The 72,089-nt window shown below is 48.0% G+C and overlaps 1 protein-coding gene across 1 annotated transcript; it reads left to right on the plus strand.

Annotated features, from left to right (window-relative positions):
• Positions 1 to 5,790: 5,790 nt before the first annotated feature.
• LOC144148462 (chymotrypsinogen B-like) lies at positions 5,791 to 35,666 on the plus strand (the record flags this gene model as incomplete). The annotated part of the gene is made up of 7 exons (XM_077680002.1): positions 5,791 to 5,833; positions 6,409 to 6,488; positions 7,309 to 7,392; positions 24,415 to 24,533; positions 31,174 to 31,418; positions 33,844 to 33,986; positions 35,480 to 35,666. Coding segments are annotated over 7 exons (885 nt in total), but the record flags the coding sequence as incomplete, so codon positions are not given.
• Between the last annotated feature and the right edge of the window lie 36,423 nt (positions 35,667 to 72,089).

A 72,089-nucleotide genomic window follows, 5' to 3' on the forward strand; every position in this document is an offset into this window, starting at 1 on the left:
TCGCAAAAAAATTGTTTGACGGCGACTGTACCACGCAGATGTAAAAAAATATCACACCTGGTACCAAGCAGAAGACAATTATTTTACGTATGGAAACCGTGGCAGCAAGAAGCACTTTTGGGTCCTAAACTTGCTTATCCAGCTCGTGCTGGATGTAAAGCTGGAGTTGGGAACATTGAGACAGTTTGCGATTTGGTTTCAAGTGGCTTGACCTTGGCAATTTTAGACGTGGCGTGCTGATCGCAGCAGCCGAAGAATGTGCAACAGCTGTCTAGGGTTTGCCATTGTGTAGGATTACACCAAGGTTTACTGACGTCTTTTCGAGAGTTTTGGGAGGAATTCGTGTACATGGCAATGCCGCTGGCACCTTGAATTTTTATTTCGGTTATGACCCAGACTGTAACGCGCACACAAATTTGGAGGCTACTTTTAGGGAAAAAAGCGTGCGCGTTATAATCGTGCAGATATGGTATATAGGATAAGCTTTACATGCAAAAGCCTCGTTCGAGGCATCGCTTTGCGTGGCAGTAAGCCGTTAAAATAGAAGATGGGTCAATTGATAAAGGTTTATTCCCGTGGCGTATCGCGTCTTAATTCCTTTCGTCGACTTAATCTTTAAGCAATCCCTATAAGGATATGTTCGATGGTGTGATTCCTTTTGATGTTGTTCTTGTTGTTGTTGTTGCAAGCAGAGCTGCTTCTGAAAAAGTGTGCATCCAATGAAGCCTGACCACCTAAACTGCAAAGTGCGCCTATGGTGAGTGAACACAGCAAACCAGGCAAGTGAATGCAGCAAAAAAAAAAAAGAAAAGCGAAGAGGAGCAGTCGCACGTCAAGAAACCTGCTTTTCCTGTAAGGTTTGCTCGGGGTCCTTTCAAGACAAAGCCCCGTATATATAGCTGCCGCCTCACGTAAAAGCCGGTGCGGGCAGATGGAGCGCAGAGAAAGCCTTTAACTTGTATGAAACGGCATCGAATCTACCCGAGAAGATGTTTTCCACTCGCGTATTCCTTGTTTTTGTCCCTTGTGCTTCTTCTTCTTCTTCCCTTCGCAGTGCAAAGCTCTCCACGCCACTCACAGGAGCGAATCGTAATGTTGTTCGTCCCATCAAACCGTATCTCAGTTCTGTTGCCCAGTCAGTTTCTTTCCTTTTGGTCACTTCACCTGATTGGCGAGGCAGGGGAAGTTGATGACCCTCCCAGCAGCTTTGTCTAAGGCCAAGGCCAGATGGGTATGAGCCGCGTTTCCTGGGCAAACATTGCCACTGTGGATCGCGTGGCCCGAGGAACCGTCGCCATTCAAGAAGAAGAATAGTTCGAGTCCCCGACATGGCACTTATCCGGTCCACACCATGTCTCGCTGTATTTATCCACCTATGCACCATGGCGGTAAGAATCTCCTACTCGCTGTTTCTTGCGCTGTTCCGCGATATACCGCACAAGAGAAGGCGTCCGAACGCGCGTTCAAACCGCCGTACATGGCCGCGATGCATGGATTGAAATGAGATACATAGATAGATAACAGCGCCTGGAGTGTGGTCCGACGACGTTCGAATGTTTGTTAGACTGGTGGGATAGGGCAGAGCGTCTGCTGTCGTTGTGTGGAGGTTCCTTCTTGGCTTCGTGGTACCAAGGGCGGCGGTTCGAGTTGGGCGTTTGCCCCTCAATTTTTGTGACACCCTGAGTATCAACTATAGTTTCGAGGGCTTACGTTAGCCTGTGGTGCTTTAAATTAATGCTATCTGTGCGTTATGTCGGCTTAGAACACGTTACGTTTCGCTACATTACGTTGGGGAGGTCGAAGGCGTGCGACGCGTGGCATCTTTGTTTTTGCAAACCGGAAGTGGACGTCGCTTTGGTAGAACGCTTATGCTACCGGCGGATGGCAATGTACATACAGCCTCGATAGATAAAAAATTAATAAACGTGTTATAATGAGGATGAATCAGTTGCCTCGGTTCAGGCAGTCGCTGAAAGCCCTGTTGATGTGTGCCGGCAGTTTCCGTTGTCCCTGGAGGTTTGTCGCAACACCCAGTCACTCTCTGGTTATGTAGGGTTGCCGGGACAATTCTGCACAAGATTGTCCTCGTCAGACGGAGTTAGACAGTGGGGACGTAAGTAGCAGTAATGGCTGGCGTGCTGGTTGTGAAATAATTTGAGTCGAGGATTGTGTGAGTGATTGTTCATGGCGAGTAAGCCCTGTGTGGAGTGTAGATAAGATGCGACGGGAACTTAGCAGGTGAGTTACAGTGGGGAGGGCAGGTGGAGGACCATGGTCTGTGTCGTGAGGATTTCCGAGTTACCGTATTTACTCGCATAATGATCGCACTCGCGTAATGATCGCACCTTTTAAATATGTCGTTAAAGTACGATTTTTTTTCATTTCCTGCGCCATGAGCGCACGATGAACTAGGCTCAGCATTATATGGTATGTGTGCAAAGTCTAGCTGGTGATGGTCGTGCGTACCTCTGTTTCCTTCCCTTTGAAATAAGACATGGCTACGTTGTTTGGGCAGACTTGCCGATATTAGCGATATCGGCGAGCATGCGTTCAATATTATTGAGGAATTAACTCCCACTAAAACTCACACTAAATATACTCACAACCCAAAGAAAAAAAGGCGCTCAGGTTACTGAGTCGGCCGCCTTGTCTGTTATGATGTCCCGCACTGTAACAGTGGCAGCCACTCATTCCTCTTACTGCTGTCATCTCGGAGAAAAATCGTACCGGCGTGTTTGGTAATTCATGAAAACACGGCATTTTGCGCCACTTTGCAAAGCGGCTGGTGACGGTGTGTGGAGTTATTATTATGTTTCTATTTATTATTCGTATTAGGTTCATGAGAACTATCGTAAAACTTCTTACCCAAAACTTGTTTGCGTTTTCTGCGCTCAAAAATGCTTTGAAAAAATTTACCCGGCGTACTGAAAGCACCCCTTAATTTAAATCAAATTTTTAGAAAAAAAAGTGGGATTATTACACGAGTAAATACGGTGCTTGGTTGCCTAAGCCTCACAACCTGCGCTCGATTGGCAAGGCGCGGGATTTTCGGGTGTGTAATGTAACGCTACTCCGACAGTCTGCAAACTCAGGTCCCAGTCATGAGTGAAAAGTGAGCTCAACGTCCAGCTGACAGAGGCGTGATAACCAGCCTATTGTTTAAACAATTTGGTTTCACGAGCGCCTTCAACGCTGAACCGCGCGCAGTGACGACCGTATCATTCGCCATTTGAGATAGTCAAGCGAACAATTAACTGAACTCGACCTGAGGCACAAATGGTGGTATGGTGTCTTGATTTCGTTTTCAGTGCCACATTTTGAGTTTAAATCAATCGAATAATGTTTTTACACGTAATTCAGAAGGCTGGAAAACGGGAGGAGGGTGTCGTTTTATTGCTGATTGGTTGTAAAGCTATAAAAACGGTGCCAAATGATGCGACTAGCGCGCAAAGAAATCCGTGGCCATGGCATGTTTTCTGACGACGCCACTACTGAGGTTGGGACCATGGTTTGGACCATTACGGCTATACGTCCGTCGGCCATTACTATACGACTATACGCCCGTCGCCCGTCGGCCGTGTCGCTCTCTCTCAAATAAGAGAGCGACAGACTCTAAGATCGAGCATTGCTGTTAATACTACTCGGTGTAGTCAATTCTTCCGCAGCTCTACAACTTTGCATTTAGAAAATGCTGGTGTCCCTAACGGTAAAAATGTTCACCTTTGCTTTCTTAATTTACCATTACAAATTGCGCAAAGCCAAACAAAAGCTTCAGAATGCGACAACTACCCCGAAAGGATGTCAGTTACTTCATAGCTGACTTTTGTTCTGGTTTTTAAGGCTGAATTCAAGTTCCGTGGTGTCCTGTTATGTGCATGCCCGAATATAAATGAAGCAGTCTTTATACATGCATTCATACCCGCATCTTCTTTTTAAACCATTGCTGTTTGGCGTTGTCTTTAGTGTTCATGCCATAACCAGGTACTTTTATGTGCCTTAAATATCGACTTTTTCCGCATTACGTTGTCAGTACATTCGCGCAATTCCTTACGCAACCCTGTCTGCGAAAGGTGTGCAACAAAATTTCTGATCTACATTTTATAAAGTTAATTAAATTGTTCTTCGTGTCTTTCAACAATTTTCGGCCGCTGGCGAGCCGTACGTGAACGCGTCGCTATACACTTTATTCCTGCAACCAGCCAAAGTCCCAGACGAAAAACTATTACAATGAAGGTGACTAGTCATTCTAATGGTGATAATTATGACTGGAGTAATGGTGATTCCTAAAGGCCTGTCCTTCGGAATGGGGGGATCACAGATGCCATCTCGTCGGTGTAAATGATTTTGGTTCTGCTCTGTAAGTTTTTAAGCTAAGATTCACATTTATGTTTTGACTACGCGCTGACATTAAAGGGTCGTGATAGTCTTCTCTCTGCCCTTCCCTGCATTTTTTGTATACCCACGACAGGCGTTCTTTGCAAGGGCGAGGTAGCTACTCGACAAACCAGCAATGTACTCATCCCAACACATATCCTGTCCAAAACAATGATAGACAAGCAAGCAATCATTTTTATCATAAATCACATTTTCATTAGCGTATGTGCGCACTTAAACACTTTTAAATGTTGCGTTTCTTTAAGGGGGGGGGGGGGGGGGGTTCAAATAAAAGCGGTACAGGGGCCGAGCCTTGAAAAAGGTGTCCCTAATTGTGACGCCTGCCAGTCAACGTTGATGTGGGCATTGATGAGCACGCCATTATTTTGCGCAGCAAAAGAATGCTTTGCACGTATGACAGTGTCGCTGGGAACCGAATGGAGCGCTTGGAGAGCGTCGTCTTCTACCTTTACGCACTCCGCCCTATCTCTATTATTAGAGTCCTCTGCCAGTAATACACTCGGCGAGTTTGGAAGTGGAAGCAGCTGGATTGCTGGAGTAGGCACAACAGCTACTGCGTGAGCCACTGGTGAGCGCAGTAGCTGCACACGATGCATATAAGGTGGCGGTGTGAAAGATCAGCGTTTAAATATCCGGGCTTCGGCTTACGTGGCGTTTTCCCCGTGGGATGCGGCGGCTTATGACGTCATCTCCGTTATCTTCGCGCTTTCGTGGATGTCCCCAGCTTTTCGCATGATACGCTGTTGATCGTCGCGCTCGTCGAGCAAAAGCACTGTCAGCCACGCCAGGCTGAACGTACGTCCGTTGACTCCGGAGTGCTATTTAAACTCTTCGAGCAAAGAAAGCCCCCTTTATGAGGAGGAAAATTGTTAAAACTTGAAGTCTTCTCACTGCAAACTAAGTCAAATCAGCCCAAAGTCAGCGCTCCGGAAGTCCGAAATGCAAACTGCCAAAGTTCACTTCAAATAAGCCGAAGGCCATAGACAACGCATGCGTAATGAATCCAAAGGCAATGGTGAGCGATCCGAATTCGCTGATGGCGCAGTAGGGTAGACGTTGGCTTCACAACGCGAGGGACCAAGATTTGATTCCGACCACGGGAAGCATTTCTTTTTCTTGTTTTATCATCATTATCCTCATCATCATCATCATCATCATCAACGGGATATGCCATACGATTGTGTAAAGTTGGCTCTCTCGCAGTACATGCTGGTTACGACACAACCATCAGTGATACCAAGAAAAGAAGAAGAAAGAGGACATAACCAAGATAACCACCAGCGGAACTCACCTCGCTCCAGCGTCATCATTTGCATTCACCGTACTGAAACGACCTGTTTCGTTGTTTGGTACCCGTTAAAGTTCATTTTTTATTAACCCGTTTGCCTTTTCCGCTCTCAGGTGTCGCAGAAAGCACCAAACTCGGATTCAGTCAGCGGTAAGTCCCTCTCTCTCTGGCAGCTTGAAAAACAGAACTTGCTTTTGTTTCGGCTTAGGGGGAAGGGTCTACACGTGGTGGGTTTAGAAGTTTAGTTGATGAAAGCTTCCTTTGTCTACACGCGCTGTGATGAGCGACCGTTAACAAGATATATAAACATCATTACGAAGGCATAACTGCATGGAAACTTTAAATCGGAACCTTTCAGAGCACCCATTAACCAACTTATTAGTTGTTGCGAGGTGGAAGATTCCCAGTAATATAACAACCATTTTTTTCCCTCGAGCTTCGGCGGTCGTGTCTGTGCTCATAAAAAATTGCGTGCTTGATCAAAGACCTTCGTTTTAAAAATATTTGGAGTGCGGCTTAATTGGTTCACATGATTGTGCGTTATAAGTAGCTTTCCTTCAGGCCGTGTATATGCGACTTTGGAAACAATCACCGGAGCTAATTCAGGGCGCTCCCACTCGGCATGTACAAGTGGGGCAGCAATCTTGAAATCACAGTGCGCTTTAAACCAGCTTTCCTAAACAGGCTTACACTCATACCGGCACTCTCTTCCCCCCTCTGTGCAGCGTACAGCGGGTGCGGCCTAAGTGCAGACACGAAAGTGGTCGACGGGAGCTTGGTGACCAGCAACAAGTACCCCTGGGTGGTCAGTTCTCCTGCTATCAGATTCCCTATCATCTTCTTTATCTCCGCCTATGTACTCAGTGTGTGTACGTGTGCGTGTGTGTGTAGGTTTTTTTTTGTGTCGGTGCACGCGTGAGTTTACAGTCAAGCCCCGATGTTACGAAACTTAAATATCCTAATCTCCCAGAATACCGAAATAACGAACAAATTAAAATTCCCGCCTCCCCCCCCCCCTCCCCGCAGTAGCCCAGACACCTCATACTTTCTGAATTTTACGAAGTTTGAGATTTACGCAATAATTTGCGGGGCCCAGCGACTTCATTAAATCGAAATTCAACTGCGTACACGAGACCAAACTTTGGTCAAGGGGCAAACCTCACCGTGGTCTTGGTCTCCGTGAGACTTGTTTTGCTCACCTATCGAACATGCGTTTAAAAAAAAAAAAAACATTGCGGAGCCTTAACAGTTTCAGTATTTTGTTTTATTAGTCTGACAAGGTTTCGCGAAAAAAAGCGGGAAGTAAAATCTTCTCGTTTTATGCAGCCCTGGAAAATCTCTAAGAAACCTTCAATATAAAGATTATTAAGTATAAGGACTGTGAACTGCATCTTTCAAATGCCCTGACAATTTACGACATCATTTCGATGCTTTGTTATGAGTGCTGCATGCATCGCGCAGCCAGCAGATTCAAAAAGCGTTTTAAAATCGCTCAGGAATCGCTGGAACTCACCCGCTGCAACTTCGGTCATGAGCGGCGTTCAATGTAAATGGAAATTCCCCGCCTTGTGCAAACTCGTTTTCTTCACTTACGCGTTTACTGCTTTTATTTCCCCCTGTTTCAGGTGCGCATCTCGGCTTACTACACACCTATTAAAAATTTCAACCAGAACGGCACGGACGCGTGCTCCATCGTCAAGACGGAGAGGGTGGGTGTTTTCATTTTTAAAGACGATGGTCTTTCTTGGGCTACTTAAACGCAAACATTTTGGTCTGTGTGTCCATCTGTCTGTCTGTCTGTGACTCGATTCAGTCACCTGGCCTAAGTGGAACAGACGCTGTGCAATAGTCAATAGACACTGCGCAATAGCAAAATCTAAATGCCTAAGTCCAGTCACAATATTCATACTTGTCAACATTGTTGAACAAGGACAAAAAATTACGCGAATATAAGGCAGAACATCAAAACACGAGTGATATTTGCAGTGCACCTTTATTTAAAAATTCAATGATGCTTGATTTAATGAAATACAAAACCCATTGCATAAAAAAATTATTCCACCGCCTGCTGTTTCCCGCGCCGCTATAGCTTCTGGTGGTATTTTAAGAAATCAAACTGCAACAGCAACGAAAGGTTCCACTAGATAGGTTCCACGTTGAGCTCCACAATTTTTCGAGTGTTGAGCCGAAATCCTCGTCTGGGACCCCGAAGGCCAGTGCCAGCGGACGCCGGAAGGGGTAAGGAACGATCGGGAAACGTTTTTTCGGACTTTCCTGCAATTTTCTGGTGGGAAACCTGTTCGTCACGTCTGAGCTAGGCTTAGTCGCTAGGCCTAGCGCCCCACAACCACCGCGGCTATGGAAGTCGTCGTAGCCGGAGAAAACATCGATCCCGCCGAACTCAACCAAGGCGGCTGGACGGACATTCGCCGCCGACAACGAACCAACCTCGACGCCTCGAACGGTTCCTTTCAAGCCCCCACCTCGAACAACTAGCAAGTCCACCGCGACACTCGCAACCGATCTGCGCGGCGCCACCCACCGGCATCGCCACTTCCCGTGACTGTCATCAAGATCGTTCTCCGACCGAGAGGGGGACTGCATGGATCTCAGGTCAGTGGCTCAAGCCTCTCTTGCGGATGCCATTTTTCAAAAAGCCAACCTCCCGCAGAACCCGGTAGTCCAAATACGGGTCCAACACGTGGCCAACTACCTGTTGATAAGTACCCTCTCGGAAGAACGCGCACAAAAATACTCTGCCATCCAATCTCTCCCATTCAAAGGACATTAGTACGAAGTCGTTGCACATGTTTCCGCTCCCGCCAACACGGCAACTGGAGTAATTTTCAATATCCCCGAAGGCGACGCACCCGAAGAGGTTTTCCGAATCGTGAGCGACTACAATCCCGATCTGCAGATCCTCGCTGCGAAACGGCTCGGGACCTCCAATAACGCTCTGATCCTGTTTAATGGGACCCGGGTACCCTTCTGGATCCGTTACAGAGCCGCGATGTACCGCTGCAAGCCCTTCCGCCGGACAACGGAGGCCTGCACCGCCTGCGGCAGCCGGGGCACCGCCAAGACGTATGCCCCAATGCAAAGCCACCCTCAAGGTGGTTTAAGTGTGCAACCCCCAACCCCGACGACAACCACCCGTGTCTCCCCAAATGTATCGTTTGTGAGGGCCCACACATCACCGGTGCCACGGACTGTCGCCGCCGCTTCCAACCCCGCAGACGCCCCCAAACCTACGCTCAAGCTTGCAACTTTGAGAAAGACCAGCAGGACGCCCAACCCTCCAAGCAAGAACAACCCAAAGAACCCAGAGGAGCGAAACGCCCTGCCACCGGTCACCAACCCCCTTTCAGCCAAAAAAAATCACGTGGAGGACCTCAAGTCCCCAAGAAACCACCCATACAACCATTCCAAAACAGGCAGCCGAGCAGCGACAAAAAGGTGGGCGGCTCTAGTGCTCCCTCTCACTGCTCATCCTCCCCTATCTCCCCTGACCTAATAGGAGACCTCGCTAGCATCAGAGCGGAGATTAACCTGCCCAGACAGGAGAATGTCGCTTTGCGTCAGGAAAACAAAGCCATGAAATTCCAAATCGAAACCCGCACTCTAGAAGAACCGAACACCCCCCCCCCCCGGCAAACAAACGCAGGGCAGTCGGTGAGACCTCCCAAGCCGCAGCTGAGAACGCCACGCATGACGAGCAGCATGATAAGAGAATCACTGCCCTTGAAGCAAGCGTCTCGTCAACCTGGAAGCTCTTACACGAGCAGAAAAACGAATTTGTTGAGCTTCAGTAACACCACCAAACACTGCAGGCTAATATGTTGACTATTCAATCCAATATCCAAGGTAGCGTAGATAACCTCCGTGCTGAACCGCTCGCGTACATAGGAGAGGTTCTCAAAAGCGTCAACAACCTGTCTGGGCACGTTCCCCAAATTGGCATCCAATATGAACCAGCCCTCGAATAGTAACTCCGCGGCAGTCCGAGTCTGGCAATGGAACTGTAGGGGCTTTAGTAGAAAACGAAGCAACTTGCAGTTACACATCCAGTCGGTTGAAACCCCCCAGACATTATAGCCCTCCAGGAGCCAGGCAAAGCAGTTAAACTTACCGGTTACAAAGCATTCCAAAACGAAGGGAATCCGAAAACAGCCGTACTATTCCAAAGAAACATCTCCGCCTATAGAACCCAATTCCATAGTGTAGAAATCCCCCACGACCTGATCACGGTACTTTCCATAAAAAGGGGAGGTTATGAGCTTTTCTTACTGAACGTATATAGTAACACACGGGCGCACGATCACAGATTCAATCTTCTGTTTTCCCTGGCCAGGATAGAAGCCGGCCCCAATGCTCTAATTGTTCTGGGTGACTTTAATAAAGCACACACGGCGTGGGGTTATTCCAAATGCACAAAAAAGGGAAGAGACCTTTCGGACCAGGCGCAGATCCACCATTTTACAATAGAATCAGACCCCAATGCTCCAACCCGGATTGGCAACAGTGCTCAAAAAGATTCCACTCCAGATCTCACCTTTACACTCCATGTGAAAAACGCCAGATGGAGCGTCACTGATAGCACCCTTGGAAGTGATCATTTCATCATCCAAACTGATCTTACCCTTGCCTACACCATTCGAACTCACCCCCGACAGCAGCACCTCACAAACTGGGACGACTTCAGGAGTTGTCGTGAAGCTCACAAAGAAACATCGGTAGCATATAACCCATTAGATCTCCAAAAGTGGGTAAAACAACTGATTACAGACACGCGAGCCGAAACCAAAGCTGTCGACCCACACATACCTTCGGAGACCATAGATCCCCATCTGCAACACATGTGGCACGCGTACAAGAGCATTCAAAAACGTTGGAGACGAAATGAACATAACCGCAGGTTACGCCGTAAGCTCACAGAATTGGAAGCGAACATTCAAAAATACACACTACGACTCTCGCAGGATCCATGGGGCGAAATCTGCGACCAGATGCGTGGCAAACTGGGGATAAAACGGACATGGAACCTTCTCAAACACCTCCTGAATCCGAACCAGTCGAAAACAGATCAAGCCCATCGTCTCACTGGCATCATCCAGATATTCCCAGGCACAGATGCAGACCTAGTTAATAAGATCAAGGACATGTATTTGCAAAGGCACTAGTAACCCTCTACCCCCGTACACCGGCCTACCAAATCCGTATATGGACAGGGAAATCACTGAAGCAAAAGTACGCGGAGCCTTACTCAAGCTGCGATCGGGCTCGGCCCCGGGTCCTGATCAGGTAACTAACAAAATGCTCAAGAATCTCGATGATCACTCCATCACAACCATTACAGGTTACTTCAACCATTATTAGCGACAGGGCACGCTGCCACAATTCTCGAAACACGATAAAATTACATTTATTCCCAAACCAGGAAAACCCCTTGCTTTGGAACACCTCCGTCCCATTTCCCTCACCTCGTGCCTGGGAAAGCTATTTGAGCATATCATTCATGCACGCTTGGTTTACCACATTCAAAATTTCTACCCCCTCCCCCTCTCCATGATCGGTTTCCGTTCGGGCCTGTCCACGCAGGACATCCTCCTCCAAATCTCCCGCGAAGTTTTAGTCCCCCAAAACAAGTTGGACACGGCGGCTATTCTTGCCTTAGATTTGACCAAGGCCTTCGATAACGTGTCCCACGACGCTATAATGGCTAGACTGGAACCCACAAACCCAGGGCTTTGTACGTACAACTACATACGTAATTTCTTGTCTAACCGAAGTGCCGTCCTCCAGATCGGTGGCATTACCTCCGACACCGTCCATCTTCCCTCCAAAGGCACACCTCAAGGAGCGGTACTATCCCCCTTGTTGTTTAATTTGACCATACTTAACATCCCCCGCCACCTTAAGAAAATCTCTAGTCTCAAAGTCAGCCTCTACGCCAACGACATCACACTGTGGGTAAATGGCGGAAGCGACTCCCATATAGAGGAGACCGTACAGGAGGGAGTTCAGATAATAGTAAACGAAGCCGCCAACGCGGGACTCACTTGCTCCCCTAGTAAGTCGGAACTCCTGCTACCGCCAAAGAGGAGATCAAAGGTACCACCCGACATTAGAGTTCATATAGAAAACAACCCGATTCCAGAGGTTTCTACCCTTAAAATCTTGGGGATGTTTATCCAAAATAATCGGTCTAGCACACAATTCCTCAGAAAATTAGAACAACATGTTATTAAAACTATAGGACTCATCAGAGGAATTTCCAAACACCGCAGTGGTCTCAAGGAACAGGAGAGGATCCTGCTGATCCAAGCTTTTATTATCAGCAGGATCACGTACTCCCTGCCCTACCTGAACCCGACTGCCACTGAATTAGATAAGGTTAATCGGCTCATCCGAAGGGCATACAAATCTGCCCTCCACCTCCCCCTTAACACGCCCACTGCCAGATTCGAAGGCCTTGGTGTGCACAATACTCAGAGGAGCTTATCGAAGCCCACCTTTCAAATCAGGTCGTCCGTTTGTCTAAAACTCCCACTGGAACCCATATTCGCAAGCGGCTAGGTATAGGTCATATTGAATGCCCTGAGGCTAAAATTTCCCTTCTGAAACCAATGCATAGCTTATCATTAAGCCAATACCCCGCAACATTCATCCCATATACCACGCGAGCCGCAGGGATCAGAGAGCACGTGCTCTCCAAAAACGACTCCCCGCTCGAGCCGACGTGGTATATGTGGATGCTGCAGAATACAGGCACCGCGCCGCATTCGCCATTGCAGTTATTAGCGACCTTGATAATCCCCCTCTCGACTCCCTAACCCATCCCATCCCGCAACGGCAGAGTACTTCCCATCCCGCAACGGCAGAAGAGGCGGCAGTAGCTTCAGCCCTATCCCAATGGCCTACCCCCGCGATAACAATTTCCGATTCCAAAGCAGCCATTCAAAATTTTGCCAACGGCCATGTTTCGCCACAGGCCTCCAAAATTCTCCGATGCCACCCACCCGACTCCCCGGTAGAAATTGTCTGGACTCCGGCTCACGCTGGCCTCGCTGGTAATGAGGCTGCCCACAACACGGCTCGAGGGCTCACAATTCGAGCCGGGGCAAGCCTCGAACCCTATCACGGGGCCAGATCCGCCAGAGATAGACTCCTTACGTACAAAGAAATAACCGCTCATTACCGCCTCGACCGCCGTAGGTACCCCCAAGCACACGCCAACCTTACTAATTCAGAAGAACACACGTGGCGTCTCCTTCAGACGAACACGTTCCCTAATCCCGCCATAATTCACCGAATCCACCCTTCATTGTAGCCTTCCCCAGAATGCCTTGCATGTGGCGCTCTCGCTACCCTTCCCCACATCTTCTAAAGGTGCCCGAAAGATCCCTTTCCCCAAATTTCCTCTGATGAGCAGTGGGAGGAGGCGCTAGGGAGCTCAGATCTAGAGATACAAACCTCCTTGGTCACCAGAGCTCCAGATGTCGCCGCCCGGCACAAGCCAGCGGCCACAACCGCCCCCTGAGCCACATAAAGCTCAATAAAAATGTTTTTTTCTCTCTCTCCGCTTGGAACGCACGTGGAGCAGGGCAACGCGGTTCTCTAAACGTTGTACTAGGGTGCCTATATTCACAGGCGTCCCCGCCGTATGGCAGCGGTGGTATCGAGCCGCACGGCCTGGAGCTACACTGGCTGATGTTGAGCTGTTTCACTTGGCTCTTGGAGAGCCGTGCTGCGCATGCGCGAGGAGGTGTGACGTCACACGGTGCGCAGAACGTTGCTCGCTGCCAGGCGTGTCTCACACACACCACGCCCCCAGCGTGTTCGCCGACCAGTCCGTTCCGCACGTGGCGGCCCGGTCTACTTGATGATCACGCGAGGGGTTGCCGGGTGTGGAACCGATGGCTCGTGCGTCGCGGCAACACCGGCGTGCGCCTGTGGAACCAGCTTAGCTCTGGGGCGATTGCTGACGCTGCGCCGGAGCCGCTAGATAAATATACGTGTTTCACATAATGCCTATACCATGCCTATACCATTGAAGCAGCAGTAAGGATGATAATCAAGGTAATCTTAGCCAACCAGGAAAGCTAATAACCAGCTGAAGCTTAGCTCACGCTAGGTATATCCTGGCATAGCCGAGCTAAGCCACTGCTAATTTTTTTTAATGGTCGCCTTGGAGGATTGGCCATAAAGACGAAATACAAATTCGTGCAGTTTAAATAACTACAGCCTTCGGTAACTCAGCCACAACAGAGATTTATTAACCGAAAAAAAGCAAGAAATACTCAAACTTTCAAGTTTCGTGGTACAGTTAAGGAACTGCACATGTGAACTGAGACGGGCTTGTTGGTGCATGATGCCACTTAGGAAAAACAGCGCAAAAAAAAAAACGATACGACAGGGAGTAAAGACAGTGTTTGTCTTTCAGCGCAGTGTTCGTCTTTACTCCCTGTCGTACCGTTTTTTTGGCGCTGTTTTTTCTAAGTGACAGTTAAGGAACATGGGTATCAGTGACGTAATATAGGCGAGCACTGCAGACGTATTTGTCAGTGCGTTAACTGCAGGTTAGCATTTAAAAGATGCGATTAAACGGAGCTAGACGACCCACTGCAACCGGCCAGCCGTTATTCTTGGCGGTGGATTTGGACAGCCGCGGCCCATTGCATATGATTCCGTGACGCCATAGAGACCGCGGAAGAAGTATGCAGGGGAGTGGCCGCTGCTTCATCTGTTTTTTAGTATCTGCGTTGTTTGTATCAAGTTTGCGATGAAATTGTTATCATTGTTACCCTGACAAAGCAGTCCTTTTGATAAACCGAACTTGCGTTTTGTATTAGTCGCCTCTTTAGGCTTCCGTGTCGGGTGCTTATTTGAGTGCACTTACTAGAAAACTCGCCGCACGTTCACCTGGCAACCGTTTTTGATAACATGTGGGGTCCGAAACAACTCGCATATAGCGTTTAACGTTTAATGTTGAAATATTTAAAGTTTACATATCGACGAATTTAAGTGGAACTTTGAAAAGATAAAATCAATTTACCGTTCCGTGTAGCGGGTACTCATTTAACGCCATTCAGAATCACAGGAGAAAATACTGACAGCTATGAACAATCTAAGTGACTTAACATTAGCGGTTACGTTTGAATGGACTTAGCATTCTCGAGCTATTTCCCTTTTTTTTTTGGGGGGGGGGGGGTGGTGGTCTTCAAGCATCTCTCTATAAAGTGTTCCCGATGCACCAGGAGTGCTTCCAAGTCGCAATTTGGCCTTCACACCAAGCAGAGTAGAAGATACTGGAGGGACGAAATATTAGAAAAGGCGTGGTCCATATCCTGGAGCCAAAGTGTAACCTGGGATGACGTTTACAGCGAAGCTAACCCAAATGAATCGTACAATATATTTTTGTGTAAAGTGAAGCAGTGCTATGACATTGCATTTCTATTGCGACGTGTAAAGAAGTAAAAAAATCCAGAAAACCGTGGGTTACGCAAGAGCTATACAAGAAAATAGAAGCTCGCGATAAATGATATCACAAGTTTATTCAGGTTAAAGATTTAGCTTTATTTAGGCAATACAAAAAATTGAAAAATAAATTAAATTCTGAACTTAAAAAAGCCAGAATTACTTATCATACCAATAAGTTTGCTGCTATATCTAACAATCCAAAAAAATCTGGTGCGCATTGCATTTTCTTATCGGGAAGTCTAACAATAAAATCCCCAGTACACTTACTTTTGAAGGTACTAAATACAATGGTGAGTCACTAGCAGATAAGTTCAATTCATACTTCTTGAATTCTGGCGCATCCCCCCTATCACACGGACCAAGAAAAGAACTAGAACAGTACCATTTTACACAGCCAGTCGGTTCTATCTTTCGTACCCCGTTGACTGAACTTGATTGATTGATTGTAGGGTTTAACGCGCCGACGCAACTCAGGCGATGAGGCGCGCCGTAGTGGAAGGCTCCGGATTAATTTCGACCACCTGGGGATCTTTAACGTGCGCCGAAATCTCGTACACACGGGCGTTTTTGCTTTTCACCTCCATCAGAAAAGCGGCCGCCGCGGCCGGGAATCGAACCCGCGACCTCGTGCTCAGCAGCGCAACGCCTTAGCGCTGAGCCACCACGGCGGGTCCGTAGACTGAACTTGAAATATCGTTCCTTATATCATTGAACAAAAATTGTGCTGCTGGAGATGATGACATAAAAGCTGTACCAGTTATATCTGTTGCTGATCTCTTATGTGCTCCCTTACAGCATATCTGTAATAATGCATTAACTTCAGGTATTTTTCCAGACAAAATGAGAATTGCGAGAGTAGTCGTTTCACATAAGGGTGGTTCTCTTGCTAACATAAATAATTTTAGACCAATATCTGTACTTCCTTTACTTTCTAAAGTTCTGGAACATGCCCTGAAAACACGACTTACAAAGTTTCTGGATGGCCAACAATTACTTGTAAAAGAACAATTCGGATTCAGGGGAAAAAGGTCGACGGAAACGGCACTATTGCGAATAAAACATGATATGCTCAAATATTGACTCAAAGCAGTACACTATAGGGATTTTCCTCGATTTTAGGAAAGCATTCGATTCTATTAAACATGATGTATTGTTTCGCAAGCTTCCCTACTACGGAATCCGAGGTTTGACCCTAGACTTGATACGTAGCTACCTAACTGGCAGATTACAGTACTGTTGTCTAGATGGGCACAAGCCTCAACTACAACAGATAACATACGTGGTACCACAGGGTTCAATCTTGGGACCGTCGTTTTTTATCGTTTATATAAATTATCTTATTTTCATACCGGAAACCCCTGACGCAATACTATATGCTAATGATAAGCTTATTTTTTTTCAGGTGATAATCTCGGTACTCTTGAAGCGGCCGCTAATAAATTGTTGGTGCAGTTATCAAGGTGGTTAGATTTAAATGAGCTCCAATTAAATGTAGGGAAAACTAAATATGTTGTTTTCAAGAGCAGAAGCAAACCAGACAATTATCATGTCAACATTAAATTTCAGAATAATGCGATTGAGCAAGTATCTACATACAAGTTTCTTGGCGTTCTCTTTAATGAAAACTGAAGTTGACACCTCATGTGAACAAGATCCACGCAAGCATATCGAGATCAATCGCAGTTCTGTACAGAATAAGAAATCTAGTGCCAAACTGGCTGAAAGTACAACTGTACTACTCTTAAGTTCAGTCCCATCTCCATTACTGTTTATTAATATGGGGTACTACAACTAAGTACAATTTAGAAAGACTAGTGGTTTTACAAAAGCGAGCTGTACGCTGCATAGAAAACCTATAACGAATGGATCACACAGCGCCATTTTTCTACAAACATAACGTGCTTACAGTTAGTCAGCCTTTTCACCTTAAACTTGCCATGCATATACGAAAGGAAGCTATATTGAGTCAAGCTACCAGTTTTGAATCATTAATTGTAGCAAACACCCAGTATGATTTACGACACAGCCGTTTTAGGACACCAGCCATTCGAACGAACTATGGAACACAGACGCCAGCCTACTTGATACCCGGTTTTCTAAATACACATCCTGGTATATTCGATTGAATAAAAAATTGCCGTTCTGATTACAAATGGAAAAATAACGTTAAAATGTACTTGTTATCACTCGCTCATAATTAATATAAAAAAGCGGACCGTGCAGCGTCTTCCGGTAACTAATATTGGTTCACTTATGTGCTCTTGTAACTTTTCTTTTTGTTCTAATAAATGCGTGTGTGTTGTTAAACTTGTATGCCATGTATAAAACATTATTAGAAATGTTATAATTATCTGCTAAACATTATGTAAAACACATCTGCATGCGTCATTGTTTTACTGCCGCGTTATTTGTTGCTATTTATGGTATAATGAACTGCTAGCTTGCCTCGTAACGCTTGAATTATCGTGCTTGTGTTGCTTTTCTTGCCAGTGAACTGATCATTTCGCTACTTATTGCTCCTGTGCAATGACTTTGGGTGTCAGGGCCCCAGTCAGGCAGCTTGTTGCCTTTAGCCCTCTCATCCTGAACAATGTATGTCTGAACGAAATCGGAAATAAAAAGAATAATAAAAATAATAAAAATAAAAAATTTACACCATCTTCCCGCTAGGGGAAACTTGGGAAGATGCGACGCATCGTGGGGTTTCCGTTATGCTGTTTCCATTTAGCGTGTTAATTTGTTGTTGTTTCCATTATATTATGTACGGTTGCGCCGACCATCGTGATAGCAGGCCTGTTAGTCTCCATTCAAATCATCGGTGGTCCTCGGATGTCATGGGAGCGGCGGAACGACTGAGCGGGGCGGCGCAGTTACCGCGTTTATATGTACCGCGCGTTAACGGTGAGGGGAATGAGAGAGAGCAGCGCATGCGCATGTGTTAGATGTTTAACCGAGCGCTAACGCGTGCTCACGCACAGCTGGCACGGCGACGGGAGCGAGCGCTAACACGCAGATGGCGCTGCGGTGAGAGCGGCGTTAGCGCGCAGCTGGCGCAGCGAGGAGAATGGGGGAGGGATGCGGACTACGGACGACGGAAGACGCCGGAGGGACAAGGCGAGTTAAAGAGAAGCGTCGCATCTAAAAATATTTTCTCCACGTGCACTCAGGATGGTGCCTTGCTCAGCGCAATGTGCACAAGGAAGCCGTACGGCTTCCGAAACGTCAAATGGCTTCATTCTTTACTTTGTCAGTGGCCATGACTTTCGCTTTGGAAAGGAGAATCACCGTGTAGAGGTCCTTTACCTTCAAACCAAGGAGAGTGCACGGATGGAAGGTTGGGCTGTATTGAAGGAGGGACAGGCGGCTGAGAAGATTGAATGTAGTTCTACACAAATCTGTCACACAGAGCCAAAAGACTGCTATACCGTTAAACTGGATGTAACGAACCTCTATGTAACGTATTCCTGGATTTAACGAAGTTTTTTAATTCCCCTTTACCGGCCCCATTGAAGCCTAAGTGTTTGCGACTTGTATGTATAACGAAGGCGTTGCGATGGTTAATCTTGATGTAACGAATTCTCTACGTTAATGAGTCATTGCTTTTGCTATATTTCTGAAAAATAGGCTAGAGACATGCACTAATTTAGCGAATTTCTCCGGAACCGCTGACTACTGTCCGTTTCCAGGTGTGAGTGCACGCGGTATCGGTTTTTTCCTAATCCTGCCTGTCGGCCAGTAGTTGTGCGTTGCCGATGCTACCGGTAGTCATAGTTCTGCTGCCAGAAAATGAAAATTTTTGTCTTGTCAAGACAAATTTGAAATTTTAAATTCCGTATGCACCGGTGAGAAAGAAGACCTTCGCCTCCCACAAAAGTATCCCAGCTAGCAACCATTCAACAATGTTGAGTGAGTAAAACAGCCTGAAGTTCGCAAAAAAGGAGCCCTTTTGCCATACGTTTGGTCCGTGAAACGTGTTAGCGCACCAAAAAGTGTCAAAAGGGAAAAGGTATACGTGAGTTGCGGTTGCGCGTACGGTGGTGATCTTGCTCCTTTGGAACGCCGTGTAGTGATCAAGCCCGTGGGAGAGCAGCAGGACCAAATCACGAAGTTTTTCACAATGAAATAAATCCTGGAATGGTGAGTTCATCGTCGCTAAGATCTAGCACTCTGGTTTCGTTTCTGCTTCATTCATGCAAGCCTTAACTCGAAACCTGCATGTAACGAAAACCTGGATGTAACGGAAAATTGCGAATTTTCGTCAGCTTCGTTATATCTAGGTTTAACTGTCGTGACATCAATTAAGACAGTCGCGTCATTTTCAGCGCGCATTGCTGGAAACCAGGGATTAAGACGTCCAGTGTAGGTTTTTCGAACGTTTGGCGCCCTTTATTTCCGAGGGCGTTTTGTGTAAAAATTCTTTGTAAGCATTTTGAATTAAAAATTATCAATCACGGTTAGTCGTAGAAACGATAACTGCTTCTCCTAAGCAACAGTTCCCCAATCGAAGCTAGGTCATGGCCGCCTCGTTTCTGAATGGTACTACAAACAATGTGCGCACAGCGTCAGACGGTGTTGGGAACCCGAAATCGTCGCCCTGCCCCCCCGCCCCCCCCCCCCCCCCCCCGCCGTTCTAGCCATGCATAGTAGCCAAACATTGCTTCAGAAAAGTAAATTTTTTGGGCGTTTCGCGCAGAAGCAACACATAGGCTATGTGGCACGCCCCAATGAAGGGCTCCGGATTAATCTCAACCAGCTGGACATACCCAGACGTTGCTCGACCAGTCTAGACAAGTAAGCGAACGAAGATGTGTTCGTCTGATAGAAACGTGAACGTTTTGGCTTGCCACACATTGATCGACCTGGGAAATTTTAAATTTGATGTTTTTATTCGAATGAACTCCCTCTCTCTCGCTTCCTTCTGTAGGCAAAAGCTTGGTCGTACATAGAAATTCGATGAAATCTACATCCAAAGGCGTATTCCCAACATCTTTAGCCCCTCGGTGTTGCTCCGCGCGCCTGTTCCTCTCATCGCATACTGCGTTGGAGCGGCCTCGGCTCATGCTCTATGGCTCTCTTGGCCAGGTGACCGGTCTGCCAAGAGGTAGTTGGGCTTTGACCTTGCGGCGCACCTGAAAGTACTATTTCCGAAATGCCGATTGATTGCTTCCCTGTACACGCATGCCAGAGAGTGCACGGGATGCCAAAATTTCTTCGACGTCCTCTGTTCTTTCCAAGCAGTGGCATTACCTCTAACGACCCTCCTGTTAGCGGCGTTAGCACGGGCGTGAACTTTCCGACCACCTCCTGCAACCACCAAGCACTCACCGTTTGAGAACGTGTTTTTAGGGCGTTTAGGGCGTTTTTAGAACGTTTTCGAGGCACGGCTACTCTAAAACACCTTAGCGTGTCCTGCAGGCTAGCATAAGCTTAAGTTGGTTTTCGAAGTGCGAAGCCGTTCTGTGCTATAAGTATCCCGCGTATCCAGCTCCTACTCGACGATACCAACGTCCATCTTTGGCTACAAGCACTATTACACTGCAAGATGATATGCACCCTTGAGGGCGTAAGCCACTGTCTATAACCTCTCACACCCTAGCAAAACAAGAGAAAACACACATTAAAGGGCGTTTTATCGTGAATTACACTATTTTAAAGGGCGTTTTTCTTCGTTCTTGTTAGCTGGTAAGGGCGTTATAGACAAAGAGGGTGTGAATAATATGCGCTTACACCATACAGGGTACTTACACCACCATACAGGTTACTTACACCATACAGGGTACTAAAGAGCCTACCATTTTTTCTGTAACAAGGTAGCGAATTGGGCGAGTTGGATAGCATTCATTGTGGTCAGCGCGAACGGAAACAACACACAAAGAAGAGAATAGACGACACAGGCGCTGTCTAGCCACTGAAATTTTATTGGAAGAACACGTGTTATTTAAGCAACCAAGAAGAGATAAAAAATTGATAAAATCATACATGAGTCACACAAGCATATCACGTACGCACTTTACACACACGACTTGTCAAGGAAATCTACTTCCTCATCTATTAGTGCGATAGACGGGTGGCTCACGCACGTGTCGCCGCTTTTTATATTTCTATACGCTTCCGCAATTTCCCTCGTGCGCTTGCTTCTGCTTCGCATCACGACGACCGTTTTTTCAAATTCGGGAGCGCAACCGCATTCCTTGGAGTGGCGGGACAGGTGTGAGGACGGCTCTCCCTTGAGAGACCCAGCATGTTCTCTCAATCGGACATTTAAGTACCGCCCCGTCTGGCCTATGTATTGGCCACCGCATAAAAAGCAGCGGGATGGAGTACACAACTACGCAGATGCATTTTGTGAAACGCTTTTCATGCTTTATCAAGCACTTATCACCATGGTCTGCTCCTCCTTCCTGCACCTTTCTATCAATGCTGGCACACACACTCCCCAGTTGCCTGCCCGAAAGACGACATTCACGTCGTACACTCTAAGAAAAAAGGGTGTGGTAGTTTCTCCCTTAAGGGTGAAACAGGAATGCATCATATATTGCTCCCTAAGAGGTAGTAAGATTCTCCCTGTAAGAGGGAGGAGCGCGTTTCTACCACTAGGAGTGGAGGAAGATTTCCCCCTTTCGTGAGCTATGGAGGAGCGTTCCTCCCCTGGCAGCGTCACCCAAGCAAGGCTTGTCATGCGTGAAATGCCTAACGAGCTGATCGGTTTGAGGATCGAGGAAGTACAAATAGGTAGGTTACTGAGGTTGTGTGGGCTTAAAATGCGCTAAAATAACCAAGAAATTACCTACCTAGCACCGGAACTGCGGTTAGCAAGCGATGTTGCCAATCGCGACTTCGTGCATTCGTATCGCTGCGCGCCCCGCCTACGCGTTCAGAGGGAACGCGCCGTCGTAAACGCAGTAGAAGTCATACCGATTGCTTTCAAAATGCCGCCTTTATTTCCGAAAGGCTCGTAACCCTGCCGTTCACCGCACACGAGATCACAAGCATCCAATGCGGCCGTTTGAGAACAACCAGTTGTTGTTAGTCGTCTTACCTTGCTACAACCGATGCAGCAAAACGCGGATCGTCTGCAATCGTAAATCTCAGCGCAAAGGCAATGCAGGCAACACGAAAAACGTATCCGTCGCTGTCGCCTCCTTCACAATGCTCGCCCTCTAGCGTGCTCGAAGGAAAGCAATCCTAACGTTTTAAAATGACCGATAGATGACGCAAAAAAAGTAGGGGAGGGGCAGCTACTAAGCACAACCATCAGTGGGCACTTACATCAAGGCGTTTCCTTGGTTTACTTTATGGATAACGTATATTATTATAGCCAACATCACGGTGGCCGCATGTGGGCGGACACATATTGGGATGAAACAGAACAACACAGCGACATACACTACGTTAAAGGCACTGCCAACACGCAATACATGCAACCCACAACATACACACGTACACACCACTACATATAGTACACTTTTGACATGTCCGCATGATCACAAGCCACAACTAAACATTACAACGGCGACAAAGTATTTATAACCCTAATCGCCGAGAATGCAGGTAGGAACAATGAGCTTGTTGCTTGTTTCAATAACCCACGGCAGTGCGTGAGCCTTAGGTGGGTTTTGTTATTTCATCAAATGTAACCCGTGCAATTGCAAACTTTTATTAATTAGAGGTTCTGTAAGAAGCAGTAAAATTGCTCAAAGAAAAAAAAAACTTTCCACGAAACAGTACGGCCGGTATGTTTGGGTAATGACACTCATTGCCTCGCCTTCGCTCTTTTAGCGTAGAGCGCACCACTTGTCTGGCAACCATTCAGCCAAGATGTTACCGTATGGGGGCCTTTTGTTGTTGGTAACTGATGCGTCAATACGCTGCAGTCTGTGCTCGTTGACGAAAAAAGGGGCAGTTTGCTATCATCGCTGACATCTTTTACCCTTGGGCGTCAGTATAAAACGTCCACAAGTGCAGTGGTAACGTTGAACAGGGCGCAGGCGAGTCGCCCACAGCAAGCATGCAGTGGTGCCCACAGAATGTGCTTCAAACATACGGCTGGCGAGCCGTGCGTTAGCGTGGCGGGCACATGGTAGTAATAAAAAAGAAAGACAGCGAGAAAACAAGCAAGCAACACACCGCAGGGGAGGTGTTGCTCATAGTCGTCGTATGCGCCGAATCGGCGAAAGCCACAGTGCAACGATGAACGGTTTCGTTTTCGGCGTCGGCGCCGACAGCAGATTGCAGACGACAGGGCAGAATATTTCCTCCCCCGCTTCGGTGTTTCGTAGAGGCCGTACAGAGGGAGCTACGTATAATTAGCTAAAGGGAGAAGCTCGCTGGTCCGGGGGAGAAAACCCTCGATTTCCCCCTTTTTCTACCCTTTTTTCTGAGAGTGTACTGCCCGGCAATCTTTTTGAGGCGCTGTGAAACAGCGTGTAGATAGGAGAAAACGTGTAGAAAGGCTTTCAGATAGGATAAAACGGTTCGCCGTAATTCTCTATCTACACGCTGTTTCACACAGCCTCAAAAAGATTGCCGGTCAGTACGACGTGAATGTCGTCTTTCGGGCAGGCAACAGGCGGGGGAGTGTGTGTGCCAGCATTGATAGAAAGGTGCAGGACGGAGGAGCAGACCGTGGACATAAGTGCTTGATAAAGCGTGAAAAGCGTTTCACCGAATGCATCTGCGGAGTTGTGTACTCCATCCCGCTGCTTCCATGCGCTGGCCAATACATAGGCCAGACGAGGCGGTGCTTAAATGTCCGATTGAGAGAACATGCTGGGTCTCTCAAGGGAGAGCCGTCCTCACACCCGTCCCGCCACTGCAAGGAATGGGGTTGCGCTCCCGACTTTGAAAAAACGATCGTCCTGATGAGAAGCAGAAGCCAGCGCACGAGGGAAATTGCGGAAGCGTACAGAATTAGAAAAAGCGGCGACACGTGCGTGAGCCACCCGTCTATCGCACTAATAGATGAGGAAGTAGATTTTCTTGACAAGTCGTGTGTGTAAAGTGCGTACGTGACATACCTGTGTGACTCATGTATGATTTCATCAATTTATTATCTCTTCTTGGTTGCATAAATAACACGTGTTCGTCCAATAAAATTTCAGTTGCTAGACAGCGCCTGTGTCGTCTATTCTCTTCTTTGTGTGTTGTTTCCGTTCGCGCTGACCACCATGAATGCATTTTTTCTGTGTTCTTAAAGCTATGTTTGCACGCATATCATTTATATTTCTTCTGTTGCGCGGGCTGGCTTGCAGAACAAGATGAGCACGGCACGACTGGTGACCAAGAACCTGCGGACGATCGTGGCTCTCTGCGGGGGCGCCATGATCACGAGGCGGCATGTCCTCACCGCGGGCCACTGTCTGCTGCCAGAGTAAGCTCCTGTAAAGGACAAATGCGGCCCTGAGTTTGCCTCGGAAATTATCCGTCTCTCTATAGGTTGTATTCACTGGTGAGACACGCATGCAGGCAACCATGTGAGTGCGCGGTGACTGGTTACGTCTGGATCCGCGGTATCTCGCTGCTTGTCCGTGCTGGTACATGATGTGTGTTGGGCGTTCCAAACTCTACCTTACCGAACGCAAAGTAATGCCTCGACTGTAATGAGTGGGATTAATAACATCTTTGTTGACACCACCGTTGAGAATCGAGTTGAAACGGAGCAGACGACACACGCCGGTGTTCTTTTTTTTCTGCGGCGTGCCGAAGCGGTGGCCCACGTGAAGCGCCATGGCCGTGGCGCTTCGGGCACGTCCGTGGCCGTTTCCACTGCTGCCAAGCGAAGAAATTGACAGCTAAACGTTTCAGTGAATTATATCTGTAGTTATAAAGGCATTTGAATGCGGACAGTTCAGTAAACTTTAGAAGTATCATTGCGGCAACCGGCATCTAACCTCCGCTTCTGCACATGTCTACACAACCAGGACCGGAATGTGTGAACGTGAACATGCATTTGAAACATTCACGTCGCGGATATGGTCCCACGACAGTTGGGCTATGGGACTTGTGCGGACAACGGCCCGATCCTCCAAAACTGGTCCTCTAGTTCTTGACAATTCTCCGCGCGTCGCCTCGCTTTTTTGTGCCTATGATTTTTTCTTCAAGGTTCATGCATCATTTACGACAAAGTCAGCACTTTTGATGAAGTTATAAAGACTTGTTCGCCAAATAGCGGGCATGTCTGAGTAAACCTTGGTGGGCTTCACTTGACCGAAGTAGTTCTCGTACATGACAGCTTCAGTTTTTTTACTCAAAATTCACGCCTTAACCACACCTCAATCTTGAAAGAACGCCCTTTGTTTCAAGAATAGCGTGCATATGTGTTCAGCGCATTCGAGCTACATTTGTACAGCTTCAAGAAAAGGCTGCAATTTGTTAGCGTGGTAAGCCTCCGAGTACCTTCCCTCGTCCCGTCATCAGCGCTGTTTTCTCAACCGCAGCGGTAACCAGCCCTCCCTGATAGCGCCCTAAACTCCGTGTTGCCACCAAAAAAAAAATGCAGAAACTCGGGATTAAAAATTTTGATATAGTGCGTAAACTTTTTTCCAAGAACCCTATTTCTTAAGTACATTTGTCTGGAGGAGGCATTTTAAGGCCCGAATCTCTTTTACTGCCAAGCAGTATATGTCCAGCACACCTCCCCTCCCCCCTCCCTTTTTCATTCCGGTGAAGCGGCTTTACTCGGCGCAATGAGTTTTGTCTCTCTCTCCCGCGTTCCTTTTCTCCACCGCTGACCCCCCTTTCACCACAGCTGTTATTTACCGGTGCCATTCACGTTTGAGCACGCGCACACAAGCAATTGCAGGTTTATGCGCGCACTTACGGGTAGTGGAGGGAGTAAGGGGGGGGGGCGGCATGCACGCGAAGCTATAGGTTGTATTCGCCGGCGTGGCGCGCATGCCGGCCACCATGTGTGTCGCCTTGGAAACGGGAACCCGCGGGGTCAGGCACGGCGGCGCATGCATGAGTCCGTCCCAGCAAGGTCAAAAGCAATACCTCGACGTTAACTACTGTTATGGGCAGCGTAGTACAGCCCACCTGTTGCTAGACACGAGTGAAGCCCTCGGCACAGGTCAGCTGATTACCAGTTGACGTGTTTTGGTATCGGCCGTTGACTGCTCACCTGCCGGCGAGCGGTCTCTCTTTCAATCGCTTGCCGATAGATTTCGCTAGTCTCCCAACTAACAACGCGCGCACCAACGCTAGCATGCACTTCTACGCTGCTGCTGTATCTCAAACGGGGTGCGCGAGCGCATTCACAATTTATTCGGAAGCATTATTCGGCTTTTTTGTAGCGTAAGCTACACTGGCCGAGGTTGAGCAGTTTCGCGTGTGCCGTGAAGGTCCGTTCTGCGCAAGCGCTAGGGACATTGGATTGGATTGGCTTGAACTGACTTGGCTTGGCTTGGATTAGATTTAGATTGGAATAAAGGGGATTGTGGTGGATTGTGTTGCGTCATAGCCGCGGCAGAAGCACTGGCGCCGGCGCGTGCCAAGGTGTGCGCCTCAATTGCGCTGTAGCCAAGTCTGACGCTGCACCGGAGCCGCTTGATAGCCGTTTCGCGTGGCTCGTGAAGAGTCGTGCGAGGAACAGTGAGTGGACTGGACTAGATTAGACTGGACTGGATTAGACTGAATTGGACTGGACTGGACTGGACTGGACTGGATTGGATTGGATTGGACTGGATTGCTCAACCTTAGCTCACGCAACGTAGTAGCTCACGCTTAGCTCACGCTTAGCTCACGCTAGCTAAGCCACTACTATTTTTGCTGAACGACTCGGCCGTGCGCAAGGCGCGGGCGCACATCTGTGTATCTCCGTGTTCGCACGTGATTGCGCTGCGAACGCGGATCAGCCGCGGCTCCATTCTCCGGTTATAATGCGGAGTTCTCTAGGGCAAGCAAAGCATGACCACACAATGTCACTGCTATCATTTATATCTGTTCTCTTTGACGTCACGACCGCGAGTGGGGTGGTAACGGCGCAGACGACAAACACGGAGGCCTGGTTTTCTTGTTCTTTTTTGCGGGAGGCATATATGCATGCGTGGACATGGTGGGCATGGTCATGGCAGTTTTCAGTGTTGCCAAGAAAAAAAGTGGCAGCTAAACTTGTGAATATCATCCAAAGGTTTCATGCCACCCCTGATCACATGTGCGTTGTGCTGGCGGGAGGCTTACACATGGACGTAAAACAGCCGAATGCGACTTGTCTGGTGTCTTCACTGGTCGAGCTGCTGGGGTTTGGTGTTACAGACACAGTATCATGCCTACGACGCGGTAAAGAAACAGGCCTCCGCATGTTTGTATGTTTGCCATAATAAATCTCGAGTCCCTTCAAGTTTGACTCAGCTAAATGGCTAGGAAGTATGCTCAATCACAAATTACAAACAAACATGGTTTCTTCCGTGCGCTCCGTCGACTGCGTCCAGCATCCTATGCCATCCATCTTCACAGAATGAAAGGGCAGTATTTTTTTTAATAAATGCACCCTGGGATGCCTGTTTACCCGAACGCACATCCTGAAATTTGTTACTAACTACAGACGGACGCATCTATGGTGAAGTCGGCAAAGAATGTTTACGCACAAGTATTATAACGTCTGTGTCCAAAGATATGACCTGCGATTCACGGCTTCGTATTGCGCAAAAAACGGGCAACCACACAAAGACGTAACGTGTCGTTGCGCTTGCGCCGAGTACGGCTTTCTGTGGTTGTCCGTTTTTTTTTTGCGCTATACGAAGCTAAATGTAGCCGACACCAACTACCTTAAACCCACACTTTGTTAATGTGACTTATGACCCTTCGCCGTCCACAAGGCACGACGTGGGTTCGAAAAAGAGATATCAGGTAGCTGGGGCTCTTACTTGATGGGAACGGCCGTTAAAGGCTTACGTATGGCCAAACAAGGGAGGCTTTAAGAGGGAAGAAAACGATCGAAATGAGCCCATCAAGGTGGCGCAAGGGAGGCTTTAATGATGAGCGAAGGGCACCTGGAAGAGGACACGCGGGAAGCGCAGAAACGTCGAGCCGTTGGCGAATAGCCAGGCAATATTTCGCGATGTCCTGGTCGTCCGTTTCCGCAGTGCTTAACCTGATAAGCTGTAGTTACTCATTTATTTCTCCGTTTCATCAGCGCAAGATGCTACAATATGGTGCGGTATACATTATACCCAACGCCAACGCATAAGTCTTTCTTGCGTATGCATGCACCTGTGGCTTAGCAACAGCCACTGCCAGGTTGCTTCGACCTTCGATAGGGCTTAGACCACCCCGGCTTTCTTGAATGCGCCTAGGAGACGCCCTTCGGAGTAAAAGCATATGTGTTGAGTAACCACTGAACCATGTTAAATCTAATCGGCTGGAATTGAATCTTTGCATAAACCATGACCATGAGAAATTGACTTCGCTGACATCGATCCCCTCAGCGACGCCCGTATACTTCAGGGTGGAACAGCTGCGGCTGTCGCCTCCGGAACTGATTCATTGATTGATTGGTTGATTGAATGGTTGGTTGTTTGGTTGATTATTTGATTAATTGATTGGCCTATTGGTTATTTAATTGATTGGATATTGTATTGATGGACTGATTTATTTATTGATTTGTTGACTGATTGATTGATTGATTTGTTGATTGATTGATTGATTGATTTTAACCACGTGGGGATCTTTAACGGAGCGCGATATCTCCCCACGGATGTGGCCGGCAACCGAAGCCGCGTCCGTGGGCTCAGGAGCACAAAGCCTTAGCCACCGAGCCACCGCGGCGGGCCTCCGCTCGATCTGTTTTACAAAGAAACTTTTATTGACTCCCCAGCTGCTTACTCTATAAACGCATTCAGCACTGGACAAACGTGCATTCTTAAAGAACAAAACTATGACAGGAGTATTGTCCTTCGTACCGATATGGCTGAATTACACTGCCATTTGGAACGCAGTGAAGGACATTCTTTGGACGACGTAAGCCGGGGCGATTCATTTCCTCCTCACTGGTACCAACAATGGAATCATAAGTGTGATGGTCGCGCCTCTCATGCGAAACACGAGGGCTATTTTTGGCTTACCCGGATACAACTATACGTGCGGTATGGCGAGTCTAGTTCAGACGATGCTGTTCTGACTGCGCTAGAGAAGTTGTTATGCAGCTAAAGAAACTAGTGGTGTATCATCTCCCACTTAACTATTCTGAGAGGCCGAAGGAGAAGTGCGATTCTATCTAAACGGAGGCTTTGGTGTGTACGTCAATGTTACTGTCACAGAGGTTCTGTATAGCGATGGCCGGAGACGATGCAGGTATGCATTCCTTCGACAACAAAGTGAGCGCACCACCTTCAGGTGCGACTGCTGAGTAATTTGAGTACCTGGTTGCTAAACTAGATATGCTTGCACACGTGGAACCGATCTTAACTACGCGTCTGTGCACGTGGAGGGAGAGTTCGGCGACCTTCCGGTGCAGCGATGATATCTCGCTGAGCCAGGATCGGCGCATTGGTTTCGAGTCATCTGCGCAAATGGACGCACGAAGTGTAGCTGAAGATCAACGCATACAGGGGCTGTATGTGTGTGTGTGGGGGGGGGGGGAGGATGTGGGGGAGCCTGGTTGGTTTGCTGCTTGTTGCATTCAACCACTTCTTATTGCCTCCTCGCATGAAGGGAAACGGTGTGCAACATTGTCGGGGCGACAGCTACGTTCTTTTTTTGACGTGTAGCAACTTCTTCACCCGCGAAGAGGTGTATTTGGAGCTGCGCCACTCAACGTAAGAATGTCGGCACCATAGGACGAACCACCATCGACCACGTTTCTATTTAACTGATAATAATCACTGTCAACGTGCTTGTGTCAGCTGCAGCATGAAGACCCCTCCGGAAGATGTCCAGCCGCTTCTATCGCGAGATTGTCGACTCCGTTCTTTGCTACCGAACTTTGTTAGTTCATCCCTCCATCAAATCCTTGGTGTACCCGCTTTCGTTTACTATAACCATGAAAACCATTTCGTTAAAGCAACCATAAAGGCAAAATCCAAGTTTGATTCAATAAAAACACTGCTTTGTCCCGATAGCAATGATACCAGTTTTCCCGCGAACTTAAAAAAAATCAGCAGTGGTTTAGCTCAGCTATGCCAGGATATACGTATAGCCTGAGCTAAGATTCAGCTGGTTATTCTTAGCTTTCCTGGTTATCTAGGATTAGCTTGATTGTAATGCTTACTGCTGCTTCAATGACACACACACGGTATGCGCATTGTGTGACACATGTATATTTATCGAGCTATACTCCGGCGCAGCGTCACTAAGTCACTAACCGCCCCAGAGCTAAGCTGGTTTCACAGGCGCACGCCGGCGTTGCTGCGACGCACGAGCCATCGGTTCCACACCCCGGCCACACTTTGCATGATCATCAAGTGGACCGGGCCGCCACGTGCGGAACGGAGGTCGGCGAAGACTCTGGTCGCGTGGGGTGTGGGATAGACGCCGGGCTGCGACCAACGTTCTTTGCGCCGTGTGACGTCACTGCTCCTCGCGCATGCGCAGCACGGCTCTCCAGGAGCCCTCGAAACTCCTCAACCTCCGCCAGTGTAGCTGACGCTACAAAAATAATCCAGATAAGAAAGAAAACAGATGCGTCAGTGGCGACTCTCCAACCACTTTCCGGCGATTTTCCTATGACGTCACAAAAGCTTGTTTGTGCGATTGGCGACCGCCCACTATAGTCGCCGCCAAGAAACCTGACTGGTCGATTGAGACCTCTAGATCCTTTCGATCGTATAACTCGGATGCTAAGGCACAGTTTATGTCCCTCCTCTGTCCATATTACGTCACTGTGGCGCGAAATGTGAACGTTCAGAACGTTATTCAACATTTCCAGCGTTTTTTAAACGCGTTTATTGGTGTCTGGAACATGCGCTGAGTGAGTTACCAGAGGCTAGTGCTTGCAAACTTGACAAAGTTGTCTTTTGCCTTCGTGGGCCCTGTGAACGAATGGCCGTAACATATATCACACCGGTTCCTCGCAGGGAGTTCCAGCCGCGGTACGTGGTGCGCTATGGCTTCGCGACCGCCTGCCGCCTGTCGACGGCGTTCGTGGCCAAAGTGTACAAGCACCCCAACTGCCACCTGGTGAACCAGGACCGCGCCGTGGACGACGTGGCCGTGCTCGTGCTGCGCTCGGCGCTTCCCGTGCCCCCCGTGTGCCTGCCCCGGCCGGGCGCCTCCCTGCCCTCGGAGGTCACCGTCGCCGGGTGGGGCAACACCATTCCCAGTGAGTGCCTATACTCGGTGACAACTTAAGAACGGCACCGGAATTTGCCGCTATGCCTTATCACCGTAGCCGGTTGTTTCTCCGCGCGGCGCAAGCAGGGCGTTACTGGGAATATTTTGAACATGGCGCGAGCCGTTCCCGTGATTTTGTGGACTTAATATGCTTATAAACGACTCCAGTGACGACAAACAAACTGCGTGAGACAAGGCAGGCGATATCACGCATTCATAGCAAACCCCTTTCAAAATTCGCGCGCACTGACGTCACGGGTCCGGCGCTTTGGCGGAGTGATACATTACATGAGGTGGTGCCGTTCTTGAGTTGTAACTGAGTATAGTAGTGCGCCGGCCGGGAAAATTAAACCTAGTACCAACCAGCGTGTAATCTGCTGAACCCACGGAGCTGTGGATTGTCTTTACGAAGACTCCGTCTAGCTTCGACTTCTCTCTTGTGAGTTATGTTGGAGCCGTCTTCGCGGCTAAGTGTCACATCATTTTCTTCCGTATACTTACGCTAAAACACCAATTACGGCCGTTTTCCGTAAACATAGTCCCCCAGTACATGGCCTTGTATTGTCTGCCGACAGTAATTCTCTAACGTTTACAACTTCACTGTGAACTAGCTCAAATGAAACTTGGCGTAATGGTGCAGTCGTCGTAGCCACTAATGTTCATGTAATCCGTTCCGGAATACTTCTTTAACACGCGAGTTAGAGCCTCTTTCTCTACTCATACTCCCTCAATAGATGGCCGTGCTTTACTGCGCAATGAGCAATGCGGAAAAGGCAGCTTTCAAATACCAAGAGTACACCGATTTTTCGAAAGTCAGCTTCACCTCTAAACACGAATGCATTGCTGGGAAGACTTTTTGGGGGGTGGATATAAGCCGTCTCATATGAAAATATGAAGACCCTATGACCTAATTTTGTTATATTATATTGTTTTACGATTTTTTTTCTGTACTAGGGACCATTTCTTGCTAGACGTGGACCAGCTCCGAATGGAGAGTGACACTATACTAGGACAGACTGTCGTGCAGCCCAATTCTAAAATAGCTGTAAAAATACCTACCCTCACGCACACTCGAGCACAGACGAATATGTATGTATATAATTTTGCCGCTCTCACGTCTTGTTTATTTGTTACCAGCGGCTGGCAACGACCGACTATGTTATCCTTTTTGGGCCGCCAGCAGGTTTGCTCCTTTTGTCGTGTGGCGCGACGGGCACCCTTATAATGATAGCAAGAAGGTTTTACCCTGCCGGCAGTAGGCTGTTATTTTTGATCGACAATGTCCTCGATCTAATTCGATGGTTATGAAAGCATAGTGCTCAGAGACAAATGCTCGCCAGGCAAACGCCGCGGCATTCGATTTGCCGACGTTCATCAGTGTACGTCATTTCGTTGACTGCTTCTTCGCCACTTGTGTTTCCTTTGAGTTTAGCTCGGAGCACAAATTCGCCCCAGTGAACGTTCAGTTCTACAATATCCTCGCTTTCTTCCTACAGCGTGGCAACGTATATACTGCATTATAACAAAGCCCTCGGAACAGTGAACTGAACTTTATAAGCGGTGAATCCTTACAAGCGGAAAATATTTACTAACAATCCGCATACGAGTGTTTGCTGCATGTATATATTGAGAGGACAAGGTTTACTCGATGGGCTGGTGTGTAGAGGGACCTCTTATTTGGACACTGTATTGCGAAGAATCAGCGGGAAGGCACAATGGTGATGAGGATCTGCAGAGATGGGGACGAATATTTCGCGCGTCCGCTAAGGATGACGATAATGCACAGTGGAAGAGGCAGCATTGTAAACAGCATACAGGAGTCCTCACACCAAAACCGGTTCTGCAAGCTTTCATCGGTGGAAAGTGCTCTCACTACGTACATACATAATTGAATCTTAGCGACAACTGCGGGGAACACCACAACTGAAACAATAACGAAGCCCAGTCTCCTTGCAAGCCAAAAGTACAACCGATGCAGGTCAGGTATAAAGCGGGAAGAATACAAGAATACATACACACTGCGCGATTAGGAACTAGGAGTAAGTGCCACAGCTTACGTAAGGTCCGAAATGAACGAGGCCGTTACAACTCTTACCAAGCCACCTTCGAATTCTTTAACTGTTCCCATGAACGGACATCTCTGGTTCCGCGATGAGAGCTAGCATCTCTTTGGTAACCCCTAAGTGCTCCCACGAGCTTGTCTAGCTTAGTTGTCCCCACGAGCGCTTAGTTGTCTAGTTAGGAGATAAGACCTAACATCCGCTTTTTATAGTTAACACAAGAGAGCCCACGCAACTCTTCACTCCTTCCCGTTCACAGACTCCTCTAACGACACAACCGAGCCCAACGTCAGTCCGCTGTTTGTTCCTTTCACGGACACTGGTAATTTCCATCATCGCCGATGATGTCCGCAGGCATCGACAAGCTCCAGCTGCCGGAGTTGCTGAAGGAGGCGCAGATGCACGTCGTCTCCAAGGAGAAATGCCAGGAGGAGCACTCGTACGCCAACCTTCACCACCAGATATGCGCCGAGCCGGCCTCGGGATTCCCCGGAGTGGTGAGATGCTGTTCGTGGACTGCGCACATGCCGCGTCACCTATGGCGGTGTTTATGTTGCGTCTGTCTGGGCAGACGCACTGCCAACCTTTTCTGCCTCTTATAATCGACAGGACGGCTGATACGTATCCTAGCTTTAACGCGGACGGCTGTTTACAATCGGCGCCGAGGCAGGGGGAAGCTATATATAGTTTACGCTTGGAACGAAATAAGAAACGTGCTTTCTTGCTGTTTCGGGGTTGGAACGTTGGAGCAAAACTCGTTCGTAAATTCAATGCAGAGCTACACCATCGGAGCATGAGGAACGAAGAGCGGACCTTTGGAGACCGGTTATTTGTACGGCGGGAATCAGCGCTAAAGACAAAGGACTTATGTGTCTGCATTTGAAATCAAACGCAAGCACAGGAGAACTGAAACGCGAGGCTTGTAATTAAAAAAAAAACAAAAAAACGTTACAGAACAAATCTAATACAACAACAGCGGCCATGCGCGAGTTGCAATAGAAAACGATAGCTTTATTTGTGGCGCCTCCGCACTACCGGAATTCTGGAGGAGGATAGGTATACAGCAAGTAGTAAGTAAATGAGAGGTGTGCATGGACCCTCTAATCCCCCGTTTTGTACGTACCAGCCTTACCTGTGGCTATACAATGCAGCGTCGTTAACAGGCGATATCAAAGTGGCCCCAATTCAAAGAGTAATTGTATTGAAAGGAATGAGGAGCCACAGAGGTCTGCCTCATAGTGTAGGCTCTGGCATTCTGCTCTGTGGGAGAGAAGGGGAAGGAGAAAATAGAGATTTGATAGAGACTGACTGGTGTAATCATTATGAGAAGGAAATGGGGCATGTCTCTATACAAAAGATTATTTTCTACACCAGGGACACTTCATAAACAATATTCCGGCACAATGAAACAAGAGCCACAATAGAGCTGCCAAGCTACTACTTTGCAAGAATATCACCACTGCCGTAACTACTTTTATGGCACGCTGCGAGTATGACCAAGAGCCACGCAGGAGGAGCCGAGGGACCTTGGCCATCAAAAATGTAAAACACCAGCTACTACTCCCACGTCCACATACAGTAGACTACACATCTGGGAAACCACATACCCAAGACTACAAACTTTCGCTCGTCACTTTAAGTCTAACTAGCATTTTAAACTCCCAACTCTACCGTGATGCTTGTACAATGCTGCACAATCTGCTTCACTGCAACACATCCTCTGGACATGCCCATCACCAGCATTACCTGACCCTCGTCATGGGAGGCGGCTCCCTACAACAGGAACTGTGCCGCCAAGCGAAGGATACCGCATTACCCTGATGTTATGCGCTGTACCGTGAACACTAACGCAGGTACCCTTACGCAGTTGGCGGTTTTGCAATAGACTTAATTTTTTATCGCTGTTAATATGTTCGGACAGTGCCAACGTGATTAACGCATTTTTCCAAAGCTGTCCATTTTACTAGAGCATTTGTCTACCCTGCTTTAGGGTGACTCCGGTGGTCCCCTAATGACCAAGGGCCCCTCGGGCGAATGGACACTGGTGGGCGTCGTGTCTTGGGGCAACGAGACCCGCCTCCGCACGTCACCCTTTGTCTTCTCCGACGTGGCGGCGGTCCTCTCCTGGATACAGGACGTCGTCGCTCTTCCCATCTCGTAGCGAGCCCATCATCATCATCGGCCCCGGTCTCGTTGAATAAAAGTGTTGTTCCTCCGTTCGTTGCTGCCGTGTTCATTGAGAATGTAAAAGCGTCCGTAAAACGGATCTGTTCTTAGTGCATGCCCCTAATAAATAGGTGAGGCAGTAATTATTTATGTAGTCTCACTCAACTGAAGCTGTCAACCGAGTTGAGTTCTGACTCAAACTGTAACTACGAACCGCTGCTGGACGCACCGACTTCTTCGGCGCACGTTACTGTTGAAGCTTTCAAGGTAGCGACTGCGCGCGGAATTTCACTAAAGTAGAAACTTGACGAGTTGGTGAACCGTGACGGAAGAATCATGCACTCCTCCGCCGATAACGCAATGGTCGAACGCAAAGATTTTAGGGGCGAAGGACCTCAGAGGCCCAGGCTCTCGGTGCGTTCTGTCGTCGTTATCTTATGTAGTCACGGTACTAGAACACCGGGACCCTCTTTTTCCAACGCCTCGCGATGGCGCGCATGCTGCGGCGTGTGACATGAACACAAATAACGGCCCTCTGTCTCTCATTTAATTGCTTAAATCCGGTTCGACGCAAGAGAGGGCGCCACCACCTTAGTAAGCGCGGTTGCTCCTCCCACCGGCGCTTCTCCGGCGCCCAATCAGTGCGCGCCGTGCGGCAAGACAGATACTTTAAATCTTTTAATACACTTATACACTGCATGCTTCGCTCCTCCGCAGATTTCACGTTAGTGGAGAGGCCCCGGAATTTTTTCGGGATGTCTGCTTGTCTGGCCAATCCGATCCCTTTTCAAAATTAGCCAGAGGCGGTATTCTCGAGTTTTGTCCCTCTTGCGTCCCTTTCAAAAGTGTCCCTTGGGGCGAGCACTGATTGCGTAAAAGCAAACAACCGGAAGTGACGTAACGCAAGTGCGGCAAACCTACTGCCAACGCTCACTGCTTAAACGGAAGTACGTCACGATGAAAGGGACGCAAAAGGGACGTTTTCAAAAGGGACAGTTACGAGAATACCGCCCCAGAACTGCTCTCGCGTGTGCACTCCGTAGGCGGAACATTTGGGCTTGGGGTCTCCGTCACGAACCGGTACCTGCTGCTTGGCGTACAGTGAGCCCTATTTCGAGTGGGTGCCACTGACGATAAGCTTTAGGCTTAATGTCCTAAACCTCAAAATATGACGTCGGGCCTAAAGTACTGCGGCTGACAGCCATACGGCATGCAGAGCAATGTCCTTGCCAACGCACGTCGAGCTGTGGGTAACGGCTGCCGACTTTCACCTCAAGATATGACGTTAGGCCTGTACACGTCGAGCCATCGCACGCCAGCGTCAGCTCTTCCCTCTGCTGCGCATGAACCTTTAGTGGAGGGGCCTAACGGAGCTCACCCACAATCACTGTCACCGCCATTGAATGCTAGCTTTCCTGCTGTGCGTTCTCCCGTACAGACATCCCCAGGGAGAGGATGAAAGCTTCGTTTAATATCATCATCATCATCATCACCAGCCTATCTACGCCCACTGCAGGGCAAAGGCCTCTCCAATTATTCTCCAATTACCTCGGTCCTTTGCCAACTGTGACCAATTTATACCTGCAAACGTCTTGATTTCATCTGCCCATCTAAATTTCTACCGCCCCCTGCAACGCTTGCCTTCTCTAGGGATCCACTCTGTTACCCTTAATGACCAGCGGCTATCTTGCCTTCGCATAACATGCCCTGCCCACGTCCATTTCTTCTTCTTAATTTCTACTAATATATCTTTAACACCAGTTTGCTCCCTGACCCACTCTACTCTCTTCTTGTCCCTTAATGTTACACCTATCATTTTCCGCTTCATTGCCCGCTGAGTCGTTCTCAGTTTAAGTTGAACCCTCTTAGTGAGCCTCTAAGTTTCTGCCCCGTAGGTGAGTACCGGTAAGATGCAGCTGTCATACGCTTTCTTCTTCACGACAATGGTAGGGTGCTATTCATTATGTGAGAATGTCTGCCATATGCACCCCACCCCATTCTGATGCTTCTAATTATCACTGCCTCATGGTTGGGATCTGGGGTCACAACTTGGCCTAAGTAGATATATTCGCTTACCACTTCCACTGCCTCGCCACCTATCTCAAACTGCTGTGCTGTCCCGAGGTTATTGATCATTACGTTAGTTTTCTGGATATTTATTTTCAGGCCCACGGTTCTACTCTGTTCGCCCAGTGCGGAAAGCATGCTTTGCAATTCCTCCCCCGAGTTACTTAGCAAGGCAATATCATCAGCAAATCTGAGGTTACTGAGGTATTCTCCATTAACCTTTACTCCCGCCTGTTCCCAATCCAACGTTCTGAATACTTCTTGTAAGTATGCTGTGAATAACATTGGAGAGATTGTGTCTCCTTGTCTGACACCCTTCCTTATAGGTATTTTACTGCTCTCCCTATGGAGGATGATGGTAGCTGTAGACCCATTGTAAATATCCTCTAGTATTTTTACATAATGCTCATCTACCCCCTGGTTCCGTAATGCCTGAATGACTGCTAGGGTTTCGACCGAGTCAAATGCTTCCTCATAATCTATGAAGGCTATACATAGGGGTTAAGTATACTCAGCGCTCTTCTCTATCACCTGATTGATCGTGTGATCATGGTCCATCGTTGAATAGCCTTTACGGAACCCTGATTGCTTTAGGTTGACTGAAATCTAAGGTTGAAGAAATTCGGTTAGCGATTACCTTGATAAATACCTTGTAGACGACTGACAGTAAGCTGATTGGCCTGTAATTTTTCAAGTCCTTCATGTCGCCTTTCTTATGGATTAGGATGATGTTCGCGTTCTTCCAAGATTCCGGTACCTTTGCGGTCATTAGGCATTGCGTATATAGGTTTGCCAGCTTTTCAAGTACAATTTCTCCGCCATCCTTCAAGAGGTCGGCTGTTATCTGATCCTCACCCGGTGCTTTGCCCACTTTCATTTCTTTCAAAGCCTTCCTTACTTCTTCGGTTGTTACTGGTGGGATGCCTATCTCCTCTGAACTAGTGTCTCGTTCGGCAATATCCTGTATGTCCCGGCTACTGTACAGATCCCTATAGAGCTCCTCGGCCACTGTGACTATTTTATCCCTATTTGTGATGACATTGCCTTGCTTATCCTTAAGTGCATACATCTGATTTTTCCCCACGCCATGACGTCTCTTTACTGCTTTCAGGCTACCTCCGTTCTTTACAGCGTATTCGATCCTCTCAATATTATACTTCCGTATGTCAGCTGTCTTACGCTTATTAACTTCGAGAGCTCGGCTAGTTCTTGTCTGTCAGCTCCGGTGGAGATTCTCATGGTTTGCCGTTTCCTGATTAGATCTTTCGTCTCCTGTGAAAGTTTACCAGTATCCTGTCTAGCCATAGTGCTCCCCGACTTCTACTGCACACTCCATGATAATGTGTGTAAGGTTGTCGCTGGCTTCCTGTGTCGTAGGCTCGGCTTCCTCGTTAAGGGCGGAATATCGGTTCTGCAGCGCGATCCTGAATTCTTCTACTTTACGTCTTACTGTTAGCTCATTTATCGGCTTCTTTCGTACTAGTTTGTTGCGGTCCCTCCTCAAATCTAGCCTAATTCGAGATCTTACCATACGGTGGTCACTACACCTTACCCTTCCGAGCACTTCCACATCCTGCACGACGCCAGGGTTATCGCATAATATGAAGTCTATTTCATTTTTGTGCTCCCCACTCGGGCTCCTCCAGGTCCACTTCCGACTCTCCCGTTTACAGAGGAAGGTATTCATTATGCGTAGAATATTCCGTTCTGCAAACTCAACGAGTAGGTCCCCCCTGCTATTTCTACAGCCCAGACCATAGTTCCCAACTGCCTTGTCTCCAGCCTGATTCTTGCCTACTTTCGCATTGAAGTCCCCCATAACTACTGTATACTGTGTTTTTACTTTAGCCATTGCCGATTCAAAATCTTCATAGAAGCGTTCCAGTACTTGGTCGTCGTGGCTGGATGTGGGCGAGTAGCCCTGCACCACCTTGAGCTTGTACCGCTTATTGAGCCTAATTACTAGACCTGCTGCCCTTTCGTTAATGCTATAGTATTCGTCTATGTTGCCAGCTATGTTTTTATTGACTAGAAATCCCACTCCCAGTTCTCTTCTGTCCTCTATACCACGGCAACATTGGACGTGTCCATTTTTCAGCACCGTAAAGGCTTCGCCTGCCCTCCTAACCTCACTAAGCCCTATTAAATCCCATTTAATGCCCTCTAATTCCTCGAACAACACCTCGAGACTTGCTTCGCTAGATAAGGTTCGCGCATTAAACGTTGCCAGGTTCAGATTCCATTGGCGGCCTGTCCGGATCCAGGGATTCTTAGCACCCTCTGCTGCGTCACAGGTCTGACCGCCGCTGTGGTCAGTTGCTTCGCAGCTGCTGGGGACTGAGGGCCGTGGGTTAATTGGCGTATTAAAGGGAGGTTGTGGCCGTTACTACACCAGGGTGGCCAATCCTGCTGTGGTGAGGGAGTGCATTACCGGCAATGGTCGCCGGTGTCAGGCCGCACCGCAAGCCCCTTTGTGCCATTCCATCAATACGCGCATTTTTTTTTACATCCGGTGGGAATTATCCGGCACCAGGATTCGAACCATGGTCCTTCTGCACGCGAGGCGGGTGTTCTACCTCTACGCAATCGCTGCATTTTCGTTTAATATAAACAGCCCGAAAGACAAGGAAAGAAAAGGGGGTGCAGCGATGGCTTAGAGGTAGAGCATCCGCATCGCGTGCAGAAGGACTGTTGCCCGAATCACGGTGCCGGACAATTTCCACCTGATTAAAAAAAAAATCCGCGTATTGATGGAATTGCACAAAAGGGGCTTGGGGTGCGGCCTGACCTCGGCGACCATTGCCGGCAATGCACTCCCTCACCAGAGCAGGATTGGCCAACCTGGTGTAGTAACGGCCACAACCTCCCATGAATACGCCAATTAACCCACGGCCCTCAGTCCCCAGCGGCGGCGAAATAACTGACCACGGCAGCGGTCAGACCTGTGACGCAGCAGAGGGTGCTAAGAATCCCTGGATCTGGACAGGCCGCCAATGGAATCTGGAATCTGAACCTGGCAATGTTTAACGCGCGAACCTTATCTAGCGAAGCGAGTCTCGAGGTGTTGTTCGAGGAATTCGAGGGCATTAAATCGGATGTAATAGGGCTTAGCGAGGTTAGGAGAGCAGGCGAAGCCTTTACGGTGCTGAAAAACGGACATGGCTTATGTTACCGGGGTCCAGAGTACAGAAGAGAACTGGGAGTTGGATTTCTAGTCAATAAAAGCGTAGCTGGCAACATAGAAGAATACTAAAGCATTAACGAAAGGGCAGCAGGTCTTGTATTAGGCTCAATAAGAGGTACAAGCTCAAGGTGGTGCAGGGCTACGCGCCGACATCCAGACACGGCGACCAAGTAGTGGAACACTTCTAGGAAGATGTGGAATCGGCAATGGCTAAAGTAAAAACACAGTATACAGTAGTTATGGGGGACTTCAATGCGAAAGTAGGCAAGAATCAGGCTGGAGACAAGGCAGTTGGGAACTATGGTCTGGGCTGTAGAAATAGCAGGGGGGACCTACTAGTTGAGTTTGCAGAGCGGAATAACCTACGCATAATGAATACCTTCTTCTGTAAACGGGAGAGTCGGAAGTGGACCTGGAGGAGCCCAATAGGGAGCATAAAATTGAAATTGACTTGATATTATGCGATAAACCTGGCGTCGTGCAAGATGTGGAAGTACTCGGAAGGGTAAGGTGTAGTGGCCACCGTGTGGTAAGATCTAGAATTAAGCTAGATTTGAGGAGGGACCGCAACAAGCTAGTACGAAAGAAGCCGATAAATGAGCTAACAGTAAGACGCAAGGTAGAAGAATTCAGGATCGCGCTGCAGAACCGATATTTAGCTCTTAATGAGGAAGGCGAGCTAACGACACAGGAAGCCAGCGACAACCTTACCCGTATTATCACGGAGTGTGCAGTAGAAGTCGGGGGCACTATGGCTAGAACGGATACTGGCAAACTCTCACAGGAGACGAAAGATCTAATTAGGGAACGGCAAACCATGACAATCTCCACCGCAGCTGACAGAATAGAACTAGCGGAGCTTTCGAAGTTAATCAATAAGCGTAAGACAGCTGACCTACGGAAGTATAATATGGAGAGGATCGAATACGCTGTAAAGAACGGAGGTAGCCTGAAAGCAGTAAAGAGACGTCATGGCGTGGGGAAAAATCAGATGTATGCACTTAAGGATAAGCAAGGCAATGTCATCACAAATAGGGATAAAATAGTCACAGTGGCCGAGGAGCTCTATAGGGATCTGTACAGTAGCCGGGACATACAGGATATTGCCGAACGAGACACTAGTTCAGAGGAGATAGGCATCCCACCAGTAACAACCGAAGAAGTAAGGAAGGCTTTGAAAGAAATGAAAGTGGGCAAAGCACCGGGTGAGGATCAGATAACAGCCGACCTCTTGAAGGATGGCGGAGAAATTGTACTTGAAAAGCTGGCAAACCTATATACGCAATGCCTAATGACCGCAAAGGTACCGGAATCTTGGAAGAACGCGAACATCATCCTAATCCATAAGAAAGGCGACATGAAGGACTTGAAAAATTACAAGCCAATCAGCTTACTGTCAGTCGTCTACAAGGTATTTACCAAGGTAATCGCTAACCGAACTTCTTCAACCTTAGATTTCAGTCAACCTTAAGAACAAGCAGGGTTCCGTAAAGGTTATTCAACAATTGACCATATTCACGCGATCAATCAGGTGATAGAGAAGTGCGCTGAGCATACTCAACCCCTATATATAGCCTTCATTGATTATCAGAAAGCATTCGACTCGGTCGAAACCCTAGCAGTCATTCAGGCATTACGGAACCAGTGGGTAGATGAGCATTGTGTAAGAATACTAGAGGATATCTACAATAGGTCCACAGCTACCATCATCCTCCATAAGGAGAGCAGTAAAATACCTATAAGGAAGCGTGTCAGACAAGGAGACACAATCTCTCCAATGTTATTCACAGCATGTTTACAAGAAGTATTCAGAACGTTGGATTGGGAACAGGTGGGAGTAAGGGTTAATGGAGAATACCTCAGTAACCTCAGATTTGCTGATGATATTGCCTTGCTAAGTAACTCGGGGGACGAATTGCAAAGTATGCTTTCCGCACTGAACGAGCAGAGTAGAACCGTGGGCCTGAAAATTAATATGCAGAAAATAAAGTAATGATCAATAACCTCGGGTAAGCACAGCGGTTTGAGATAGGTTGCGAGGCAGTTAAATGGTAAGCGAATATATCTACTTAGGCCAAGTTGTGACCCCAGGTCCCAACCATGAGGCAGAGATAATTAGAAGGATCAGAATGGGGTGGGGTGCATATGGCAGGCATTCTCAGATAATAAATAGCAGCCTACCATTGTCGCTGAAGAAGAAAGTGTATGACAGCTGCATCTTACCGGTACTCACCTACGGGGCAGAAACTTGGAGGCTCACTAAGAGCGTTCAACTTAAATTGAGAACGACTCAGCGGGCAATGAAGCGTAAAATGATAGGTGTAACATTAAGGGACAAGAAGAGAGCGGAGTGGGTCAGGGAACAATAACGTGTTAAGGACATATTAGTAGAGATTAAGAAGAAATGGACGTGGGGAGGGCATGTAATGCGAAGGCAAGATAACCGCTGGTCATTAAGGGTAACAGAGTGGATCCCTAGAGAAGGCAAGCGCTGCAGGGGGCGGCAGAAAGTTAGATGGGCAGATGAGATTAAGAAGTTTGCGGGGATAAATTGGTCACAGTTGGCACAGGACCGAGGTAATTGGAGAATAATGGGAGAGGCCTTTGCCCTGCAGTGGGCGTGGATAGGCTGATGATGGTGATGATGATGATGATGATGATGATGAAAGACAAGGGCGAAAGAAGGGAACAGCGCAGCGCCAGGTACGAGATATCTATTTCAAAAAAAAAACATACAGTTTGATATAAAAAACGCAACGTCCCTTAAATCTAACGCGAAAAATGGTTGTAACGGGAATCTTCCTCTGCGCGGAACTAAGTTTGCGTTGGGGATTGATTCGTTTGATTTTGATTTATTTAGAAGTTCGAGTAGCTTAGAGTACGAATACATGCCTACACTTTACGCATCACAAACGCCATCGACGACTGCTTCGACGGTGTCGGAATGGTGCCGGACGCGGGTTCGATTCCCACCACGCGAACCGTCTCTTTTTCTTGCGTCAACATCATGTGCCATTTGTGGAAACGCCTTGTGAAAAGTTGATTTTACTTCAGTGTGTTTTGATTGTTCAATCTACGGCGCAAGTGAGGGGTACAAAGTTTGGCTTTAAAATGTGTCAATGTACCAACCTTTTCCAGAATTAAAGCTGCCACTCAGAAAAATCGATAAAGTATCTGTTCGGTTTATTATCAGTTCCGTTTCTCATGCGTTGAATTTTCTTAAATGTGTTTAGAAAAAAAAAATGGTTTGTATAGCAGCCGCGTGAACCCCAAGGAAAGGCTGCTTATGCAGCTTTGCCTTGGGGTTCACGCGGGTGCTATTCAAACCATTTTTTTTTTCAGTCTTTTCTGTCATGCACTTCAGAATTTTTCAGTCAGGCGCTGCGGCGGCACATTTTTGAACGTCGGTCACACAAGCACTGTAGGCTAGTGTTGTCTCCAAACGTAGCTAGCGTTTTAAAGACGATAGTCTTTCTTGGGCTACTTAAACGCAGAAATTTTGGTGTGTCTGTCTGTCTGTCTGTGACTCGATTCAACCACCCGGCCAAAGTAAAGCAAATTCTGCGCAATACTCACAGCCAAATCTAAACGTCCAAGTCCGGTGCCAGTGTCAATATTGTTGCACAAGAACAAGACATTACGAAAATGTAATGCAGGAAATGTATACATAAGAGGTATTTACAGTGTTCTATTAACGTATTCATGAATGCTTGGTTTTTGCGATAACAAATGAAATACTACATCAGCGGCAGAAAACTGACGCCTGCTGTTGCCAGCGCTACCTCTTGGCGGCATTTAAGAAGTCAAACGGAAATAGCAGCGAAAGGTTCCACTAGATGGGATCCACGTTCTGCTTGGAACGCTCACGCAGTAGGGGATCGTGGTTCTATAAACGATGTAGTACGGTGTCTCAATTCACCCGCGTCTACGCCGTACGGCAGCGGTGGCATCGGGGCACCCGATTTGGAGCAGTAGAACGCAGTAAATTTATATTGACTTGAGCAAACCTATAGTGTGTTTGAGAGCAAACAGACGGGAAAGGAACAGGTTGAGAGGTGAGAGGAAAGGAGCTGATAGGCATTTATGCGGCAGGGGTGGCAGTCGACTATCGTTTTTCGGTGACATTTGCAACCAAAGGAGCAGATACGCGGCCATTTTTTTCAAAAATGATTTAGAGAAAATACAGAAGCCAATCTACACGACCACCGCACGAATTATGGCGTTGCTGTCGCCCACGGTTTAAACTGTGTTTTTAGGCTATGTCAGCTTTCAGTATTACTGTTTTCACCCATGTCATGCATATATCAGCTTTTCGTTTCCTCCCACACGGTTTGCACAGGGTGGTGGTTAATCACGTTAACATTGCTTAAAATTATCCCTTGACACTTGCCTGCGTGTTGCCCATAGAGGAGTGAGTGAGTAAGTGAGTGAGAGCGAGCGAGTGAGCGAGTGAGTGAGTTAGTGAGTGAGTGAGTGGCGAGTGAGTGAGTGAGTGAGTGAGTGAGTGAATGAGTGAGTGAGCGAGTGAGTGAGTGAGTGAGTGAGTGAGTGAGTGTGTGTGTGAGTGAGTGAGTGAGTGGGCGAGTGAGTGAGTGGGTGAGTGAGTGTGTGAGTGTGTGAGCGAGTGAGTGAGTGAGTGGGCGAGTGAGTGAGTGAGTGAGTGAGCGAGCGAGCGAGTGAGTGAGTGAGTGTATGAGTGAGTGAGTGAGTGAGTGGGCGAGTGAGTGAGGGAGTGAGTGAGTGAGAAAAATTGGCCCAGTATCTGCTCGTGTCGCTGTAAATGTCGTCTAAAGACGATAGCCTTCTTCCGCCCTTCCGCCAACCTCGTAACGGCCTTCCCCTCTTGATGGCCTTCCCAATTGTGAGTTCGAGTCTTAATTTACGTAGTATAGGTTTCGAGCCCACGATCACTATTACCGCAACGGGAGGTGTGCAACGCTCTACCGACTGAGCCATGAAGTCATGCGCGGGTCGCTGTACGAACGAGCCTTGGGTCCTTCCCTTTAACTTGTCCATTCAGACGGTGCTGCCGTCTAGGAGAAGTAAAGCAAAGTAGAGCGTCATGACGCGAATGAGCGCCGATAGTTGGCGCCTCGATAGGGCAGCGTGTAGCAGCGGAAGCTGTGTTTACCCGTCCGCCGCCTATGTGGAACGCCGCTCAGTTTGTGGAACGCCGCCGCCGCGTTCCACAAACTGAGCTCGTCGCAACGGAAGCGTCTGGCGTACGCGCCACGGAGCAGGACGAATGTGGTCGCACCTTTGCCTAAGCGACCCGCCAGCAGGACGGCGCTAGCCAAGCAAACCCATAAGACTTCTGCCGACGATTAGCTATTCAGCGAGTATTTGCTCAAGTCCAAATAATACATTTAAAGACTGACATCGGTGTTCGATTCGCCCTGTATTTTTTTACAAATATTTGCGCTCAAACATTTGTTTGCGCCACTTTACAGTTTAGTCGAAGTCACAGATAGGTGCATTTGTGCACTCAAAGAACCTAAATACTGGAACGACTTCCGCGCAGTGTTGTGTCACCGCGTGTGGCAATGAAGGATAAGCACCACTTGCATTAGCTGCTGAAGACTTCGCGATACGCAGAGAAACCAGCTATTTTGCTCACACGTTTTTCACATATTGCTTAAAAAAAAACAAAAAACGGGCTCTTCTGCTTATATACCCGCCTCTGCAAAGCTTGGATAGTACATTTGAGTGAAATGTGATAATCAACTTTTATCCAACTGTGGCGTGATTCTACGTTGTTAATGCCAACGCGCGTTTTAGATGCAAAGCATCTTTTGCTCGGGGCTATGTCCGTTGTTCGTTGTCCATTGTACGTTGTCCGTTAGCGTCCGCACCTCTCCGTCTCATCCCCCTCTCCACGCCAGCTGTGCGATAATGCGCTTCTCACTCCGTCCCCCTTTCCACGCCAGCTGCGCGATAGCGCGCTGCTCCCTCCGTTCTCCTCTCCACGCCAGCGCTATATATAACCGCGTGCACGCGCCGCTGCCTCAGTTGCTTCGTCGGATGAGTCTCGCTCCGGCGTCGGATGAGTACCGACAGTCCTGCTAGCGGATTGGCTGACACAAGTTCGGCCAGCATCAACCAACCAGTTAATAGAGCCGTTTCTCAGAGGGGAACCCGGAGGTGATTCGAAGCATCGCACAGTTTCCAACAACGTCACGCGATGGGGGTAACTAACGCAAGTGAAAATAAAGGGAACTCCGCGATGCTTCGCATCACCTCAGGGTTCCCCTCGGCAAGATGGTGTAATTTTTTGCTGTTGTTGTGGTTCGGGGTACATTTTCATTGCGCCGAGCAATAAACATGATTGTTTGAACATCAGCTCATGCGTAAGCCAGTTATTTTACTGTTGTATACTGTCTACTGGCTGGTAAGTATACATTACCATAACAAACCGAGTTGTCCGCTAGCGTACCCCTCTCCTCTTAAGAATTTCATTGTTCTGTCCGATACACCTTATTGCCCAGTTCTCAATTCTAGACTTAATTCCGAACTATGTTTCGTGGCCTTAAAGATATTTAATTCGGACTCACCGTTTCATATCTGTGTTCTTTTTTAAAACTTTACTCTCTGGTTCACGCTAAAATAAAAATGGTGAAACTGTCCCCCTTTAATGAACAGAATTTACAAATTTGGCAGCAGCCGCTACCGACTTTATGACCCGCATGCCTACGCAGCTTTGCAACCACACGGCTATTTTAACATACATTTCTATAGCGCTGGCATAGGTAATGATGGCCGTCACAATAGCAGGATGTGGTAAACTGTACCCGTTACAGAAGCAAATACGCACAGCTTTAACGTAGTTAGCCGCAAAACGTCCCTAGGCCTGCTTGGAGCGTCAGGTGATGCAGACTGTAACGACCTGCCGTCGAAATAGTGACGGGTGCAAAAGTGTAGGCGTTCCGGCGATGCCACCCGTAGCGAACGCAGTAAAAAACTCAGCCGCCGAAAACGCGAAGGCGTATTGACGGCAAAAGCCTGCCGAATCTCCTCGTTGTTTACAAACACGAGGTAGTTCCTACTATGGGGGTCTCAAATGTTGTAAACACGGACAACCCTGGAGTACTTGAGCCTGTTTGCTAGTGTGACCAGAGGCAGGATGAAGCTGTCCGTTTCGAGTTCGGAGGGGTCGACCCGGTCCAGGGCGGGTAGCGCCTCGCACGAGGGCGAGCCCCGGGTGTACACCCCGCAGACGAGTCCCAGGGTCTGGCCGAACGCGTTCTCGGCCAGGGTGGCCACCAGCTGGTGTGCCTGGGTCCCATCGCAGTTGACCAGGGCGTTGCTGCAGCAACCCAGCAGGGCGTAGTAGAAGCTGTAAGGCAAACGACGGAATGGTATTGTCAGGTGTACGAGTGTACTTGCATGCATGATATCGAATTCGGATGAAACACGTTAAAGGGACTGTGCAACACTTCTTTCAACTTTTTTCTAAATGTTAAAATGACACTCAAGCCAAAATGCAAGCTGCTCCAGTTTCCTAGATTAGCTCACTAAGAACCCGAATATACCACTCCTACGCGTAGCGTACATGAAGGCAGGTGCCACCCCCACGGGTTACTGGCAGTGAGTTGTTTGAGTGGCGCCCCCTGGCCCTATCAGCTTAGGGACTCGCGCAGCTGCCGTCTGCTACACTTGCGCCGCTGTCGTCCCCTTGTGAGGGGCAGCAGTGCCTGTGCTAGAAATCGCCCGCTTTGATGCGTTCATGCATTAAAAAGCGTGTTTTCAGTAACTCAGTATTTTGCCAGCTTCTGACACCTCCGACTAATTCCAAGCTGTATCCCGCACAAGTTTGCAACACATGAGGAGAGTGAGACCATTTTTTTTTCAGAGCATCGGTTCTTCCTAGCTTATTAGCGAGGTGCAGTGCTCAAAGCCCCTCGATAAGTATTCAAAATGCGTAGGCTTCCTAAAGTATTTTGAGGTGCTCATATGAAGACTCAACAGTCAAATGTTACGCACCAAGCCGCGGGTCGCTACATTCGCATCGCGCCTGACGCTTAAAGTTTTCTTCACCTTCACAAACGTTTTATTAAAGGGACACTGAAGTGAATTTGTCAAGCTCCCGTTTTTGCTTGCACTGCGTAGACTGGCTCAAATTAGCCCACTTTTCATCGTTTATCCGGTTGACAAATCGGTAATTATTTTACAAAGCGCGAAAGAAGAAAAACTGCCATGCGCGGTTTGCGGCGGCCGCACCAACTAAAGCTGTGACGTTGGGAGGAGCGGGCACCGTGATTGGACGATACCCAAGGTGAGCAACCAAACAAGTTTCGGTTTCGGTTTCGGTTCTGTAAAACACAACCGGTGGCGTTGTTGGATGGGCATTCTCAATAACTCAGTAATCATCGTACCGCGCTTCTGCCATGTTGTCAGCTGTAAAAATACATAAAGATAAGCCTCCCAGGACGGCTTGGAATCGTAGCATTCACTAGCCGAGACCTACGCAGTGCATGAACGCCTTCCGCGTACCCGTAGACGCCCAAATGTCATGCGCTTTTCCCCCATATTTGGAGCTTGCCTCCCTCATGCCTGTACCGTAAAAAGCGTGTTCGCACCAGGCCAAGGGTCTCTTCATTCTGGCCTGTGCCCACTGCCGGCAAGAGTCGGTGCTTATGGCAACAGCACGCCAACGAGAACTCGCTAGCGCGCCAGTGCCAGCCTGCGCGCGTTTTGTGAACTAGTTCGTGGAGCCATGAACGTTGCGGGACAAAAAAAGGTTAACTCAATATAGAAAACATCGGCGGAAAACGGAAAAGTTAACTTACAAAAAAAAAGCACGCACCCGCGGGGATTCGAACTCGTGACAAGCAAAATAATTGCGGCGGCATACCTAGCGCCCCACACCACTCGGCCACGAAGCGGGCTTCGCAGCCCTTGGTAATATAGGGTATTATTGTACAATCAGTTTACACTTTTATTTAGTTTTGGCACTTCAAGCAGCTTAGGTGACTATTTGTTGTATTGCGCTCGTGCAGTAAGCGTCGCCCGAGTTTCCACAATAGACGGAAAAGTGTTCGCAGATGCGTAGTCGTGCTGCTGACCGCTGTGCTTGTTCGCCCAGCGCAAAAAAGTGCTTCCCGCACCCTAGTTTTACGCTGTACGGTAAAAATATCAGTTGATTTTATTTCCTTAGTACCTATATTGACTTCGCTGACTCTTCTCCCGCCTTCAAGAGGCCTTATATTTTCCTACTGGCGTACCAGTCAGCGAAGCGTCGCATGTGCGCTTGTGCAGCGCTTGTGTGAAGCGACCTTGACTTGGAGCTAGGTACAGTGTACAAACTAACCAAGTAAAGAAAGGCAGATTCTTCCATTCACAAACGTGTCCTGGCTTCGTTTCAACTGAGCGAACGAATTGCGACGACCCGTCCGCGGCCGGCGGACGAAACGTTGGGCCGACTGACTCTGTCTGAAGGCCGGGGAGCCGTGCAGTAGCGCAGCCAATTGCGTGCTCGGCTCCTGGCGACGTCACACGAAAACGCCGCAGAAAATGGGCGAGCGTAAAGAGAGGAGGAAAGCATTTTCGAATTATTTTTCTACTAAATAAAATCGCATAAACGCGCCCAGGGTGGTCGAAACATGGCCTGGGGACTCAGGACTACAATTTTCGCAAGTAATCCCGCAATGTTTACATATCACTTCAGTGTCCCTTTAAGGGGTTTGTGGTCTTGGGAGGCTCACAAAATTTGTTTGGATATTTTCTTCGGGCTGTATGGCATTCAGTACGTTCTTCTGAAATTGGCTTTCGTTACGGCTGTGTACAAGAAGGTGCATGCCCGCAGTGTGCGTTGTTTATTCACATGCAAAAGCAATGAGAAGGTTTGTGCTACGCCACCGTGAAATGGCACAGAAAATATCGTCCAGAGTACTCGAAGGTGGCTTTTTTATACCGAAATTTCATCGTAACCATCGTTACCATAACTAACTGACTTCAACGCACACAGTCATGACACGATTACGGTGTTGAAGGCTTGATATACTCGCTAATGAACACAATAAATAATACACGTGCCGGTTTCCAGTACAACAAGAATCGAAACCGATGAGTATGTACAAGCGGCTCTTTAATATTTTTCAAGCCTTTCGAGCGCAAAGAACAAATCCTCGCCTACTTGGATGGCGTTCTATAAATTGAAGAAAATTACTCTTGCCCTCTTGTACTGGACTGAGGACCCCGCCCACTAACCAAGTAGATGTCACTGTTAAATAAAGTTTTCTCCTGCTCCTGCTACTCCTCCGCTCGTGTGCAGTTTTACTGTTACGCATATCTGAATATTGTGAAGAAATGGCTGCGGGCAATGTACGTAATATGCCTCCATGTCTGAACAAACATAGTGTTGCTGTATTTTTACCGTACACATGACTCGTTTTGCTCAATAATGCTACCCGCTGGTTATAAACCTGGTATAAAACCAGCACACACCCATACACACTATAGATTGTTTGGAACTCACCCTACACTTTTTGTGCATCCTAGTGCATGTTGGCACACTTTCACGCCATGACAACGTAAAGTGATGAGATACAACACTTCGGAGCGCTCGGCAAGGTTGCAAATTATGTTTTACCTTACATATGATTAGCAGACATTGTTATGCCTTCTGCCAAAACCGACCGCGCCGAAGGACTGGAGTTTCTTTTGTCTTGCATTTTCGCTGTTGTCGGTTATTAGACACTGGCTGCTCGCTTGGTTTCATGCGGAACCATGTGTGAGGACAACGAAGGAAATTACGGTGGCTTGCATTTAATTTGATTGCTAATCACCGGCTTTAAAGAGTTTATTTCGTCCGCTGGCGCTGTTCACGCACCGATGAAGGTGACAACAGCGTGGGTGACAACGTACCGTCCTTATCGTGCTCTACGTTAACTTTCTAAGGCAATCTTCTGCGTAAACAATGAGGTTGATGGCTATATAACGACGTTTATTTTGGCTTATTACTTGTCCACACGCCGCCACAGGCGACGGCGGCGGTCATGATGGTTTGCAGTTAGCTCCTTGACCAGTATCCCGCAACGACCCGGATGCCGGTGACAACGATTGTTTCCTGTCCGCTGTCGCTAAATATCAGTTCAAAAACGTCACACCGCTGATTCTAACGTTCCTGGCGCTAGAGAGGAGAGGGCAAGGAAGAAGCGATGAGGGAGGGAATGCCGTGTGCCCATCTTTGCTTAAATGTATAGGTCGTATTCACTGGCGAGGCACGCAGGCAGGCAATCATGTGAGTGCGCCGTCACTGATTACGCCGGACTTCGCGGGATGGCGGCACTTGTCAGGGCTAAGCGCATAATGAGTGTTGAACGTTCCAAACTCTATCTCACCGAACACGAAGTGATGCCTCGGCTCCAATGTGAGTGCGATTAATAACATCTCTGTTGACACCACCGTTGAGGATCGGTTTGAGACGAAGCAGACGACGCACGCCGGTGTTATTTTTACCCTCGGCCTGTGCGCGCAAGGGCACAAGCCGCGTCATGTCCGTGGCGCTTCGGCCATGTCCGTGGCCGTTTTCAGTGTGGCCAAGCGAAAAAATTGACAGCTAATCTTTTCAGTGAATAACATATATACAGTCAGAGAGTGGCGCTCTACATCCCCAGGCTGGACGTATCGTATAGGTGTAGTACGAGCTCCTTCATATCACGGTGGGCTTGATGGTAAATTGCAGTCGCTCTCAAGCGTCTGAATTACAAGTTGTCTGTGGCTTCATCTGTTACTCACAGCTACCAAATAAACAAGCAAGTACAGCCATGGAAAAATGAGTGCCAATACAAGAATATGAACCACAACACCCACAATTGGAAAATGCTGTTCGTGGAGGTCCAATAATGGCACGCTAGTGGTATACTTGCAAAACCCCATTTCCAATTTTTTTTTTGTAATTAAGCTACGCGTCATTTTGACTCGCATGAAAAGGAACTGCGCGATATTTGCGTGTCCTGGTTTATATGTTCCTGTTGTCGTTTCATTTGTCCATGACTGTCCATCAAACTCATTTCATCCCCCTTGTCCTCTCGACCCGCAGCCACGAGCGGAGATTGTGTACCGCGGACTGCTGTCCAGGCGTTTGCAACCTCTGTCATCCGAGTGGTGTACCTTCACCTGGCGTGACGGGCAACACCTTCGCATGGCGTGACTATCCCCACCGGGCATTACTCGCCCCAAATCAGCGCCGCTATAATAACGTTTTATAAATGTGTGTCTCCACAGCAATAAAACGAGACACTTCTGAAATAACTGTCCATGGCGCGATGGCATCACCGCGACAGTTTGGAGGCCCTAGATGACTAAGCGAAGATCAATTGCATGGATTTGACATCCGCCTCCCAAACGTGTTCCATAGCGGTTCTGAGGCCTACAAGACCAATATGATCATGGTAATCTCAGAAGTAATAGTTACGCGAGTTCCCGAAGTGGTTCCCACTGAATGTCTTGTTTGCTCGGCGATGCCATTGAGGTTATTTGTATAGAGTTATAGAGCAACGAAGAAAACAAACAAAAGGCGCAAAGGTCAGACCGAGGAGGTGGGCCTAAAGTGTGTGTGTGGGGGGGGGGAGGGTGTGTGAGAGAGAGAAACTCTAATAGAAGCTGAAGAGGTCCGCATCATTTAGGGTAGGCCTTGCTAAGCCAGATGGGGTGAATACAGGGAGGTGAAAGAGCAAAAAAGGTAAAAAATGTGTACTGGAGAGACAAGAGTAAAACATCGTAGTATACATCGGGATGCAGATGGCTACATACGCGGCATGTCAGTTATAAATTTCTATGCTCAAGACATGATGTAACTATCGATTATGGGGAGATGTACACATATTTAAAATGTATATGTACAGATGGGTCACAGGACCTCTTCCCGCCCTTTTTTCGCAAAAAAAGCAGAGAACTTGTCCTCAGCACATCCTAAGCAGGATTGCACTAGGCTCAGAGCAAGTGGTAAAGGTCTAATGCACTTCAACGTCGGAGTCGCCAAGCGCCTTCGACGCTGTAGCCCGTTGACTAGTCTATCGCGGTTATCACCTAAGATCTGCCTAATATTCTCAGTCATAGAGCATACTGAGTGATAATGCGACTCTGCCCAGCCCAGCTTAAACAACAAGCTTCGGGTGCAGGCAACGTTCGCTGGCAGCATTCAGTCGCAACGTTCAGTCGTATTCATTCGCAAACTTCGGATCATTTCTCGCTGTCAAGGACAAAGAAAGGATTGAATATATAATTCAGGCAATATGCCATGACTAACTGGCTAAGGCAATTGCTGTACAGATCCGGAAATATGTCTATGAGATCCTCAGCATCGCCATGGATGTAGACCGTACCGTGGAGCACACAGAAGGGGCGCAGAACGTTCGAAATATTCATAGGGAGGCCAAGAATGATGACAATCTGGCCTATACCTTGCTTCCTGGGGAGAAATCGCAAAAGAAATTCCGCTCTACACCTAACCGCATTTCTGGGCTTCCGCCTGCCGAGCAAGACGCAAATTATCAATAAAGTTCTGCTAAGTACAGTGCACCAGCACACAGACCCGTCCAAGGCATTAGGAACGGTGTTTGCTTTAAATAAAATAAACACAGTAATTTTGCTGGAAAGTGCGCCGATCGACGTAAGTATTTCTGAAACAGAACCAATAGCGTACGCCACTTACATATGTGATTCACTTGATTGCTCGAAAATTTGTTGCGCCGTCATCCATAAGCTTTGGAGAAATTGCAGCTTTACCCAGAAAATGGTTCGTCCATAACTGCTATATCGTTGGAAGTGGTCCCGCGACTAAATATTTTTCCGTGGACAGGACCACGCAATCTCGTTGTGAGCGAACGCAAAGTGACGCCTGTTGGAATGCTTGTCTCCGGATAACAGTTGGAGCAATATCAACATGTGTATAGAGGCAGAAATTATGACGACAAACACTTCAGCAGTCGCTTTAGGAGAGGACTGGTCCTGCGCTGCCCGAGCCGAGCTGCACTGAAAGCAGCCTCAGCAACCTGAATTCCATCATCCAAGCTTGAGAAGCGGCTCGTGGCGGTCTTTGTTGGTTCTACATTGTTGGTTCGCCTGCGCTGGGTAAATCACACGATGGATTAAAAAGGACATGCACTTGATGTATAGACTGCGCAGTCTACACTTCAAGTGCATGTCCTGTTTAGTCCGTCGTGTGTATAACCAGTACATTCAAACCAACCATCATCCAAGCACAAAAATCACCATTTGGTGACACGAAAAGGTGATGCCGCGAATGACCAGTCCTGGTAATTCGACGACATTAGCTTTGTCTCACTTTGATGCTCGAAACGAGAATGCCGATAGACTTCATCTAACCCATGGGCCCGGTGAAAATGAGGCACTTTGGAGCAAACTATCTAAAGAACCTCTATCCGAAGTGCATCCAGCCACCCAATAAGCTCTGCCGTTACAAATCACTTCATCCCGGTAGCCGCTCTTTCACTTTCAAGTATCAGTGACGATCTCTTCAGTGAAATCGTTATCGGAGAACAGCTACGTCCTGACCAACATGATCCTGTCAAGCGCGTTGTTGAAAACTACGTTGACCTTTTCTCGAGTCCAGATGACATTGGACTCTACGAAGGAATTGAACATGAAATCCAGTTAAAGTCTGATGCCCAGCCATACGGCCGACAACCTAAACGATACGCAGCTACGGAGCGAATATGTGTAGAAAGCCACACAGTATCTTTGCTATCCCTGGACAGCATCCGCCCGGCCTTTGGGCCATGGAGATTTCCAGCTCTTGTCGTACACATTGTGACAAAAACCGGCTACGTGGGAACCTGTGGCCCTCAACCAGATGATATTCAGTGTCTTCGAGCCTCTTTCGCGAGCAGAAGACACGTTCAATGACATTGGTGTAGTCTCCTTTTTTTGCCTCTTGGATCTATGCTATGCCTTTTTTCAAACTAAAGTGAAAGAAGAAGACTAAGACAAAGTGAACATCACTCATCTAGGCCCTGTCAAGTGAACACGAGTGCCTTTTGGACTGAATAACGCAACAGCCACTTTCCAAAATATAATTCCTAATATATTTTCCGAATTGAAACCTCGAGAGACGAGATCTGGTGTTCGCACATCTTTGGATGATCTCTTCAATATTGCGAAGCCATTTGAAGAATTTCTTGACCTATCCGACAACACTTTGATCCTATTGTAACAAACACATGCCTTTAAGCTTCATTGAAGAAGTGCAGGTTTGCTGCTTCTTGAATGCAGTTTCCGGAATTTTCGATTTCACAATACGAAAGCAACCAGACCTCGCTAAGATCGAAGCCATGTTGCGCATCCTGTCTCCCAGAATGCCGAACCAGCAACTATCTTTTGTTCGAACTGCGAAATTTTACAGACGCTTCAATCCTCCAGTTTTCTTCAGGATTTGCGTACCACTTCAAGCTGCTATGCGGAGTGCCAACTTCCAATGAACAACTGAGTTCATCAATTAGGGTGTCACATCAGCGCCAGAACTTGGCCACTTTCATCCCGAGGCACCCACACCTGTTGCAATAGATGCATCTGCTTCAGGTCTTGGAGTGGGGTCGGCACAAAAATAAGCCAGCAAAAAGTTGTGCTTAAATACGGCAGCGACACTTGACGGAGTCTGAACACAAGCTACATAGCAACGTTTTTAAATCAGTGGCTGTGCATTGAGCAATTACATTGACATTCCCTGTACTATTACCTTTCGGCTGGGAAATTTCACTGGCTTGCCGATAATTGGTCGGTTACCTTCTGTTCTAGAAACTTTAAAGGCGTCTCAACCGATTCACTGAAATACTGCGACATTTGGTAGAATTCATTTCTCGGTTCAGTTCTGCCCTGGATGTTAAAACTATGTTTATGAAATGTATTTTCGGTATTCATGTGGAGCGCTGCAACAGCACAAGAATTCAGTACCATGCAAAGTGAAGACGCCTCCTGCAAGAGCACTAGGTAGAAAGTATCTGCTGACCCTAACGTATCTACACCGTTCGTCATCATCAATGACATCCACTATCGGATAACTCCAGAATGAATCCCTATCCTTTTTTGCGAGCAGGGAAGCAACGAAGCCTATTTGAGTTAATTCACGACGAAAGTACGTGCATGGATGTCAGATGCTTTATGGACAAACTCTGAGAACGTTGTACAAACCCCAAGAAAAAACAGGTCGGTGTAGAGATAAAAGCTCAAGTATAGTGTGGTACGGACCATAAAATAAAGCTGAAGAAACCCCTGTGGTTTTTTAACACATAGTTGCACATTCCATGTGGCCTGCATCAGAAAATATGCACTGCCATTTTTGTTGTACACTGGTAACATGCGAAAACACGCCATTCTAGTGCCGACATCCGGGCTGAAATCCCATCACATCACAGGTGTTTTTATTTCTCCTTTACAGCGGCGGCAATCCTCTTGACTTCAAAAGAACAACTACAAGAACCACGCCAATGTTTCGGCAGGTGGGTACTTCAGGATTTCACCTTAAAAATGTACCTATAAATATCGTGCAACACGGGCTAGATCAAGCTGCGTGCTGGCCAAATAAATATTTTGGAAGAATGCAAGAGGAGAAAATTGAACAGTATCGAACGATTTATTTTTAACTGCTTTGCATTATTAAATGGGCGAGCGAGAGCGGAAAAGTCTGAGGAGTGGGAGAGAGCACAGGGATTTATCTGGCATGGACAACAGAACACTACCGTCTTACGACTACCCTTTCAGCGCTACAGTGAAAGACACTCATAGCAAACTCAAAAATGCGGCGAAAAGAAAGTCGTTATACCAGTAGTTTGTTGTGTACGACTCGCCCTTTAAACGCAGCTCAAATTGGCGAACATGTCGAACAACCCCTTTGCTTTCAAGTTAACACTTTTCGCATCCTAAAGGGACGACCGCTTCTTGGTTGCGAACGAACTAAACTGTTTTTTGCGTCATACCTACCGCTATAGGTACAATGCCCGCGAAGAAGTTCTTTCGGATGTCCTCACAATCTCTACTCGCTGTAATTCATTCGATAGCTATCATCCGCGCAAGGCTGAGTGCACCGGGAGCTGCGGTGCTTGAGCCGGAGAAGAGCGAAGTTCAGAAGTTTGAATGTCATCCCGAATCGTTATTAAACACTCTACAAACTTAGTGTCCGTGAACCGCGATGTCTTAATGAAAGCTAATGAATGACTGGCGTATTCATGGGAGGTTGTGGGCGTTACTACACCAGGATGGCCAATCCTGCTCTGGTGAGGGAGTGCATTACCGGCAATGGTCGCCGGGGTCAGGCCGCACCCCAAGCCCCTTTGTGCAATTCCATCAATACGCGGATTTTTTTTTAATCCGGTGGGAATTGTCCGGCACCGGGATTCGAACCACGGTCCTTCTGCACGCGAGGCAGGTGTTCTACCTCTACGCCATCGCTGCCATCGCCATAGCACAGCGGTTTGAGATAGGTGGCGAGGCAGTGGAAGTGGTAAGCGAATATATCTACTTAGGCCAAGTTGTGACCCCAGATCCCAACCATGAGGCAGAGATAATTAGAAGAATCAGAATGGGGTGGGGTGATTGATTGATTGATTGTGGGGTTTAACGCGCCGACGCAACGCAGGCGATGAGGCGCGCCGTAGTGGAGGGCTCCGGATTAATTTTGACCACCTGGGGATCTTTATCGTGCGCCGAAATCTCGTACACACGGGCGTTTTTGCTTTTCGCCTCCATCAGAAAAGCGGCCGCCGCGGCCGGGAATCGAACCCGCGACCTCGTGCTCAGCAGCGCAACGCCTTAGCCACTGAGCCACCGCGGCGGGTAATGGGGTGGGGTGCATATGGCAGGCATTCTCAGATAATGAATAGCAGCCTACCATTGTCGCTGAACAAGAAAGTGTATGACAGCTGCATCTTACCGGTATTCACCTACGGGGCAGAAACTTGGAGGCTCACTAAGAGGGTTCAACTTAAATTGAGAACAACTCAGCGGGCAATGGAGCGGAAAATGATAGGTGTAACATTAAGGGACAAGAAGAAAGCGGATGGGTCAGGGAGCAAACTGGTGTTAAAGACATATTAGTAGAAATTAAGAAGAAGAAATGGACGTGGACAGGGCATGTAATGCGAAGGCAAGATAACCGCTGGTCATTAAGGGTAACAGAGTGGATCCCAAGAAAAGGCAAGCGTTGCAGGGGGCGGCAGAAAGTTAGATGGGCAGATGAGATCAAGAAGTTTGCGGGGATAAATTGGTCACAGTTGGCACAGACCCAGGTAATTGGAGAATAATGGGAGAGGCCTTTGCCCTGCAGTGGGCGTAGATAGGCTGGTGATGATGATGAATGACTGGAGCTTTTTCCGGCACGCCATGTCGTGTTCGCGTCTACGGCCACACAACAGGCTTCGCTGGTTGACCACCAACGGACCACCAGGCTCCATGCTCCCTCAGTAGCCTTTTATTCCTCACTGCTTTTATGCCTCTAGAGAAATGCCTGGAAAGTGAGTAACCTCGGTCACCGCGTCCGAAATCTGCGGGTGGTGCTGCCCGATTTGGAATATCTTCGTGGCGATTGAACTCAAGAAGAAAGCAGACGAGCACAAAGGCTCTACCACGCTTTAAGAACTGTTTTGAGTGTTTTTTTTCTTCGTATGCGCCATATTTTTACTGTGACCGAATCGGGAGTGTTCGTTGTGGAACAACGACGCTTTCAAAAGCGTTCGGTATATCTGGATGAATTCTCCATGGGCAGCATAGGAAAGTCGAAACTGCACCGAAATATTGTAGTTGTAACCGATAGATTGTTATATCTGGGTTCACTATAAGTGGGTTTGACTGTACCAAAATATACAAAGCGAATTGTTTTCTTACGGAAATTGGAGGGGTGGGAGGGGTACCGGGGTTGTGTACGATCACTCACAACTTGTGCTTCAAAACAGCCTATGTAGTGACAGCTGTAGCAAGCCGGACAATTTTCTACACCAAGTGCTACGGCACTATACCAGGGTGCTTCCTAATGCTTCCATCGCAGCGCTCAGCGGTAGTAAAGTGCATTCGCTTTGCTGCGACGACGTTACCGACACCAATTCAAATACTAACGCTGCCAGCCGAAATCTTCATTCGGCGAGAATGCGCGCAACAGCCTCTGAATGAGTCATGATAGCGAAGAGTATCAGTGCATTATTGTGTCAGACGTCCATCCAAATAGTATTTCTAAATCAACACGTCACCCAGGAGTTCACTCCACGGTGCCCCATAGCAAGGAGAGTAGCGAGCTAAAGGCAATCGCTCCATTAACTAGTGGTAGTGGCTTTGCGTACAAGTGGATATCGCCATTAGGAATTACAACATCCAGCGGCTCCTGCGACGAATTTCAACAGCGAGTGATGCTCACCGCGATAACCCCCGCAAATCGCGCAAGGAGCGCGAGTGAACTGGCCACTAATGAGTGGTGAGCGGGACTGGCCGCGAGTTGAACCCGCACTCGTGAGTGGTGAATGGGGCTCACCGCGTGTGGCACTCGCACTCCGAATGGAGTGTGCGGCTCGGTTGAGTGGAACGCGCATTCGCGAGGGCTGCGCATTCGCGAGGGCTGCGCGTGGTTCGTCGCGGGTGGATCTCACACTCGCGAGAGGTCAGTGGGGCCCACCGCGAGTGGCGTTCGCACTCGCGAGTTCTGAGCAGGGCTCGTCGAGAGTGGAACTCGCACTCGCGAGTGGTGAATGAGGCTCATCGCGAGCGGCGCTCGCACTCACTCGCACTCGCACTCACCAGGCCGAAACGATGGTAAAGCTCACTCACCACTCACTCGTGAGTGGTGAGTGGGAGTTATGTGGGTGCACTCATCAGTGAGCCTGCCGACCTATGCCGTCCAACTCTATATTTTCAAGACGTGAGTTTCTCAGCGCTGCAGTTTTGAGCGCATGTACTGATTTGCAAACTCTTCTGCAGTTGAAGACTGGGCCACACCATCGGCACGTGAAGCGTGCTTACATAGCGCGGTGACGTTATACCCAAGGAGCAGCGCGCACACACGCTTTTTTACACGCTCGTTTTTCGCCGGCAAGCTGGTTAACCGAATAAATAGCATGAACGTAGGAGAGCCCCGGTCGCATCAGTCTCACTTGGACGCAAATGTCACAACCAACTTGCTTCGTTTTTTTTATAGCTTTCGCTTCTCGAACTACATTAAAATCCTTTGCGGAGAATGAAGGGGCGAGCTAACGATTGGAATGAAACGTGTAGTGGACGAGAAAGCTTTTTTAAAGAAAACCTATGCGACACTATACTCGATGACAACTTAAGAACGGCACCGGAAGTTGCCGCTGTGCCTTATCACCGTAGCCGGGTGTTTATCTGCGCGGCGCAAGTAGGGCGTTACTGGGAATATTTTGAACATGACGTGATCCGTTCTCGTGATTTCTTGGACTTAATATGCGTATAAATGACTCAAGTGACGACAAACAACTGCGTAATGACAAGGCAGACGATATCACGCATTCATAGCAAACCCCTTTCAAAACGCGCGCGCACTGACGTCGCGGGTCCGGCGCTTTGGCAAAGTGATACACTACATTAGGTGGTGCCGTTCTTGAGTTGTAACCGAGTATAGTGGCAACGTACGCAACCAAAAAAGAAGTTTTAAAATTCAAAAATAGTCCTCTGTCTTGAACACATGTTGCCCAGTAATTTAGTTGCAATATTAATGCAAAGGGGAAATACCACAACGACATATTTTCAATTACTTAGGTTACATCCTGCTATTTATTTTTTTCTTGAAGTACCTCCAGCGGCGTAGCCAAATGGCGTGTTTGAGCTATCAAGCCTTGACACAGAAAGTTGTCTCCAAGTATAATGTCCTCAAGAACAAATAGCGAGTTGAGGTGCAACTACGTCCGACTAAGGTACTGACCAAACAATATACAAATTAAACTCTGGTACGACCAACACTGATGGATGATTGTTGTGCTGAAGGTGTGCTTAAAGTGAAAGAACAAAATGTGTGCACTTTTTGAACTAAAATACTACAAAAATTAAAAGGTGCATAAAAGTTGTAAAAAACACGCTTTGCAAAATTTAAACACCTATTACACCATGGTAAGGAAATTTATTTGTGCAGTTTTCTTTCACTTTAAATATTCTAAGCAAGTATTCGATACATCAGTTTTAATAAAATAATGAAAACATTTTAGTATTAATATTATACTGGTTGTCTGAGACATTCGTTTTATCCTTAAAGAAGACAATAGCCTTCACATATTTGTTTTATATTCGGGAAAAAGAAAGAATTGAAGGTGCGTTGTTTCAGTTTGAATGTTTTATGCATCGCGTAATGTGTAGCTGCACCCAAGCGTCCACCACTGCGGACGGAAGGGCACAGTAATGTTTTCGAGTCTAACAATATTACAGATGTGAAGGCGTCATGGCGCTGTAAATGGTAGTACTACATTTACAACATACTAATACTGCACAAAGGTGCACCGAAACAATGCCCTTATATAAATTGTAACGGCAAATTGTTTGATTCCGCACTCGATAACCCGCGAAGTCTATCAGCAATAGGTTGCCTGTGTTGAACCATGTAGGGATCGTTTTTACCCTATTACGTCTCGATGTTTATTTATGAAGTGCAGAGCTCTTTGGGGCCTCGCCTGGTCGTCGTAGCTCGCTTGCTGGACCCTAGTAGAGCCACACGTCGTTCCGTCGTGGCAGCTGTCGTCGCGACGCGAAAGGGAGGCTTCGAAAGCTAAGCGGTTTATATAGTCATCAGTGTTCGGCACTCGTGAACCACTGCTGCTTGTTATACATTTCCCTGTTGTTTAGCCAAAATAAAACTGCATACACTTTCGAGGCAAAATGTACATAACTAAATGGCAGCACCTTTGTTTATTTAGTCAAGAGCCTTCGTTTGTTTGGTTTTTATGTTAGTAAGCTGAAAAAATCGAAAGTGCAATGCCGGCATGGACTGGTGGAAAGGCAAGCATAAAACGAACAGAACACCCTCTGGCGCAGTTTCATGCCGAATGAGGACCACCATTGCGAAGGGGGAAATTTAAAATGCGTTGGACAAACAAACCTCCATTGAATTCATTATGTCAGGAAGGGGACAGGGCGGCGAAGATCGTGGTGGGTGGCAAGAGGGAGCGGATAAACCCGCCACAGGCCATTATGGCGAATTACTCCTCTGCCCTTCCGACAGCTTTCCATTTGAGAGAACAGCTTTAATTTTTTTTTGTATATAGAGAGTAAATGACTGTAACAATAATTGTAGCCAAAGAAGGCCAGCGTTTGGCCTCCAAAATGGTGATGGAGTCGACTACAGAGCCACTGTGCGCCTCCGATCCTCCTCATCCTCTCCTACTGTCGCCCCCGGCCTGCCCATCTTTACTTCTCAACATACTCCCGCCCCCGGCAAGTTGGTTAGCGTTTAGGTGGCAGCGGCACGGGCAGTTGCGAAGGCCGTCACCTTCGGCTTCACCCACTACATCCGCAACTGCCGTGACTGCCAGCGCTGAAAAACACCACCGACGAGACCCTCCGGACTTCTGCAGCCAATCGCCGTCCTATCGAGGCCCTTCCAGCAGATTGGAATGCACCTTCTCGGGTCACGATCAGAAAACAAGTGGATTGTTGTAGCGACAGACTACAAGAAGCGCTACGCAAAGACTGCCGCTCTTCCGAGGGGGACTGCACAAGAAGTCGCTAAGTTCTTTATTAACCGAGTTATGCTGCGACATGGAGCCCCGCAAGTCCTGATCACGGGCCGCGGAACAGCCTTCACTGCGGAGCTGATGCAAGGAATCTTACACTACAGAAACACGGATCACCGAAGAAGGACGGCGTACCACTCCCAAACTATCGAACTGACGGAACGTCTGAACAAGACGATCGCGGATATGCTGTCTATGTACGTCGACGTTGAACATATGACTTGGGACGAAGTTCTTCCGTATGTGACGCTTGCGTATAACACAACTATCTATGAAATTACGCAGATTACTCCGTTCGAGCTTGTTTACGGAAGACAGCCGACGACGATGCTTGACGCCATGCTTCCCCAAGTGGAAGACGACGACCTCAACGCCGATGTCCAAGGATACCTTCAGCGTGCGGAGGAGGCCCGCCAGCTCGCTCGAGTTCGCACAACGGACCAGCAGCTGGTGGATCCGAGACGCTACAACCTGGTTGATGCAAGGCGCATTGACTGCCGAAGATTTGAGAGATTCGTTAGTGAGGACGCAGGATCACTCTAAACTCTCCCGCCACTCTGTTGCTCTTATCAGAGTATTTTAACTTATCGTCAAATATAATGTAAATTTTATAAATTGACGCAGTAAGTTTTTAGGGCAGCAGTTGTTTTTGCGGCAGTCTGTATGTGCGTCTCGGAGCTAGTTCACTAATGACTTCTTTATTGCCGTCAATTTGAGTTACGTTGTAGGAAAGCAACTCCGATTTGAGAAGGAAGTTGCCCTTTATATTGGAAGCAGATATTTTTCTCGTGCGCTCTTTACGAAACATATACGTTGAGCTACAGAAACTCCGCTTCACGTTTGTTTAAGTCTTAGACAACAAACCTGTATTTTTGCCCTTGAGTGTGGCGTCGTCCGGGGTAGATGCATTCATTTTGGGCCACGGCGACATAGTCAAACCCGTTTATAGCGAATTGCAATATGCACCGCGATTAGTTCGATATATCCAATAGTTCGACATAGCCGAACCCGCCTATAACGAACTTATCGTTACTAGTTCGCAATCCGGAAACCCCACTCCCCCTCCCGAAATCCACCATCCCCGCATGCAAACACGAACACAGTTAAGTAGCCGTTACCATACCCCCAAAAAATCCGTTTATTGCAAGTAATAAAGCTACTTTCCGCCTGAACTGCCTACTTTGCAACGAAAAAAGCGTGTGATTTTTGTTTTCACTTTCGTTTTGGTGGTTTCAACTAGCATAGCATTCTCTACACGAAACATCATTTGGACCAGTTCGAGTCCGCGTCCTCCAAAATCTAAGAAGCATTGGCGGAGCACATTGACTGCGGAAAGCGCTTCAATATGAGCGTCGGACGGCTATCACTGGCGACATCATAGGGAATGTGGGGGAGCTCTTCCCACAGTTCACCGATGTTGCTGTCTTGGTCCGGACTCGCTGACTGCGCGGATTTCGTCGAGAGTACCGCGCGCCGGAAATAGGTACGGAAAGTGTCGGGCGTCATGTGGCCCCGTGCGAAGCGCAATCTCTAAGTCGCAACTCTTGCTCCGTGGTCACGGCCAGTCCACATCTCAATCGCCGCTCCGAGACCATGCATTTCAGCGGCCATTCTAGGCGCGCAGAGTTCGATATATCGGATGTGAACTTCGTTATAAAGAATATGCTTCCTATGTATTTCCGCAACTGAATTATTTTTGTTCGATATATAGCGTAATTCGCTCTATCCGGGTTCGTTATAGCCGGGTTTGACTGTAGTGTCCGATTCGCTGTTGCGCGATTTCAGTGGTGAGGACATTTAAGGTACCTCGGTTTCTGATGCAGCGATTGAATAATTTGTCGTGTGTTGAATTTGATTTTAGAACCGTCAAAATATAGTCCGAAATGCGAGGACGTGAAAACAACGGAACGAATGCTGTGGAAGGGTTACTCAGTGCTCTTGTAATTTTTTTAGTAATACATTTTTTTCGGGGCTTTTTACAAAGTCTCGTTGTTAATGCGTTGATGTCATCAGCACATCGTATGCCACGGGCCACCACCCACAGCTTGTGCTCCTGTGACTTGCTCTATACAGTCATTGATAAGCAGTATGAAATATATATTCGTATTCTCTCATTTTAGGGCATGGTCCCTGCATGGTCAGTTCTGTGAAAACCAACCGTTGTCAGGGCACTGGTGTGCGAACAGTGGTGACTAAAATCCCACTGGATGGCAGGCCAATACACCCACCAAAAATTCTCAACCTGTTGCCCGCAAAACACTAAACTACACCTGCGGAACGTCCCGGTTGTCTTCGAATGACGGCATGCGCCGCCCGGACTTCAGTATTGGGTAAGGAGAGCCCGACATTAGGCGTAACGTTGCGCTGTGAGATACAACGTCGTGAACAGGTACCCGCGGCTTATTGTTTAATGAGCGCTGCAGCCCGCGGTCTATCTGAATTCATCCCGGGTTTCTCTGTAGGACAGCTACTTTACTCGACGCCAACCCGGCCTTCTTTTTGCCACTGCCCACCCCACCTCCACAACTGTTATTTGCTGGGTTATTTCACGTTTAAGCACGGGCACATGAACGGTTGCCGGTTTATGAATGCACGTGCGGGGAGTTGACGGAGGCGGCTGTGGCATGCAAGCGAAGCTGTGGGGTTCATTCCCTAAATCATGACATGTCCGTTGTGCTGGCGGAAAGCTTACACGTGGACGTGAAACAGACGATTGCGACATGTCTCGTGTGTTCTTTGCTCGAGCGGATTTGGTTGTGTGTTACACAGACAGTAAGATGCCTACTTTGTAGGTGAAAAATAAACGGTTTTTTCGTGCACTCCGTTGACTGCGTCATTCCTTGAAGGTCACCCATCTTCGCAGAATGGAAGGGCCCTAACTTCTTTTTGCGCCCCATCCTAATTTGACCCAACATCGGGCGGGAAGAGGAATTATCACATCAAATCAACTTTCTTTTCCGTTATACTTGGGTAAAAGAAAGGAGCAGCGACAAACTGCTGTGCAGGGCGGCTGCTTACAAGGAACTGGCAGCAATGGAGTCAAAAGCATGACGCTTTCAGGAATATAATGGTTCGTTCGTATTCCTGCCATTGCAATTCTGTACGTTATTCTGTAAATTTTTTGGAAATAACTTTACCAACTTGAATTACGAGAAAAATGTTCAACTAACACTTTCATATTCACTGCACAAATTGATCAGTGACCATGCATAAGTTTCGGTGGACGCGCAACCTCGTTTTCTGAAAGAATAAATTTATTCATTACAATTTACTGACTCATGAATCATGAAGGCTGCGGTTAAATCAATGTCAATTCTTTTGTGTTAAACTTTGGAGTTTTTTTTCAATAACAATGCTTTTTGTTGGAATAATAACGTTTGCGTTGAGGCGCGGCTGCGAAAACCGCGTTGAAAACAGTGATTCAATTAATATTTGGAGTGATATCCATAGGCATCCTATAAACGTTTCAACGAGCCGGGCAAAAATGGGTATTATTGATATTGGCTTACAATTGTTAGGTGTTCGTGTCACTGTCTTTCAGTAGTAGTATTGCTCTGTCTATTTGCTTGCGTATGAGAAATATTCCACTATACCAAATTAAGCTATACATCTCAGTTAACGGAAAATTTGTAGCTGCAACAATTCGAATGCGCGTATCTTCCACATGTTCTGACTCGCGGAAAGGGGCGCACATTGTGAATTAATTCCCCTTCCATATATTCATCGCGACTCGTGAATCATGTACATCCTTCCGACTATCAGTTTGTAAAGCTAACCATTCATTTCTAGCTTTATGATACAAGGGAGCGTAACACTCTGAGCGTACAATAAATTTACCTGCAATAGTATTACCGAATAATAGTGCTCCGCAGCTGAGAGGTAGTGCTCGCGAAGGCAGCATTCGTACGAAGCAGCGCCATCTAAAATTACGATTCAACAAGCAGTAACCTTACCGTTGTCAGATGGTGGAGGGTTTGGCACATGAGTGCCACCCGCCAGGGCTACAAGACCCAGCCAACCATCATCACTCAACTCATGGTAAGCCCCCCCCCCCCGCTCCCCACCCTGAAGGGAAGTATTTTCTTTCTGTTCTGAGTGGCGGCCCTTATCTCTGGGCGGATGGAGGCGGTGGTCTGCCGTCTCTTCATTCCTGTACGATGAGGGAAAACCATCACTAGAGCAATACTTGTATGGCGATATTCTGCAAAAAAGGAGAAGCATTAGTAGGTGACGGAAATTGCTCCCCACCATCCTCAAAAATTACTGCCGGTCAACACCAAGGGGAGAAGAAGCGCTGGGCCCCCCGCTGCTCTCTGTGTAGGTGAAACCAGAGCTCTTTCCGTACTTTTGCTTGTACTCTATGGAGGCCTGGCTGCTGCTCGGAGCGAGTGCCAGCGCACCGGGCCAGCAAAATTTTCTACCAGGCGAAAATCACTGATTTAACGTGTCTGCTACGGTGCACGAAAGCAATGTTGTTCGAAATCATGATGGACTTGTTAATATAGCAAGGATGTGCACGTCCAATTTCAGTCAAACGCAAAAAATTTAGCCGTCTACAAAAATGGTTTCAGTATTGTTAAAGATTTTTGAATGCGCAAAAAATACGGTAATTTTGCACTGACATCTTATTTTAAATGTGCGTAGAACAAACATTCTCCGTTGGATATTTAACTTGATACAAACAATACTTATATGTTCCCGTTTAAAGCATTTTAACAATATTAAAAGAGAACAGACCTATGCTTACAAGTTAAGTGCTTAAAAGTACTATGGAGCTTTTTGCATTGCCTGAATGAAGAAAGAGAACTCGCCTGATTGTCGTTATGAGATTTTGACGGCACTATGGGTGCAACTACCGCTGGCATCGTTATACTCGGTGACAACCTAAGAACGGCACCAGGAGTTGCCGCTGTGCCCTATCACCGTAGCCGGATGTTTCTCCGCGTGGCGCAAGTAGGGCGTTACGGGAATAATTTGAACATGGCGTGAGCCGTTCCCGTGGTTGCTTGGACTTAATATGCTTATAAACGACTCCAGTGACGACAAACAAACTGCGTGAGACAAGGCAGACGATATCACTCATTCATAGAAAACCCCTTTCAAAACGCGCGCGCACTGACGTCACGGGTCTGGCGCTTTGGCGGAGTGATACACTACATGAGGTGGTGCCGTTCTTGAGTTGTAACCGAGTATATCGTTTGATTTGTACAGCGTTATCAGTTCAATGAAGTTTGTCACTGAAAGCTCTAAATGAAGTGTTCAGTATCCTATCCCGAAATGCTTTGACAATACTCAAACCAATACCAATACTGAAAGTGTGCATCGGCGCTGTCAACGAGGCTATTTATCCTTCTGCTCATGAACCTCCGAGAAGGTAGTCAATACGGGACAGGTAAGCGGCTTGGCGGTTTCGCTTAGTCACTCCCTGATTCTGACAAAGTTTACGAAGGCAAAGTACAGAAAAATGAAGAAATGCACCTGAGGGGGTGCCCGTAAGTTTGTTCGGGCGTGATTTGCCGATTCTGTGAGTGGGGCAACGGCTCCCGCACTGGAGCCGTTTGTAGCTTAAAGAAGGGACGCGCTTTCTTGAGCTCACCTGTTTTGGGTGCCGCTTTTGGGGATGAAGCACACTTAGCCAAATGAAAGATCTCCGGTGAGGCGTTTCAGCTTGTGTTTTGCTAATTAAATTTATAACTTTTCAGGTGAAATTTTGTTATTTATTGTATTTTGAGTTTATTATGTTTAAAATGACAGGGTTGGTTTTTTTCTTCAGGTTTGACATTGTTGTTTTGCAAAACAAAGCTCTTGACGGTTTTTGTGTGTGGACACGCGTTTCGCAATATAGTTTAATTGGTTTAATGCTTGCTACATTAGTTGTACTTAATCTCGGCAATAAGCATTATATTGTCACGTAGCTAAGGACGAAGCAGTTGTTTGGAAAAGAAACAAGTTTATTGGAGCGAACTTGTGCTCCCCTAACAACTGAAAAGAATACAGAGGCGGCGAAGCAGTGGTCAACAAAGTGACGTACGTGCGTCGGTGAGCGTCGCAGAATCGAATGCCCCGGCGTCTGCTCTGCAGGCGTTTTATCTTTCGGCGCGCGTGGTTCTGGAACCGTCGATTCGCATCGAGAACATTGTAGATGCAAGAAGATTATTCCGGGATGTTCACGTTAGATCGGAATGCTCTCCCTATCTGAACAGATAACACATGCGGCACAGAAAGAAAGAATGGAACACGCGCTTCCCTTGGCACGGAGATAACACAGACCGGCGCAGCCGGGCGGTAAAAGCAAAACACAAATAAACAAACCCAATGCATGGTTCGCGGCATTACCCCCCCTCTAAGAGTGCATCGACCCGATGCTAACATAAGCGACAGTCCGAAAATGAAAATAAAAGTTCGTCATCGTTCGTAGAAAGGTTTTAAGCGAACCACGTGGACGACTTCGGGCCGCGTACGTCGTCGTGATGTGCCGGAGTCACCATCGGGGATCACTTCGTAGGTAAGTTGGCCAACACGTCGCAGAATCTGGTAGGGTCCGAAATACCGTCGCAGAAGTTTCTCGCTCAGTCCGCGTCGTCGGATGGGAGTCCAAACCCACACACGATCCCCTGGTTGGTACTCGGCGTCTCGGCGTCGGAGGTTGTAGCGGCTGGCATCCACCAGCTGCTGGTCCCTTATACGAACTCGAGCGAGCTGGCGGGCCTCCTCCGCACGTTGAAGGTATCCTTGGACGTCGGCGTTGAGGTCGTCGTCTTCTACATGCGGAAGCATGGCGTCGAGCATCGTAGTCGGTCGTCTTCCGTAGACAAGCTCGAACGGTGTCATCTGCGTAGTTTCCTGCGTCGCTGTATTGTACGCAAACGTGACATACGGGAGGACTTCGTCCCAAGTCTTATGTTCAACGTCGACGTACATGGACAGCATATCCGCAATTGTCTTGTTCAGACGTTCTGTTAGTCCGTTCGTTTGGGGGTGGTACGCCGTCGTTCTTCGGTGATCCGTGTTGCTGTAGCGTAAGATTCCTTGCATCAGCTCCGCTGTAAAGGCCGTTCCGCGGTCCGTGATTAGGACTTCAGGGGCTCCATGTCGCAGCACAACTTGGTTTATAAAGAACTTGGCGACTTCTTGTGCAGTCCCCCGCGGAAGAGCGGCGGTCTCTGCGTAGCGCGTCATGTAGTCTGTCGCTACGACAATCCACTTGTTCTCCGATCGTGACGTCGGGAACGGGCCTAGAAGGTCCATTCCGATTTGTTGAAAGGGCCTCCGCGGGACGGCGATCGGTTGTAGAAGTCCGGCGCGTCTTGTCGGCGGCGTTTTTCGTCGCTGGCAGTCCCGGCAACTCCGAACGTAGTGGGTGACGTCGGATGTAAGGCGGGGCCAGAAGCACTTCGCCTTAATTTTTGCAATAGTGCGAGCTGTGCCGAGATGTCCGGAAGACGGGTCGTCGTGGGACGCTTCCAAAATTTCGTCACGAAGGTCTGCGGGGATGACAAGTAGATAATTCGTTCTTGTTCCGGGGTTATGAATGCAGTCTTCTCTCGATCTCTCTCGTCCACTTCAATTTTCCAGTAGCCGGTCTTCAGGTCCATCGATGAGAAGTACCTCGCATGGCAGAGGTGGTCGAGGGCGTCGTCGATTCGTGGCAGGGGGTACACGTCCTTTTTGGTGATCTTGTTCAATCGCCGGTAGTCAACGCAGAACCTCAGTGTGCCGTCTTTTTTCTTCACGAGTACGACCGGCGCAGCCCACGGACTTTTCGATGGCTGTATAATGTCGTCGTTGAGCATGTCATCGACTTGAGTCCGGATGGCTTCGCGCTCGTGGGAAGAGACGCGGTACGGTGACTGTCGGGTAGGTCGGGCTCCATCCTCGGTTATTATCCGGTGCTTCGCCAGAGGTGTTTGACGTAACTTCGAGTTCGACGAAAAACACTCGCTGTAGCGACGCAGCAAAGCCAATAACTTGTTCCTTTCTTCTTGCGGTAGCGCCGGATTCACGTCGAAGGGGTGCGGAAGCTTGAAGGTATCGTCGGGTGCGCGTTCAAAGTCGGCGACTGCTATCACGTCACTTGCTAGTTGCGTTTCTTCGACGAACGCAATTGCAGCGCCCTTGTTTAAATGCTGGTACTCCTCGGTGAAATTGGTGACCAAAACGTGGGATTTGCGATGCTTAAACCGCGCAATGCCTCTTGCGACAGACACACCGCGGTCAAGAAGCAACCTTCGGTCACTCTCCACGATAGCGTCGACGTCGGGAGCAGCACCTTCACAGTAGACGGTGATCATCAAGCTTGCGCGGGGTGGCAGGGTGACGTGATCATCGGCGATCCTTACAGCTGCACGGTGTTCGGGGTTCGATTCCGGCGTCATGGAGTGGTCGGAGGAAAAAGTTATCGACTTCGTCTGGAGATCGATTATTGCGCCGTTGTCTGTCAAAAAGTCCATTCCGAGAATTACGTCGCGGGAGCAGTTGGGCAAAACGACGAACACTGCAGGGTACGT

This window comes from Haemaphysalis longicornis, unplaced genomic scaffold (genome assembly GCF_048455015.1).
Source record: "Haemaphysalis longicornis isolate Haplotype H1 unplaced genomic scaffold, Haemaphysalis longicornis Haplotype H1 scaffold_8, whole genome shotgun sequence".
Taxonomy (NCBI): Eukaryota; Metazoa; Arthropoda; class Arachnida; order Ixodida; family Ixodidae; genus Haemaphysalis; species Haemaphysalis longicornis.